Consider the following 72,089-nt stretch of genomic DNA (forward strand, 5'->3'; position numbering starts at 1 on the left):
ATGAAATCTCAGTTGGGTGACAAATATGAAGCCATAAAAGGGATAATAGATTATGAATTATAGTGAAAAAATGGTAAGTTCACTGAATTGGAGGTCTTAATGAGGTCAAATAATTTTGGAGTGGGATCACAAGAATAGGAAGAGATAATAAATTGCAAGGGTTGGGGTCAAGGTCATGGCAAGGTCTAGGGTGTGCACATTTGAGTACACAGCTGTGGTGGCTTTTCTTTTGTGGTGATAGAGAGCAAAGAAGGCAGGGAGCAGTGCTGTATCATCAGCACAGCAAGAGCATCAAAACCAGCCTTATTGCTTTCACTCTTTTCCTCCAACATTCAACCCTAATCCTCACATGAAGAATCAGTGTTGGGCAGGCAAACCAGAATATGCTCACACCCTCAGCTTAAAACTCTTCAATGTCTCTCATTGTTCTTGGATAAAGAGCACAGTTCTTAAAATGGCCTCTAACACCATGTATTGACAGGCCTTGGCTGAGCTATCTTGCCAGCCTCATCTAAACAAAGCGCCCCTTCCTGACTTTGCTCCAGGCCTTGGGGCCTTCTTTCTGTTTCTCGAATGTGTGCTGTGCTTTCTGCCTGTGCTCTAGTGTTCTCACTCCTCAGTGAATCAGCTCTCCTGACCCCTTCAGGTGTCAGCTTGGTCAGCAATTCCTTGGAAAAGCTTTTCCAGACCTTCCGAACTACCGCAAACCTGATCCTCATGCCTCCAGAGTTCAGAAATGCAAAATAAAAAATAAAGATCATGTCCTACACTTCACAAATGTAATATATCAAAAATATACCAGTTTAGTGAGGTTATGGGAAAATATGCCCTGTGTTCTTTCCATTTCTTCTTCCACAAAGGTCTTTCCATTTCCTCTTCATCATTATAGCTCTTATACATTGCTGATTAAAGCACATGTGAGCTATAATGTGGGTTTTATACACCATTAAATTTATAAAAAGGATAAAAAGCACATATACACTATGAAACAAATTTTGTAATAATACAATACTAATAAGAGCATAATTTTGGTATATATTGCTGGAAAGTGAATAAATATATACCTAAAAGAGGAAGAACCACTATTATAACTGTATGTTTCAGTCAGTGGCAATATAAAGTATACTCAGAAAATATGCCCTTTAAATACTATGCTATATTAAGGCAATACAATTCATTCTTAGAATAATTTCAAAATTCACCAAAATGCTTAAAGATCTCTATAGATTATGTTTGGATAGAGAAACTTCAAATTAGTTTCTGGAAAATGAATTTAATGCGTTGAGTAGAATTAGAGAACAGACTCTCACTAAAAGCCTAGACCTATTTTCTGGAAATTTCCGTTGACTGTAACTAATGCAGCCACTTACTCTAATGCTATGTTTAGTTGTACTCTGCCACCACTCAGTTGTTTCTATCTGGCGTATCATGTGTGCTTATCCTCTCAGAGGTGGGCTATTCCAGGAAATTGCCTGTCAGACATCTGAACATCTACTGTTCTGGGGGTAATCTGGCTTTTTCCTATATTATTAGGTGAATTAGACAAAGAGATTTGTGCCTTATGAAAAAAACTCAATCAGATTTAAAAATATATAAAACATTCTTATCTATAAAAACAGAATAGATGGATAGAATTAAACTCTAATTATAGACATTGTCATACAAAGAAACATGCAAAATTAGAAAACTAGAACAAATGAGCATTTTGTGTTTTAATTTTTACCTAGAAGAAGAATTGAAAAAGTATACTTATTTTTAAATGAGAAAAAAAAACACTAATAAAAGTCAGGAAAAGGAAAAAACAAACATACCTGACTTTTCTCATTGTGTTCTATTTTAGATCCTAAGCACAAGTTATTTACTTTTTTAGACTTGGGTGTGGAGATTAAAGAGAAGGGACCGTAATATATAAGAGACAGCTCTTGGGATTTATCATCAATCACCTTGGGGTCATATTCTGATCAATCATGTAATCTCAGATAAATTACGTCCCATGTCTAAATTTTTGTTTTCCATAAATATAAGATGGAGATAATGAACATTCTTGTCCTATGTGCTTCCTAGGGTTGAGTCTATGATAAAATGTGGTAATGTATGTAGCAATTCTTTATAAATTACTAGGCAAATAATAATTATATTATCATTGTGTTAATTCTGAGTTTGGAAGGGGATCCTCCAATTCTCTGCAAATACTGATGCCATAAAAATTTATGAAGATCATTAAGCCTTATTCACTGCTTTGTGGAAGAGGAAATTGAAAGAACACAGGACATACTATACTATTGGACGTTTCTTTAGAATTGTCCTTGATGGCAATTTGGATTCCAAGTGGCTACTTCACCACTGTGCTATGAATGCAAGAACTGAAGCCTGCACAATGAAGCCCGAGCTTTTGAGGTGAATCTTATCTTGTTAGGGTGAGGTGGACAAAGAATGATATTAAAAGTGTATTTCTAAAAGACAGGATATGCAAGACCTTTAATGTCAATCTCTTATGGGAAGTATCACATTTTTATTCTGTATAAAGAATTGTGTTTTCATTATATCTCTGCATGTTAAAATATAGAGAAATCTGGTCAACAAGTGTGGAAATTCAATGAATCTATTAGCCATCACCTTTAGCTGTGGACTTTGGCCATGTTTGGCTATTTGCCACATTCAGTTAAGGAATCTTACAGGGAATAGATTTAGTAGGACTGTGAGGAAAGACTTAGGAATAATTTAAGGAATAAAGCTCTTGGGTTGGTCAAGAAGGATCTAAACTTAAGGGTCTAGGATGCAGGTCTTTATTTACTACAGATAGAATAACGGAAAAGAATAAGCAAAATAAAAATGTTAAAAATAGTAGACAGAAGAAACAATGGGCACTGTATATCTGTCCCCTAAGAAAATGCCAAATTCAAATCATCCTCTGGAGTTAAGTTGCCCTTTTCTCCTATCCTGTCTCCCACGTGAATGAAATGGACACAGAGTTTCATTTTCAGTGGACGCGTACATTTGCAGTATCTCAATGGGTTATAAACAAGCTTCATATAAAGGTAGTAAAATGTATTATTAACCCCCAAAGATATAATTGCCTTGTACATAAGGCAGTGATGATAGCATAGAAATGAAAATATTCAAAAACTCTCATTTCAGGCTCAGGTGATGCAAGTAACCATGGTAACGTTTCCTGACAGCCTTAATTTAAATAGCAGATTCCAAAGAAAAAATTCCAAATGGACTCCAGAAAGGAAATGGATTATTCAAGGTCCACATAAATCTAATTTAAATAAGTGCTTTACACAAAAATGGAAAGTCTTTAAGTTATAATGTCTTTAGCTTTGTGTTCAACTTTGATAATGATTTCTTTTCTTTTGAATGTATTTATTCACAATGATTCTTAGGTAGCAATCAAAAGCTTTCTATTGCTTTCCTGGTCACTGCAATCTATGGAATGATGCTATGCCAATGTCACAGAGAACAATATATTAAAAATAGAAGCAGCATCCAAATTCACAAGAGTTTTGATATGAGAATTTTGAGCAAACCAAATAGCTAGTTAACACAGCCATTGCTTTTCAATTCCCTATGTCCACAAAGAGATACACTTTGGAGCTACACATTTACAAGAAGGACATTTCCATAAATACATACATATTACTTCTATGTAGAAGTTTGGCTCCAAATTCTTATAGGTTCTCTCACCCTATTGAGCTGGACTCATTCATCATGCATAAGCTCATTCTGACTTTTTAGAAACAGATTAGATTTGAGCCACACATAAACCTGTTCCTCCATGTTTTCTTACTTCTTTCTGTTTTTGTTCCTACTTGTCTTTCTAAGGCGGAGAGCACATTCTTAGCTGAATCTTATTATGGTTCCAAAATAGGAAAAGCACAATCGAAGAGGAGAGAGAATTTTCCCAAGCACATTTAATTTTAATCTTTTTTGTTTCAGACTTTCAACCACTACTGGTGACCACATCCTATCATTGATGAGTCTATGTCTATTACAACTTTGTATATTATATCAGTGTTCTCTTTTCTGGAAGAGAGAAGCGGCAAAAAGCATCCTTGGAATTCTCTTGACAGTGATGACACATTACTGAATATATGGATGATTGTACCTTGTGAACTAATATTTGCAATGAGGTTTTATTTTAATTCATTGTATAGATTAATAGCATCTTTCAGTCAGGGACTATGCATATTTTTTAAAAAATAAATATGAAAAATGTGACACTATATGTTTCTAAAGCATAACATGAGTATTTGTTTAAAAAAATGGGTGGGAAATAAACGTCAGGTTTGATGAAGTTCTTCAGAATCTCTCAGGCCTGTACTTGATGAATCAAGAGTGAAGAAAAAAGAAATTCTGAAATGTCTTCTTCCTTACCTCACACACATTGGCCAAAACTTCCCGATATCAATTCAAACAGCAAATCTGAGCAGGGGTGTCAATGACTCAACTACTTTCAGAACTTAATAGAAATGACCTTGCATAGGCAACTCGTCTAACTCTTTGAGGAAAACTGATCAATTTAAGTTCATTTCACTTAATTTCAATGGATATTTGGCATTCTCTTGCTTTAATCAATCCCATGATTCAAAAGAAGCTATCAAAACCACTGTGATTTGTTTTCAAATTTCTCAAAATTTGAAAGTCTGCATTCAAACCTTCACAGCAATGCTTTATAAATAAAACAACAAAAAATTTAAACATGAATATTTCACGCAACTGGGCCTATGTTATTATCACAGCACTATATTCAAATATTCAAAGCCCATTATGGAAATACATTATGAGCTTGTAGCATCATTTTTGTATTTTTTTCTATATGACTTATGTATTTTTTATAGTACAGTGATATCTAAGTGTATTATCATTCTCTAAAACTCTTTTACATGATTACACATTTTCAAGGTAACTCAAAAAAATTCCTAAAACACTGATTTGTCATGGAACCTCGTGGGTATTTTAACACCAGAGAAATATCATTCATTCTACTCTACAAAAGGTGTGGTCTCTAACCCATGTTTAACTTAGTTAAAAAAAATCTGACGTATGTATATTACATTTTCTTTTGTGTCAAATACAAATTCTTAGAACATGTTTTAGTTCACATCTATTATGTATGAAAGTGCAAGAAGTCCTGGAATTTTCTGAGAATAGGGCATCCAGAATTTGAGACATTTGCAAATTTGTACTGGAAGTATAATTACAAGCCTTCTATTTTTGTCAGTGTTTTGACATTTCTAGTGGTTATCTTGCTATGTGCCGCATGTGTAATAAAGGGTTTTTTTCGCCTTTTTTTTCAGTTAGGCTATCATAGCTAAAAAATTTAAATAAGAGTGTTAGTAGAGATTTTACTTAGATACCCAAGTTATTCCAAGAAATAGGCCACTTGATGATGATAGTCCAACTATTACTCAGATGATGTTAAAGGACTGCAACTTGAGTGTGTTATTGTGTAGATGAATAATGCTTGCCCAAGATTCAAACTGAACAGTAAGAAAAGACACAAGAAAAGGTTAAATTTCAGTTTAGGTGGTCATTTTTAATGCTGGTAACTATCACTCCATAATTTTTCCAAACTTTCATTATTTGCACCGAAATTACAAAGCTGTGATTGGTAAACACAGATTAGTTAGGAAAATATGTGTAATATTTGAGAATAAAATCCTTATACTGATGTAAACACCAAATCCTATAAACAGTAGGTCCTGTCACAGGTTTACTTCCCCCAAAAGAAATGGAGCTGGCTTAGCCTTCTTGGAGGCAATTTCCAAATTTCACCCAACACACTCTAATCCCTGTACCCTGACTGATTTTATAGGAATTCCGATGTTTAATTTTGTTTATTGGCTTATGTGGCCTACGTACAGTTATTTTAAAATGCAAAATGAAGGACATACTTTCTGAAAGAAAATAAAAATCAATGACTGCTTGAGGTTGGCCAGGCCCTACCATAGTCCAACTCATCCACATAGTGACTTTGGGAAAAAATAGAAAAAAAAAGTCCCTTAAGAGTAAAATGCAGGCCAGTAGGCCCAGAGGAGGGCTGGTGGGGGCAGGATTAGCTTTCTAGGGATGTTGCATGTTCTTTCTGTGGTACGTAGACCTTGCATAAACTCAGACTGTCTTTGTAGGCAATTTGGGGTTTGTAACAGCCATCTCCCAGACTAAGATCTCCCAGCTATGGGGGAAAAGGGGGACTTCTTTAATCTCCTCAGGGATTGTACTAGATGCTTAAGCTAGGAAAGGACAGAGTGCACGGATGTGTGAAAACAGACAGACCAGATTAGGGTATATAGGATGGAAATGGAAATAGTGTAGGCTACTGGAAAAAAAAAAAAAAAAAAAAAACAGAAGGTAAGTGGGTTTTCATTTTTGACCTCAACAAGGGACTCACTGGAGAAGAAATACGGAAAAGCATTCCCTGCCGAGAACAGAACTGATGGCAACAGCTGCACATGAAGGACCAGGTAGTCAAGTATGTAGATCTATAAGGAGAAACAAGAAGTGTGATCACTGCTCAACTTGGAACCCAGGAGGCCATATGGGATTACAGTGGAAAATGAGATGTACCAAAGGCCCCAGATTTTGAACTAAAGGGTTTGGCACAAGTTCCATTGATATAGCTGATGCAGAGGAATAGAAAACAATATATTTTTATTGTTTTATTATTTTTATAGTTCTATAATGTTAGGAAATGATAATCTAATAAATAACATTTACACTGTAATTCCTGCTACTATGGTGAGCATGATTGTATTGATTTGGAATCAGTTTATTCCTGATATATCGATTGAACAGTAAGAAAACACACAAGAAAAAGTTTAAATTTCAGTTTAAATGGTCATTTTTCATGCAATTATAGCAGCATAAAACACATCAATTATTTCCGATTGTCCATGACCACAGCTTATCTATGTATGTGTCTATACATCTAGAGACTAAGGGTATCATTCAACTCTGCTCAAGTTTGGGGGAATGGCTTTCATAGCTATGATAATTCCTTCATGTAATTTCCTTCATAAAGTAACTAAGTTTAAAATACATGCATACTTTTTTAAAAAGCACATAAACTTTCTCTCTTGTCCTTACTCATCACTTTAGTATTTTTATATATCCTCAAGTTAGTTAAATATGTCCAAGGCCTTTAATTGCCAGAAGAAATTGTGTTATTTGATATGCATTCTGTTGCAAATCCCTGAATAGACTCTATAATCTAAGTATGAATCGTAAGAGATAATGCTTCAGGCCTTGTATTTTTTCTTTTTTGGTATAGAAATTTTTTTACCTGAACATCCAGTCCTACTCATAACTTCAAATGACTTCTTTGAGACAGAATTTCTTTAAGGAAACTTTAGACATTTCCATTTTAATAGACAGATAAAGCTTGTAGCCTTCAATCTCTAAAGTCATCAGCTTGAATGAAAGTCATTCAATTATATCAACTTTTTGAGAGATTTTCAGCTGTGGAAAAATAGCTCTGCTTCTCTCAATAAACTGAAATTGCAGGAGCTAGTTATGCTTCAGGTAAATGTGACATCTTCCAAGGTATGCACAAGGTACACACCTGGCTTCATGCCTGTGGTGTGTGTGATTATATGGGTGAGTAGAAATAAAGCTATTAAAACATAGTTGAGTAAGCTATGTTTGCTTTAGTGAAAATATTTAATTTAATTTAAATTTTCTATTCATTCTTTAGCTCTCTAAACCTCCCTGGAATACTGTCACCACAGCATTTGCTGTCCCTCTGCCTGGAATTCCCTGTCCCAAATATACACCTGGATTACTGCCTCACTCACCTTAGACTTTGACACAAATAGTTACTCTCAATGAGGTTTTCATGAGTATTCTAATTAAAAGTAAATTTTATTTCTCAACTCTCATCTTTTTTTTTCCTGCTTTAATTTTCTATATGACAATTCTTACCATATAACACCCTATGTGTCCTATTTTTTATTAGTCTTTCATTTAAAGTGTAAGCCTCCTAAAGACATCCTATGGGATATAAAAACATAAATTATTGTACTTAACTGCAGAATATCACTGGATATATTATCATACCTCTCAGCAAAATAATCCATGATCTCCCAGCTAGCCTTGCTGATGGGAATGTGCATGGGATGTACTAGCCAAATGGAATTCTCAAATTCTCATGAAATCTCTTTAGAACAGGACAGGATCGACTTTGCCTTTCATTTTCGACAACATCTTGCTCAGAGTACTGATTCAAGACTGGAATTGGAACAACCAACATGTAGACATTAATGATAAGCATGAGATTCAAGCCACATGCTAAGAGTGAGCAGAAAGATAGAGTCTGAATTCCTCACTGATGGCACTGGCACCAGACTTCATACCTCTAGACTCCCTCGCTTTGTGAGAAAAACAGCCCCACAAGTGATGAAGCCACTATTATTTGGGTATTCTATCAGGTAGTCGAATACAAACCCCAGTGGATGTAAATCTAAAAAACTCACAAAGCTCTACCCTCTTCCTGAATTCCAGTGATCCTCCGCCTGAGAATTGTGCTCTAGAATTGTAAACTGTGCTACAAACATTTAAGCAAAGGGTTTCCATGTAAAATAGACTTCAGGATGGGTTTTATGTTCTGATCAATATTTTTAACTGTGGAGGTTGTAGGGATGTTGTATAACGTGGTGGGAAAAATAAGAGACATGTATTAGAATTCCAAAATTTTACACAAGATTTGCTATAGAGTAGCCCCAAACTACAAGGATCTCATTCAATTGCCCTGGGCCTCAGTTTCCTCATCTGTAAAAGATAGTATTGGACTTAAAGTTCTCTGAAGTCTTATTTATTTCTAATACTATATGATTATTTCTGTGTTGTTTAATACCTTGTACTGTAGATTATTATTATATATAAAAACATGATTATTATAAAAGATTATTCTTCATTACATGGAGGACTCATTACATGAAGGGACTCAGCTCAAATAAGGGAGAGCAGAGCTGAAGGGTATGAGGAAGAGCAAGACCTGACTCACCAGTGCCACGGACAGCAAGGGCAGCATTGCTGTAACCATGCTACAAGTTGCTTTAATTAATTAATCTGGATGAGAGAGGCATACCTGGTAGGAATCTATTACTGAGACACAAAATAGTCCAGCCACTTCTGAGGGCTGCCTGTAATCCCAGCACTTTTGGAGGCCGAGGCGGGTGGATCACCTAAGGTCAGGAGTTCGAGACTAGCTTGACCAATGTGAAACCCCGTCTCTACTAAAAATACAAAAATTAACTGGGCATGGTGGCCAGCGTCTGCAGTCCCAGCTACTCGGGAGGCTCAGGCAGGAGAATTGCATGAACCTGAAAGGTGGAGGTCTCAGTGAGTCAAGATCATGCCACTGCGCTCAAGCCTGGATAACAGAACGAGACTCACTCTCAAAAAAAAAAAAAAAAAAAAAGGCAGGGAAGTAAGAATACTGACTGGGAGTATTTCTTCTTTCAAATTAAGCCATTATTATAAAAAACATCTGGCAGTGAAATAATGCTGTGCTAAGTTGAAATTTAGCAAAATAAACATAAAAAGGAGCTATTATAGGCTGCATTTTCCCATTATTCCAGGGGACATTAACTAAGATTAAAACATGGTTTAATAGATTATTAATTATAGATGAGTTAAACTTAAATTACCTGCTCTGTAGTGGAAGTGGATTAAATTTGCCGACTATAAGTACTTAAAAATCTTCATACATAGATATTCTAGTAGGTGTTTTATGACAGTGTCCACAACCTTTTAAAACAATCTTATCTTTTACACTTAAAAAAAAATAGTACACACTGGCCAGGTGTGGTGGCTCACGCCTGTAATCCTAGCACTTTGGGAGGCCGAGGCGGGCAGATCACGAGGTCAGGAGATCGAGACCATCCTGGCTAACATGGTGAAACCCCATCTCTAGTAAACATACAAAAAATTAGCTGGGCATGGTGGCAGGTGCCTGTAGTCCCAGCTACTCCGGAGGCTGAGGGAGGAGAATGGCGTGAACCCTGGAGGCGGAGCTTGCAGTGAGCGAAGATGGTGCCACTGCACTCCAGCCTGGGCGACAGAGTGAGGCTCCGTCTCAGAAAAAAAAAAAAAAAAAAAAAGTACACAACTACACCTATATATGATACATATGACATAAATTTTAGACCTTAATGCTATTGGTTAGGACAAGGGGATGGACCACTGTCATTTTTTAGCAGAAATTTGAAAATAGGCAACAACAAAAATGTAGTTGTCTAAAATCTTTTACAGGAAATTTTCCCTTTATTAGCTTTATTATGTTGCCATGGCCAATACTCCCGTACTTAATCTGGTCCCCACTTAACCCTCTGCCTTTCTCTCTCATATCTCTACTCCTCCAATCACAGCACTGTCTTTCAGCTTTTGGACACACAATCACATTTGATGGTGTTTTTACTCTCCTTTCTCTGTTTGGACATCTGTCTTCATAGCTTACTTCTCCATGTAATGTTAGCCTATCTTCAAATATCACCGAATTCATGTGAAGCTTTCACCAACCATATCGTAAGCAGCATTATCTCTCACTTTTGATCTCTTGATATGGCTTTGTTATTTTTTCAATGCACTTATTAATACCTTATATTATGTATTAACCTGCTTCTGACTGTTTTTGCCCCTAGCATATAAGCTTCATGAGCATTACATTCTATTGTCTCCACTGCATATCCCCAACAGCTGCAATGGTGCATGGCATACGGTAGCTGTTCATGAAATGTTTCTTGGATAAATAAATCATTATGCACTTCAATGTCAGCTTACTCATATCATTTTATACTTCTGAGAGTAAATCCTTAATTCCCAGAGTGCTACCTGACTCTCCATGACTTTTCCAATTAAAATAATTCTGTTTTAGACAGTTCTCTCCCATTGCAATGTCTCCGTGCCAGTCATCCTCTCTCTCTGGAATTTTGGCATTCCAGTCCAGTGTCATGAAGAACTCGGGTTCAAAGGACAGTTCTATAAGATGTGTTGGAGGGTACATAAGTAAATGGAGACTTGAGGCTGAATACAAAGAGTATAACGTGATTAGGGTTCTGTTCTAAATTTATTTCAACTCTATTTTGGAAAGCATATCTCACTGCCAATCTCTGCTGCTGGGTAACTCCCCTGCCTGTAGACCCTAATTATCTATTGCAGGGTTTCTTCTCATATGATACATCTCCTGATCCCCATCTCTGTCCCCAGACACCTACGATTCTAGAGAATGGTCTTGTCAGATACTTGGATTAAGTATCTGACAATACCTCAATATGATACTTGGATTAAGTATCTGACAAGACCATTCTCTAGAATCATAGGTGTCTGGGGACAGAGAAGAAATAAGAAAGTTGTTAGGGCTCTGTTCCAAATAAATGTTTGCAATCTATCACACTCTCCCTAGCATTTTCTGATGATTTTTTTTTCTTGATAGCTAGGATAAGAGAATGATATTTGATGTTGACCTTAAAATGATTTAGGGATCTGTGTATGAAAAGATAAAAGATATTTTTGAATAATGCAATACATGTGTGATTTCTGATTCCTCTACTAGTTGAGAGTTTTTGAGAAAACCATTTAACTTCTTTGAAAGCTTTGTTTGTTTTGTTTTGTTTTTAAATCTGCTAAATTCTGGCCATAGTTTCACAGGAATATCATGACAATCATATGAAATGAACTATGTCAAGTGCCTAGATCATATTTGATGCCAGGTGAACCGGTGAACCATTACCTATTACTAACATGTTAGTTTAACTAGGAGGGTTATTAAGTGTGAAGAAAATGAGAAGAAAACAGAAGAGGTGGTACAAAAGATAGAATGACAGTAAACGAAAAAAAAAAAGGAGGATGAAAAAAATAAAAGAAGGAAGGCAAATTTACATACGTAGATTAAAGCCCTGGGCAAGACAATGGGCTGGGGAAGTCCGGGGTTATCTATACCCGCAATCGTGGCCACCACCTGGCCAGGAAACCCCTGTCTGGGGAATTGCTTCCCAAAGCCGATGCAAGAGGATGAGAGAGGGGAGCTGTGGATGATACCCTAATGGAAAGACTATGGGTGGGGCCTGATGGAGATGTTTCCAGAGAGGGCTGGCTCTATGGTCGCAGGCGCTTTTGAGATCTCCCTCTTTGTGGCTCAAAAAATGCACAGGTTTTCCAGGAAACCTTATGGATCGGGACCACTTTCTTTATGATGTGGTTCTTTCTGTTGTTTTTGAGACTGAGAAGTTGCAAATGGAGCAACCAGGACCGAAACGGCTGCCAGAAGGAATGCCAGGGGCTCACCCTTCACTTCCTGGAAAGATCCAGAAGATTACTGCTATCTTTGAGCTGTCTGTGGGTGACGTTTGAAATTCCATAGTGTTTGAATGGCTGATTATTTGGAGATTATATATATATATATATATATATATATATATATATATATATATTTATTTATTTATTTAACATTGGCACATTAATCTATTGAAACTTCTTGGGGAGAATTCGCTCCAAATGGTCTCATGGAGAGACTCTCAACTTGCAACTGGGCCCTCCATGCTATCCTGACTTACTTCTGTCTTTCACTCTGATACCAGAGTGTAGTCATTCCAGCTCTGGCCACCCCATTCCTTTCACCAAATTGCTCCTAACTGGAAGATCTTACTCTCCTGTTGTGGGGCAGGAACTGATGCCAGTAGAGAGGGATGTGTCCTGAACCATTAATGACTGCCTTTTTTTTTAAAAAAAAGAATGGAGCTGTCAGGAAGAGACATGCCCTCAATATGAAACAGACAACATGCATTACAACTGTAGTGGAAAGTGGCCACTGTGACTCTCTATGTAGGAGGAGGGCCAGCTACAGCTTCAGCCCCAGGATGGGGACTGTGGAGGACAAACCAGGAATTCATTTCCTCTGCATATTTCAGCTATTCGAACCTGTGTGCGTGTGTGTGTGTGTTTGTGTGTGTGTGTGTGTGTGTGTGTGTGTTTTAAGCCAATGCTCATGCTCTGTATTTAAATATTAAAAATGATTCCAACTGAAATGAAAAAACAAAGTATGTTACCATTCTTATATTCTCTGACTCAAAAATTCAAGCATTCTGCATGATAGTTGCCTTTTGTGGGAGATTAGAGTATAGCAGAACAGTGTTCTTAGACACGTAATTAAATTTACAAAGTCACTTGTGGGAATCATTAAGCAAATAAACATGACTCATCATTATTATGAATTATTATGATGAAATCATTGTGAATCAATCTATACTTATTAAATTAGAAATTGTACAAATAATTATTACATGGGGATAATTATTACTCCCTGATGTATCTGTAAAATTCTCAAAGGAGGAAAACATTATCCCCTCAAAGATGTAATAATACATTTATGAGATAAATTTTATCTAAGCAAATTTTTAAATAACACACTTAAAAAGATACTGTTTCTGTAAAAGAAAATAAAAATACACACTAATTTAGTAATCCTCTTGAACCACGCATTAATGTTTCTGAACCTGTTCATTGACCCTTGGTTACTTTTTCCACCTCATTTACCTCTATCACTTCTCATTACAAAACAGGTTCTATGTACACTGAACTTCTTTCTGTTTCTCTAATGGACCATTCACTCTTTCACCATTATACGGGAAAGTTCTTGGATTTTGTCCTAAACGCACATTCTTCAGGTTGTCTCCCTTGATATCTCTAGATTGGATTACATGCCTTCTCTAATTGCTTCAGAGCATCAACATTCAGGACTTCCTCGATCAAGTACTTACATCATAATTGCTTACTTAGTAGACTGTTTCTACCCAACAATACAACAAACTATATGAGGCAAAGGACCACAACTGTGTAGCTCACACTTAGCTGGCTCAATGAATATCAAAAAGATGAATTTGGAAAAGAAAAGGAATTATACTGATATGCTTATAAAATAAGAATTTCTAAGACACACATGCACTTGCCTACAAATTTATAAATGTGTTTTTGATAATGTGATAAAAATAAATTTGCCATCTAGGTTTGCCTCTTTTTTTTTTTTTTACTTTAAGTTTCGGGATACATGATATATGTATAGAACGTGCAGGTTTGTTACATAGGTAAACATGTGCCATGGTGGTTTGCTGCACCCATCAACCCCTCACTTAGGTATTAACTATTTGTGCCAATGCTCTTCCTCCCCTAGCCACCGCCAACAGGCCCCCAGTGTGTGTTGCTCCCCTCCCTGTGTCCATGTGTTCTCATTGTTCAGCTCCCACTTATGAGTGAGAGCCTGTGGTGTTTGTTTTTCTGTTCCTGTGTTAGTTTGCTGAGGATGATGGCTTCCAGCTTCATCCATGTCCCTTCAAAGGGCATGATGTCATTCCTTTTTATGGCTGCATAGTATTCCATGGTGTATATGTACCACATTTTCTTTATCCATTCTATCATTGATGGGCATTTGGGTTGGTTCCATGGCTTGCCTCTTGCTGAAGCTCAAGGAGCTTTCTCTCAGAAGGCTGTAGGGTAAGCAGTACCGTAATTGCCATTTCTATGACAATTATATTATCAGAAGAGAATACTATTTTATTTTAATTATGTATTGTCTTTCTACAAATACCGTCATGAATTGATAGGGGAAGGCATAGTCCTTGTTTATCTACAAAGGTGAAGTCACTTGAAATCAGTTATCAAGATAAATAGCAAGTGAACATACCAATAGAGTGCAGAATTGAATTCTTACATTTTAAAGAAATGTACTACATGATAGGGTATTCATCCAAGTGATGTGAGATTATGTAGCCTTATTTTGTTCAAAAGTATTAACTGAGCATATACTCTGTGCAAGGTAAGCTATTAGAGTTGTGCAGAGGAAGTTCCAAGCCTTTAATGAGAACACAGCTATATTTACACACATAAACAACACACACACACATACATACATATATTGCCAAGTAGAAGGAAATAAATTTCTTAAGTATTTTGAGTTCAGAGAATGGGATAATCGTTTTTTGCTGAAAAGATCAAAATAGACGCATCTTATGAAATGTGGCATTTAATCTCAGCCTTAATGGGAAAGAGTGATGATAGAACAAAATGAGTGTTGTATGAAATGTGCAATTAAAGTAGAGATTGTGGTGAGGGAAAAACAGGGAACATAGGAGATACATCTAAGAAATCTGAGTGGTATGTAGAGTGCATGCATAAATAAGAAAAATAAGCTATAAAGAACAGCTTGATCTGAAGCAGTGACGGTTTTGAATTACCAGGTAAGGATTTTGGATATTCTTCAGTATGCAGTGGGATAATTTGAACAAAGAAAAAATGTAAATGGAAATTTCCTAATTAGAGATTTTTTTAAAAAAATTGTTTTGAGGCAGAAAAAGAATTAGACTAATTAGAAGATGTTTAAACTAGTACTTCTAATAAATATCCGTGGCTTGCAGTGACATGCTCAATAAAGTTGTCAAAAACTAAAATCTTGTTAAAATGCAATTAAATGCCAACCATTTCAGATATATAACCATTTAATCAAGGCTAACAATAAAAGAAATTATATTTTGGTGAAAAACGGAAAATGAGCAAGAATGCTTATTATGTTAAAATCTCAAGGAGATCGATATCAGATTTAAAGACATCATCATTCCAGCCAGTAAGAAGTAAAGAAAATAAAAAGAACATACCATTCAATTTAGGAAAATTTCCATGATTTGCATATATAACTTTCATGTAAATTGCAATAGCCAAAACCTAGTCATGTGGACGCATTTAGCTTCATGAGATAGAATATTGAAACACTTCTTTATTCAAAATAGAATAAAGAAATATATTGAAATTGTTCAATATAGATATTTCAATATATTACTGAATAATTTCAATATATTATTGAATATAATCAATATATGTTGGATTATATATTCAATATATAATTGAAATATAATCAATTATATTTAAAATGTAATCTTTATCTTTGTTATCCATGTTCCTGGCTAAAACTTGAGGAATATAATACTACCGAAGGAGGAAACAATGGCTACTATGGAATATTTCTGATCTAGTTTTGTGCATATGACCAATGAAGTGCATAAAGAAGTAGTGTATAAAACTCCTGGGAAAATGTTATTTATTTATTTATTTTTACTGGTGGCCAGAATGTAAACAGAGTGACTGAAGCTGGTAAAAATAAATTTGTCTATAAGCGGAATTTAGGAGGAGTAGCTATTGTGATAACTTCTAAGAGATACTGGACAACATCATGAGTCACAAGGAGTCAGGCTGTGATTGTTTACCTTCAGACTTCCTCATGAGACAAATTAACTGCTGTCTTTTTTAATGCTACTATTACTTTATGTTTTCTGTCAAAGGCAAACCTGACCCTAAATAACACAGAAGAAAATCAGTTGTCTCTCTACAGATAACTCCATTTAAATTGCTACCACAATAAGATAAAATTGTTTTGAAAGTTTTCACGGATAAAATTAAGATTAACTGGTGAATTTACAGGTAAATAGGTATCATTTCATAGGTTGTTTATTGAATGCCTACTATGTATCAGACACTGTACTAGGTACCACAAATAAAGTGTGAGCTAAACCAAAAATGCCCCCATCTTTATGCAATTTTCTGTGTAAAGGATAAATATTTTAATAAGATAATTTCACCTCAAAAATATTAATCCATAATTTGAGAAAATTCTATGATGTAAAAGAAAAGAATGAACTTTCAGGCAGTTGGACATATCCTGTGTCTGTTACATATATGGAACAAGCTACTTTCATCATTTCTTGCTATTGATTTTCAGTCACAGACTGGATGACAGCTTGGGAATGTGGTAGAAAAAATTTCAGTGTGCAGAATGGACTCTTTGATATTGAAGGTCTTGCACACATCCTATGATCTCATAATCTTACAGAAATTATTCTATAAATCTTAAAATTGTTAAGGAGTAAATTCCAAATGATCTGTTTTAAATGTTCTCATATGTGTCTCATCATTTTTTTATATTTTAGTAGATAATAGATCTCATGCTATTAAAAGGAGTATATTAAATTCCAAATTTATACCTCTGCCCTCTTGGGAGTTAGGATGCCTTTTATATTCCTCCATGATATTGAATGCAGGTGTTGGATATATTAGCTGCTTAAGAAATACGTGTTGTTGAGTAACTTATCTTGTCTCAAGCTGATGCTCCATTAATTCTCTAGGAAGTCAGAAAATTCCAAAAAGGAATTTGCTCCAGGTTCATAGTGTAAATAATTCAAGGAACTCAAAGAAAGCAGCATAACCACTGATAATGTAATTGCCTTATTAATCCTGTAAGCCTTTTTATTCTATTGAAAATAGCAGTGTCTCACAAACAGCTATTGTTAATGGCTTTTTTAAAAGCCTTCCTTTGCAAGATTAAGATGAAGATATATACTGATATGTTCTCATTAATTCTGAAGGTGCTGTGTTTGCTTTCTTTAGACACTCTAATTACTCTACATTATAAAGCTATATGAAATTTAACTTAGCAAATTCAGAGCTGGCAATCAAATGTAGCTTAAAAGTGATCTCTTGTTTTACTTCTTAGAAGCAGTTTTCGTCTTGAAATGCCTTCCTGTAGCATTTTATATTATCCCCAAGTGGCATTAGAGTCATTTAACTAACAACTCAAAATAATGTAACAACATAACTTAATTAACTTAAAAAGGAATTGCTAATGATTAAAAAATGGCACAATTATATTAAGGCTTGAGGGTACCTAACAGCATAGATATTTCTGAAAGCAAACATGTAATCTACCCTTCCCAGCCTCTGGTAACCACCATTCCACTCTCCACCTCCATGAGATCCACTTTTTCAGCTCCCTTATATAAGTGAGAACATATGTAATATTTGTTTTTCTGTGCCTAGCTTATTCCATTCAACATAATAACCTGCAGTTCTTTCCACGTTACTGGAAATGACAGGATTTCATTTTTTAATGGCTATTTCAAAATAGCTAGAGGAGAGAAATTGTGTTAAGAATGTTCCTAACACAAAGAAAAGACAAATGTTTGAGGTAAGGGTTGTCTCAATTAAGCTGATTTGATCATTACACATTGTATTCATGTATCAAAAATCACATATACCTCAAAAATATATACAATTATTATATATCAATAAAAACATATAATCTAAAATTAAAATATAGTAAGTTTTTTAAGAGTCATTGAGGTATTATTTTTAACTACAGTTCCTAAAAGAGGAATGTGTTGGTGAACACTATAGAAGCCATATTAATAGACAGAAACTCAAGATGAGGGATTATTCAGTAGAAGGTATAGATGACTGATCTTTTGCAGTGTTTTCTAGGGAATTCTACCTACTTGGGGTACTGGTTTGAGAGACTCACACACACATAAATGTTTTGTGATTACATCACATTGTGAAGTGCTGGGTGATAAAAGTATAAAATATTTTTCTAATATAAACATTAGTTTTCTCTATTTGCTTTTGCAGAACATTTCATGTGACTAATTTTGAATGACTTAGAGAAAATGAAGCAAGTCTTACTTCATTTTAGCAATTTGGGGCCTGGATTTATGTGTTTGAGTAGCTTCATTGATTCCATTACACTGAGTATTATATGTACATCTAGCATGTTATCACAGAAAGATCCCTGTAATGAACTAGCCCTGAGGCCAAAACTTTTATCACTGTTTACTAGTTACATCATCTGGAGCTGTACACTTAAACTTTATGAATTTTAATTATATCACTGGCAAGAAAAACAAAGACAAAATAGTGATACTATTTACCTAATATAATTTATGTGCCTTTTAAATGCCATAGTTTTCATAAATTATAAAATAAATTATTATCATTGTAACTGTTATTTGATTTACATTTAAGTTTATAAATCTTTAGGTAAACATATATTTTAAAAATAATATGGACTTTTCTCTCTCGTATACTTTATCAAAAATTTAACTTTCAGAAGACAAAAAGAATCCCGTGATTGTTATGAAAACTGTCAGAAAGTATACGTACTGACATACATAAAAAATGCTTATGTAGTTTCAATGATTATGTATAAATCAGAGTGGAAACCTCCAGCTCTTGGCAGGATATACTATACCAACATTCTCAGTATTTCATGCCCAAGTTTGATGAGTAATATAAAAACTTTTACCAATATTTCTGGCTTCTGACTATATAAAAGAGTGTATATGGGCCGGGCGCAGTGGCTCACGCCTGTAATCCCAGAACTTTGGGAGGCCGAGGCGGGCGGATCACGAGGTCAGGAGATCGAGACCATCCTGGCTAACACGGTGAAACCCTTTCTCTACTAAAAATACAAAAACATTATCCGGGCACGGTGGCGGGCACCTGTAGTCCCAGCTACTCGGGAGGCTGAGGCAGGATAATGGCGTGAATCCGGGAGGCGGAGCTTGCAGTGAGCCGAGATCGAGCCACTGCACTCCAGCCTGGGCGACGGAGCGAGACTCCGTCTAAATAAAAAAAAAAAGAGTGTATATGTAAATCAATACGTAATACGGGTGTGGATTAGGAGTGAGATTAAGTAGTGATGATGTGAATATAGTTGAAAAGGACTTCATATTTGATTCTTAAAAAATATATTAAAAGATAATAGAATTGTAATGCCATAAGTTTATAAATCCATTCTAAATTAATTATCATAGGCTTTTCAATACTCAAAAGTTACGACTTGGCTCTGAGTAAAATAAACAATTAAATATATACTGAATCAGAAATTAACATGTTATAAGATAAAACATGTACTTAAGAAGCTTTTGAGTATTAAAAAAAAAGGTTGATATAGAGGTGATCTTGGCCAGAACATGATGCAACATATGAAAATATAAAGTGCACAACTTTTAAAATAGGCTTTATATTTTAGAGCAGTTTTAGGTTAATAGAGCAGAAGGAACAGAGACTTCCCACACACTCCCTTCCCCCAGCTATGAACACCTCACCCCCAAGAGTGGTTCATTTGTTACAAGTGATTATTCCACATTGACATGTCATTATAACCAGAGTCCCTAGTTTAGGGTTTCCTCTTGGTGTTGTATATTCTACGGGTTTGGACAAATGTATCCACCATTATACTATCATGCAGAATAGGTCCACTGCCCTAAAAATCCTAGGTTGAAGCACAAAATTTTAAAAATAATTTTTATGTTTAATTTAGAGAGAAAAAATGAGGAGGCACTGGCCAACAGAGAGTAAAGGCTGAAAGAAGAAGAGCAGCAATTTAGAGATATTATAAAGAAAAAATATAATGGCTTTGAGCCATTTTGGGGAAAAATGATCTTAGCCTTTAAAAACCAAAAGCAATTCTGAAAATTGAGAGGCTTAAAAGGAATATTTTATAAAACGACTGTAGCTGCTCATAGTGACATTATTCTGATAACGCAATCAACCGCAGATTCTCACAAATGACTCTTACCAAGAATGCATTTATAGCAAGAACATATTCATAGCTTTACTTAAAAAGCGTTGCTTTAAGACATTTATTTAACTTGCTTGGGCAGTAGTGAGTAGAGAAGATTCTTAGAAATAAAACATCTACTTCTGGAGAAAGATCATGATTATAACGAAATTTCACCCCTTGCCAAATGCCTATTGATTATTTCAAGATTTCAAGGTCCAGATCAAATGTTACTTTCTTGTTACATTTTCTTTTCAGGATAAAATTATTTATTCTTTTCTGATTTTTAATATAACTTTATCTATTAAATCATTTATCCAGTAGATATTTATCAACACACACATTTTGTTGTGATAGAGATGCAGAAAAAATTTTTAAATCTGCCTTTAAAAAAACAAATTCTAAGGGTGAAAAAATAGTATGGATAGAAAAAAAAATGTGAATAGAGGCCTAACTATAAAGTGTTCCTTTTAGGATGGTGTAATGAGGTCTGGAAGAAAGGGTTGCAAAGACATTTTCAGAGGAAAATTGGTTTCTGAAACAAGCCTTGAAGAAAGAGGAGTTAATTAGGCAAAGTAAAAAGAACCTGTGTGCATTTATCATATCACATGAAAAATATTTCTTTATGTATCTACCTCATATTTCCTCAATCTGAGAGCAAAGATAGGTATCACAATTTACTTCTTTGTTCTGCTAGCACTTAGAAAGAGTACTTGGGTTTTAGGTGTCACTCAACAAATTAATAATATATAATGTATAGACATGGAAAAGATAAAATAGTGACTCTGAGGTAAGTGCTGTTTTGTACTACGGGAACATCAAGAACAGAGATGGAGGACTTTAAAAAAAAACTTCTTGGAATTAGGATTTTGGTAAGAAAGCAATTGTGGCAGCACAGTTCTTGAAATTTTTTATATTTTTCCCATAAAATTAAACAGAACAGCTAAGAGAGAAAAAAAAAACAGGACAATGAAACTAAAAAGTCATGGAAAATGAATTTAATAGTTAGGAGGAAAATATTCTCATGTAACTCAATATCTGAGTGGGAAGGGATAAACTATCAACTACAAAACCTACATAGAATCAGTATTTGTACATGAGGAAGTAGGGGGAAGTAATGGAATATCAAACGGACCTAGAATCACCAGAATAACTATTAGCTATTCACTCGAAATCAGAAAGAGCTGGTTTGAGAACAGTGAGTACAAAGGTAAAGGGTTAACATACTCCAATGGGTAAGTGCAAAGAACTGGGATAAGGTTTAAAAGAGATAAAATATTAATAATTTGAGCTCATGAGCCCTCAAAACTAACTAGCTACATTACACTTTCAGGACAGCCCATTCTGAAAAAAACAAAAAACAAAAACATAAACAAACAAACAAAAAACGTTAAAAATAGACTCTGAGGGGAAAAGGACAGGGACAATGAAGATAAAGAGAAAAAGAAAGTCCAGATAAAATGTGGGAGGGAAGAGAGCCAAAGTCTGAAAAACCAAGCCATGTATATTTAACACTTTACAGATGAAAAACCTCTGGAGTTATAAAATTAGGAAACAATCTCATCATGTCTCCCATCTAAAAGTTCAGGAAAATGCTTTTGCATACAAATGAGAAACGGAAATAAATAAACCCAAATTTTATACAATGTTCATATATTTAAAAAGGACAGAAGTCTAAATCAGAGAGAACATAAGAACAAATACACATACAATTTATGCATGAAGAGAAGTTACAACAAGAAAGTTTTAATATGTAAAAAAATGACAAAAAAGAATTAGATAAAAATATAGAACAGAAGCAAAGTAGATGCAACTAACCCATAGTAGAAATATCTGAGCAAAAAAGAAATTGCAAGTAATCATAACTATAACTTTAGAAAGCATATTAAAACAACATTAAATAAAATTTGAAATTCTATGTTGAATGAAGAAATGCGCCACATTCCTGAAAAACTTCGATTCATTCTTGGAAAAACTTACCTATAATGCCTAACAAGAAACTGTTACAGGTAGTTAGACAGGCATGAGTGGGGGCAGGAGAGGGCTCTCCCTCATCCACTAGGAATGTCGGGCGATGGTTTGGCAATTATCAGATTTTCTCTCTACAAATGATAAACTGGCAGCCAGCGCCAGGGAGTGGCCATTTTTTGATGGTCCACACCTGTTGCACTAAAATATTAATTGACCACAGATGCCAGGGAGAAGCAACTTCCTGGACATGCACATTATCGCGCCATTGCACTCCAGCCTGGGTGACAGAGTAAGACTCCGTCTCACACACACACAAAAAGAGACAAAATGGTGAAGTACGACCTCCTGGGGGGCACATCATCGAGAAAGGGAAGAAACCCTCAGATAGGCATGGATACAAATTCCTGAACACACTGTGCATGCTCACTTCCCAAACATAAGGAAGGCACTCATGCACGCAGCTCACCCTAAGGAAAGAATCCTAGGAAAGACACAAGCCTCTAAAGTCCTAGGATCAAAGTTCAACACTGCACTTGTTCTTCAGGTTGCCCCCTTGGGTCTCTTCCAAGCATACTTTCCTTTCTTTCCTGTTGTAAACCCTTTTAAAATAAACTTCAACTTCTGCTCTGAAACTTGCCTCAGTCTCTTTTTCTGTCTTATGCCCCTCAGTCAAATTCTTTCTTCTGAGGCGGCAAGAACTGAGGTTGCTGCAGACCCATATGGACTCACTGCTGATAGCTCAGATACCTTCCACCAGTAACATATTTGGTGGCATGAGACTCAGATATTTGCCACCCCTAGCAAAACATCCTAATAAATTATGGATGTTACTGGAAAAGAAAACAACTGTCATGAAGACAGGTAAATGAAAGGGCTAGTAGAGATAAGAGAATCCAATTGTCATTAACTTTCAAAAGCTGAATAAGAATAACACTATGAACATTTTTATAATACAAAAGAACAATTGGTCAAAGATTTTTATTCCTCTTAACCTGCTTTTCAAGTATAAACACTACAGATACCCTATCATCAAAATGAAATTTTTCCAGGAATATATTCCCCAGAATTCTTCTAGAGAATGAGTATTTTAGAATTAAAATTATGGGGAAATATTGAGATATAGTAGTTATCTCTTAAATATATATTTAAATGTAGAGTAGAATAAATTAGGAACAAAAAGGAGAGTGGAAATTATATAATATCTATTATCTTCTCAAATGTTGATGCAGTTAAAAAAACAGAAAAAGTATATCCAAAATATTCTTTAAAATATTTTCTTAAATCAAATGGGTGAATGCTGTATTGACATTCTGAGAATGTTCTATGTGTAATGTAGAATAATGAGAAAAAAAGTCTTACTTTAACTTCATCTTCCCTTTTGTCCTTGAGAACCATGATTCTTTGTGGGGAAAAAAAGGAATAATAGATGTGAGCTGAAGAACTTTGTAAATACTAAGTAGACTAGAATTTAAACTGGGAGTATCAATTTAAGCTCAATGTATCAAATCTCAAAAAATAATTATTTCGTATTAAAGACAAAAAAGCTCTTCTAGCTCTGACAACATCAAAGGTCTAGAAACAATGACATATCCAGTATCAGTGATTGTCTGTAGCAGCCAGACTGAAATACCATTTGCTTCTAAAACAAAGCAAGCTTTCTTGGAGAAAATGCTGACTTCAAGTCTGGAACAAGAAAAAGGAACAGGATGAGCTCAGAAAATCTTGTTTTATAATGTATGGCTCTACGGATAATTTTTTTTTTTTTTTAATCACTAAGCAGTTGTTTTCTAAAGGTGTGTTATTTTTATTTTTAAATTATTATACATCAAAATGTTTTCCTTTGTCTTATTTTTTGCAGACAGTTCCAACAGTCCACAATTTTAGATTCATGTAACCACTTCCACAATCAGGATACAGTATGCATCCATAATTTCTTCCAAATTCCTCATGTTATTTCCCTATAATAACATCTATCCACCCATAATGTTGGCAACACTGACCTGCTCTCTGTCACAGCAGGTTTGTCTTTGAAGAATGTCATATACAGTTAATGGATTTATATAGTATATAACTCATTAAGACTGGCTTCTATCACCAAGTGTAACATCTTTGAAATTTCTCCAAGTTATTGCACTTATCCATAGTTTGTTCTTTTTTTATTGTTGAGTGTTATCACGTTGAATAGATGATTACGTATTGTTTATCCACTCGCTGAAGAACTTTAAGTCATTTTCAGTTTTGGTATATTAATGAGAAAGTTGCTATCAACAATCATAAACAGGTTTTTGTATGCAGATAAATCTTATTTCTCTAGAATAAATATCCAGGAGTGGAATTGTTGGTTTATAAATAAATTGGTAAATAGTTGCTCTTTATGGTGGGCAGAATTATAAGATGGTCTCAACATTTCAACCCACTTCTATACACATTCTCTATAATTCCTTCTCTTTAGGTATATACAGGGCTGGTGGATAGTATTTGATGTCACTTACATGATTATGTTATCTTACATGACAGAAGGAAACTTGCCTTTGTAATTAAAATGCCTAATAAGTTGATTTTGCGTTAAAAAATGGAGATTGTTTTGGGTGGACATGACAATCAGGTGAGATCTAATCTTGGTCAGAGAGTGTGTACGGAGAGACAGAAGTTCTTTTTTTGGGCTTGAAGAAGCAAACTGTCTTGTTCTGGCAGGGTTACACGTCGGGAAATGGCAGGTAGCCTTGAAGAGTTCAGGATCTCAGTTCTCTAACTATAGAACCTGCATCTGTCAATAATCAAAACCTAACATTATCAATCTAGAATTCTAGATCCAGGAAAAATATCTTTCAGAAATGAAAGCAAAACAGACAAGCCCAAATAAAGAAAAATTAAGAATTTTTAGTTGTCAGACCTGCTTAAAAAGAATTGCTAATAAAGAACCCTCAGAGAAAGGTAAATCATACCAGAAGACAATTTTAAAGGTCAGAAATTAATAAAGAGCAACAGAAATAACAATTATTTGGGTAAACATAATTGCCTATTTTATGCTTGGGTTCTTTAAAACATGATTGAGGGATGATGGCCAAAACATATAACCCTGTCAGATGGGGGTTTCAGTGTATGCACATTTGATAGATAAGGTAACTATAGCATAGAGGAGAAAGAGTAATGGGATCTTTATGGTAAGAAGTTTTTGTAATACAGCTGAAGACGTTAAGTGGTATTTGTAATACCTAAAACAACCACTAGAAATATATGTACATACAATGACATATAGTCAAAAATCACAGTAGATAAATTAAAATGGAATCCTAAAAATGTTCAAATAGCCCAAGGAATATATGGAATAGAAAGGGAGTGACAAAAAGGAGAGGGAAAAATAGAAAACAAATAATGGCCAAAGCTCAAATATATAAATAATAGCATTAAATGTAAATAACTAAATAAACAATAAGAGAGATGTTCATATGGGATTAATGTTATCTTAACTATGTTATTTCTACAAAATACAAATGGCCAGTGTCAGAAATTTAAAAAGGTATATATCACTATAGCCTTGATAGACATTTGAAGAATAATAAGAGGACACATATTTTAAAATCTTAGAAAATGGACTAACTACTATGAAAGGACAAGCTAAAAGAAAACCCACCTAAGGTGAAATAGCATGAGTACTTCCCTAATTATTAAATAAATTTAATTTGTAATACATTTTTTCATAAAAGAAATCTCCATGTTCAGAAGTTTTCATTGTCAACCTAGCAAACATTTAAAGAAATAACAAAAAAAAATATTTTCTGTAAAATGGAAGAGAAGTATGTTAGTTTTCCATTGCTCTGTGGGAATCATCAAAAAATTATTGGCTTAAAACAACAGCTGTTTATTGTCTTACAGTTTCTGTAGTTTAGAAGTCCGAGTACTGCTCAACCAAGTTCATTGCTCAGAGTCTCATAAGGCTGAAATCAAGGTGTCACCTGGGACTGCTATGTCATCTGAGGATCAGAGTTGTTTCCAAAAAGAGCTTCCGTTAATGAATCATGTGGGTGTTTCCCACAAACGGGCTTCCGAAATGTGTTGGAAGAGAAAGGAGAGGGAGTCTGAGAGGTCCAGGCAGGAGTGAGAGAGCTCAGAGTTGGAGGTGTTTATAGGGAGGAGGGTAGCTATGTTGGCCAGACTGATCTCAAACTCCTGACCTCAGGTGATCTACCTGCCTCAGCCTCCCAGAGTGCTAGGATAACAGACGTGAGCCACCATGCCAGGCCTTATTTCTCTATTTTTTAAAGACCTTAAAGGCCACTTTAATTAAGTTTCTTTGGGAGGTTTGAGGGCCATCTTCCAGTTTTTTAAGTTTCTTTTGATTGTCAGGGGCTGACTGGGAAATGAGGTGTAAATGGAAGTAGATTCTGCCCTTATTGGTATTAAAGCTTAAGGTGCTGTATTTTGTTATGGCCTCTGAAACGTGGGAGAGAAAAAGGCCAGGGGTGGCTTTATCCATGCCAGGTAGAAGGCATGCTATCATGTGGCCTTGTTTCTGTTTGTCTGCAGAAGTTGCCTGATAATCCCAATTGGGGTCAGTTTGGGTGACAACCAGGGTCTCTGTTGGGTTATGGGCAGCATCTTGTTGGTGGAGCGTGTCTGCATGGGCCTGGGCAGCTGTCCAGATGCGTTCCCTGTCCTCCAGGGTGAGTGTGGAGGAGAGGATGACATATATGTCGTGCCAGGTAAGGTTATAAGGTTGAGTGACACGGGCCAGGCTCATGCCTGTAATCCCAGCACTTTGGGAGGCTGAGGCGGGTGGATCATTTGAGGTCAGGAGTTCGAGACCAGCTTGACCTACATAGTGAAACCCTGTTTCTACTAAAATACAAAAATTTTCTGTGAGTGGTTGCGGGTGCCTGTGATCCCAGCTACTCAGGTGGCTGGAATCACTTGAACTCAGGAGGCAAAGGTTGCAGTGAGCCGAGATTGTGTCACTCCAGCCTGGATGACAGAGCAAGACTCCCTCTCAAAAAAAAAAAAAAAAAAAAAAAAAAAAAAAATTAAGGAAGGAGGTGGGATCCGTGGAAAAGGAGCCAGGAGAGGTCAGCTAGGGAGAAAGGAACATTAACTGGAATTATGCCTTTGGCCCCCTGTGACCTCTCACAGGGGAGGACTTTGGAGGGCCTTTGTGGGTATGCCTGGTTTTTGGTGGAAGAGGATGGGGCGTGAGACCTGGTATGCAGTGAAAAAGGAAGGAGGGCCAGAGTGCGACATTAAGTGGGTGATGGAGCCAGAGATGGAGTAGGAGGAGGGCATGGTGTTGGGAGGGGGACTGAGGAAGGGGTTTTGTTGGCTGTGATGAAATTAGTGGAGGAAGGCTTGTCCAGAGGAGGCATTTTTGTGAGTTTTACATTGAGGAGGAGGACTTGAAAAGGTAAACAGGACTGGCAGAGAGAGAGAGACAGAGAGCTGTGAATGGAGATAAGCAAGGCACCTCAGATCATTTACCATTGAGTTGAAGGAAGTTTTCTAGATTGCATTGAATTTGGAAGTTGAATGTTCTGTTTTTTGGCCATTGATTATTATTGGTCAGTTTACACTGGGCTAGGCCATATTACAGAGGAAAGTAAGGCATTCAGTTTAAATGGAGTCTGCCAAACCCTGGGCTTGGGGGTTTTGGTTGAGACATGTGAGAGTGATGTTTCCAGGAGGTTTTGAGGAGCCTTGCCCCATACTGGTGGCCAGGAGGGTGAAAAATATAGAGGAGGGGAGTGAGTACCCTGGAGGTGAGTGAGTACTCCAGAGGGGAGTGAGTACCCCGATTCCTGCCCAGAGGAGAGAGGAGGAGGAGAGCCAGGGTGTCCCCTCAGCTCTTCACTGTGCCCTGGAGGTTGGAGCGGCTGAAGTGGCGAGTGTGCTGAGGTCATCCCTTTAGAAGGCAGAACACGGTCACCTGGTGACCTTGGAGACCTCTCACACAGCTCCGGGATTTTCTGGTGAACCGGCAGAAATATCAGAGAAATCTGGAAAGGAGGAAAAGGGAGACTCACCTAGTAATTAGAGACCAGTGTTGGATGATATGTCCAGCAATGGGATTGATCCTTGCCAGAGCTGCCCAGAAAGGGGAAGGAAGGAAAAAGAGGATGGAGAGTTTGATCAGGATCTGGAGGTTAGCCCAGGGCCAGAGAAGAAGAGAGAATACGGGGTTCGGGGCTGGGAACAGAAAGTCCACTCAGGATCTGAAAGCAGTTCTGGGTCTAGTTTTTGCTGCTTGCTGCTTTCCAGGTTGCAAGAGAAGACTTGCCTGTTTAGAACCCAATCCCTGTCCTGGATTTCAGCACTAAAATGTTAGGTTTTGAAGGGAAAATGAGGGTTAAAGAAAAACACAGAGCGAGAGAGAGTGGTGTCTCTACAGCAAATGCAGGTATATTGCAAAAACATGCAGAGGTGGGGTACCAGCTTAATGCCAGAGCCCACCACCACTTACAGGCTGGGTTACTTACAGGTATGGGTGGGAGGGGTCTGAGCAGTATGGCTTGCTGCCTAGGAGGATATTTATAAGAAGTTCATATGATCAGGCAGTTTGGCCCTTTTTTCGGTGGGATGTGATAGGATGTTCCTTGGACCTTTGCCCAGCAGGATATCACAGGGATGTTCCTTCAGTTGGTCCTTTGCCTGGCAGGGTATGATAAGAAAGTCAGGTGGTTGGGCAGGATCTCACGGCCCAAACCCCCAGGGAATGTTTCACCTTGACCAAGGTCTGCAAAATGGTGGTGGGGAGAGCTTACAAAATGATGCAGTTTGGACTAACATATAGTAATTTTCTTACAACAACAAAAATGCTTTGCCACTTCTTCTAACCTTCATGGCCTCTGATGAGCAATCTGTACTGTACTCCTCTGAGAAGTCTTTTTTGTTGTTGTTTCTGGTTGCTGTGGAGATTTTTTTTCTTTAGTTCTGATCAATTTTAAGCAATGTGTCCAGTCATAGAATTCTTTGGATATATCCGTTTAAGATTTGCTCAGCCTTTTGAATTTGTTAGCTTATGTCTTTTGACAAACTTGGGAAGTTTTCAGTTATTATTCTTTTAAATATTTTTCTGTAAGTCATTGTGTGTGTCTGTTCTAAAATGCTCATTTGTTTTTTTCTTTATTTTATACTTTTTTCTGATACTTTGTTTTAATACTTGTTTCAAGAGTACTTTTTTTTTTTTTGAGACCGAGTCTCGCTCTGTTGCCCAGGCTGGAGTGCAGTGGTGCGATCTTGGCTCACTCAAGCACCACCTCCTGGGTTCATGCCATTCTCCTGCCTCAGCCTCCCAAGTAGCTGGGACTACAAACACCCGTCACCACGCCCAGCTAATTTCTTTTTTTTTATTTTTAGTAGAGACGGGGTTTCACCATGTTAGCCAGGATGGTCTCGATTTCCTGACCTCGTGATCCGCCCACCTTGGCCTCCCAACGTGCTGGGATTACAGGCATGAGCCACCATGCCTGGCCATTGCAAGAGTATTTTAAAACACTTTTATAATACCTACATTAAAGTCCTTGTCAGATGATTTCAACATCCATGTCATCTCATCTTTGGTGTCTTTTGATTTCATTTTTCCTCTTGGTTGAGACTTTCATGCTTATATGGATGTTGAGTAACTTTAGTTTGCTTTGGGAATTTTGATTATTGCATTTTTAGATTCTGAGTCCTATCTATATCCCAGGGAGAATGTTGATAGTTTTGTGTTAAGCATCTGTGGGCTATGGGTTCAATTTCAACTGCATGTTCAAAGACTTTGCAGTGCTATTTGGATTTGTGACATATTTGAGCACCCAATACAGCTCAGTCTGTGACCAGTCACAATTCTACCCATTAGTTCAATTTTTAAAGTCTTATGTAATTAGAATAAGTTCATGTGTGACAATTTAGTAGTGAGCCCCAGAGTTGAAAAACATTTTCTCACACTCCTTCTTCTCACTATGTCTCCAATACATTCCAATTCCATAGGTTCTGTATTAGTCCATTCTTGCATGGCTATAAAGAAATACTTGAGAATGGGTAATTTATAATGAAAGAGGTTTAATTGGCTAATGGTTCTGCAGGCTGTACAGGGAGCATGGCAGCATCTGCTTCTGGGGAAGCCTCAGGAAGCTTCCCATCATGGCAGAAGGCAAAAGAAGAGCAAGGCATCTTACATCACAGGAGCAGGAGAAAGAGAGAGAAAAGGGAGAGCTGTGCTACACACTTTTTTTTTTTTTTTTGAGATGGAGTCTCGCTCTGTTGCCCAGGCTGGAGTGCAGTAGCATGATCTCGGCTCATTGCAAGCTCCGCCACCCGGGTTCACGCCATTCTCCTGCCTCAGCTTCTAGAGTAGCTGGGACTACAGGTGCCTGCCACCATGCCCGGCTAATATTTTTGTATTTTTAGTAGAGACGGGGTTTCACCGTGTTAGCCAGGATGTTCTCGATCTCCTGACCTTGTAATCCGCCTGCCTCGGCCTCCCAAAGTGCTGGGATTACAGCATGAGCCACCACACCTGGCCTGTCCTACACAATTTTAAATAACCAGATCTCCTGAGAACTCACTAATTATCACAAGAACAGTACCAAGAGGGATGATGTTAAGCCATTCATGAGAAACTCTCTCCTGTGATCTAATCACCTCACACCAGGCCCCACTTCCATCACTGGAAATTTACAATTGAACATAAGATTTGGGTGAGGACTCAGATCCAAACCATAGCAAGTTCTTCTTTTTGATCCTCTAGGCAAACACTCCTAAAGAATAAAAAACAAAACAAAATAAACAAAGCAACAAGACAAAAGCCAACAACGATGAGTTTTGGCCCTACCTTTTTGGAGTCTCAGGAAGAGATAGGAATGCTCTCTACCTTCACAGTTATCACCACCACAGTTATCACCACCTATATTGCACCTAGAGCAATATAAAAAGGAAGATTAATTTTATATTGAAATTTAAGTAAAAGACAAGATGTTATACTAGAAAGCTTATAATACTGGAATTCACCATCCCTTAAGTTCAAATCATGGCTCTAGCCATTGAAAAGTGTATTACTTTGGTCTGGATACTTCATTCATCTAATCTTCAAGGATGTCATTTGCCGAGAAGTCAAAGTAATATATAAGAAGTAACCATAAAGCTTATACATTTGGATCCAAACAACCTGCAATTTCAAACAGTATATGGTGGTCATGCCAACCTATCTTTTCTCTAATAAGGTCATAATTTCATGTCCCAAATAGTTTGTAATCAATCACAAACAATTACATGAATTCAAACATTTCTCATATTTTTATGCAGGGCAGTGATTATGTAGTTACTTTACTGATTCTTGCTCTTGTGACACAGAGGGAAACATTGAAATGAAAGTCTTCCTGAATCACTAGTACTATTTTTTTAAGATAGAAATGATTAGATATAAAAACACTATCTAAACAAAAACATATTTGCTCTCATTGGGACAGGTTTCTTTTGTGTGTGTAAGTAGGTATAAAGTATGCTCACATGTAGAAGGAACATAAGACATTTAAAATAGTACAATTTTGCTATGATAATTGTGTATGAAGATGATGGATAGTGATAAAAAATAAAGATCACATTCACATTAAATAATTGCTATTATACAAATGTAAAATGACATGGGTTGGTCTATATAGCTCTTGATACTGATACAATTTATCTGTGGTTTTGTCATAAAGAGGACCATTCAAACAACAATATTTTTTCAATAATTATGACCACATGATGATATTATATTATCCTCAGACTCCTCCCATTCTCAATCTACTACTACCAAGTTCCTCTTCCTGATAGCAAAGTTCTATTTATTAAATGGTATTGCAAGCTGAGGATTTTCATTAACTCATTTCCTTTGATCCAGTGTTTCTGATTGCTCATTCTAGAAGTCAGATTTCCCTATAGATAAAAATACAACATAATATATAATTCCTCTGATCTTTGCTGTGACATTTAAGAGAAGAAAAAAATTCACAAATCCAATTATAAAATATATAATGTTAAAGAAAAATAAATTTAGAAACTAATTTGCATCATAAATATTAGATATATAATAAATATTTATTATTTAAATTACCATTTATGCCTTTATAATAACAAGAGTTAAGCAAATCTTATTTAATCTTATATTTTATTCATATTCAGAATTGGGTACACTTTTACTATGTAAGTAAAAAGTGACTCTTTTCATATTCATTTTCCAAGCAGTTCTTAGGAGTGCATTATTTATGAATATAGATGTTCATCTGCATTGCTCCTTTCTAAAAGGTTGTTATTGTGTCTAGATTAGACAATGTATTCAAAACTCAAAGTACAGTGTCTGGCACATCATAAGTCTCAGTACATCTTCCTTCAATTCTCTCCTGATCCTGATATACTAACAATCACATTATCAAAAGGTTCATTATCATTTTTAACATAATCTACTTATTGAAATAGAGCTGTTTCCATTCTTTCATTGTAATTAAAATACTTAATATAGCAGATAATTTACATTTTAATTTTTGCTTCCAGCACTAAAAGAGATTTACAGTCACTTATGAAAAAAAGCATAAAGCTTTTAGCGTTATCATTAGATTATGAGAAAGTATTTTAAAAACTTAAAATAATTACACAATTTTAATGTTTGAAATTAGAACCCATTAGTTTTTCTTTCACAGTTACCCTAAAAACACTCATACACATTTCCATGGCAATAGTACTGGAGCTTTTGTAAGAAAGCATAAATATTGCCCAAAAAAATTAGTGTTCACTAAGATTTCCCTTTTCTGTTCTGGATTCTTTATTCCCAATGATATAATTCTAAGAAATGGTTGTTATATACATATTAAGATATTTTGAAAAGAGAAGGAGAGTTTATGTGGTTTAAATATTATCATTAGTTAGCAAAGTATATTTATATATCTTCTACTTTACAGCTGTTAAAATAATAGTGATGATAGTGTTTAAAATACACACATTTGAAATTATAGGTATAATATGTGTATATATATAAAATGTGTGTGTTTGTGTGTGGAGATACATATATATGTATGTATGTGTGTGTATATATATGTGTGTGTATATATATGTGTAATATATAAGAAGTAACCATAAAGTTTATACATTTGGATCCAAACAACCTGCAATTTCAAACGGTATATGGTTGTCATGCCAACCTAACTTTTCTCTAATAAGGTCATAATTTCATGCCTCAAATAGTTTGTAATCAATCACAAACAATTACATGAATTCATATACATATATACCTCACATGCAAAGACAGAGAAAGAAAGAACATGATGACATATTGGTAATGCAATATTAAATGAATAAATAAGTTGTGGAGTAAATTTCCTATTAAAAAGCAATAAGTAAAACTTTATATGTAATACACACTTTTCAATATGTTTATTTAAACACAGAGATAATTGTTCAAAGTTGCACAACTACCTGATAAAGTTTGGTACTTTGGGGGAAAATAATATGGAGGAGAAGAATGGAGAGATAATTCAACTTTTCTACATACAATTTGTATTGTTTGAATAGTTAAATCCACAGTTTTCCATAGTGGTTGTACTAGTTTACTTTCCCACCAGCAGTGTAAAAGTTTTCCCTTTTCACTGTATCCATGCCAACATCTATTATTTTTTGACTTTTAAATTATGGCTATTCTTGCAGGAGTAAGGTGGTATTGCATTGTTGGTTTGATTTGCATTTCCCTGATAATTAGTGATATTCAGCATTTTTTCATATGTTCATTGGCCATTTTTATATCTTTTATGAGAATTGTCTGTTCATCTCCTTGGCCCACTTTTTGATGGGATTTTTTTTCCTGCTGATTTGTTTGACTTCCTTGTAGATTCTGGATATTAGTCCTTTATCGATTTGTAGATTGTGAAGATTTTCTCCCACTCTCTGGGTTGTCTGTTTACTCTGCTGATTATTTCTTTAGCTGTGCAGAAGTTTTTAAATTTAATTGTCATTTATTTATCTTTGTTTTTGTTGCCTTTGCTTTTGGGTTCTTGGTCATGAAGTCTTTGCCTAAGCCAATGTCTAGAAGGGTTTTTCTGACGTTATCTTCTAGAAATTTTATGATTTCAGGTCTTAGATTTAAGTCATTGATCCATTAAGTTGATTTTTGTGTAAAGTAAGAGATGAGGATCCAGTTTCATTCTTCTACATGTGGCTTAATTATCCCAGCACCATGTTTTGAACAGGTTGTCCTTTCCCCACTTTATGTTTTGTTTGCTTTGTCAAACATCAGTTGGCTGTAAGTATTTGGGTTTATTTCTGGGTTTTCTATTCAATTCCATTGGTCTATGTGCCTATTTTTATGCCAGTACCATGCTGTTTTGGTGACTATAGCCTTGTAGCACAGTTTGAAGTCAGTTAATATGATGCCTCCCAATTTATTCCTTTTGCTTAGACTTGCATTGGCATGTAAACTCTTTTTGGTTCCATATGAATTTTAGGATTGTTTTTTTCTAGTGCTGTGAAGAATGATGGTGGTATTTTGATGGGAACTGCATGGAATTTGTAGATTGCTTTTGGCAGTATGGTCATTTTCACAATATTGATTCTACCAATCCATGAGCATGGGAAGTGTTTCCATTTGTTTGTGTCATCTGTGATTTCTTCCAGTGGTGTTTTGTAGTTTTCCTTTTACTAAGTAGCTTTTTAATCTGCATCCTCCTCCCACTCTCCACCCTCAAGTAGGCCCTATTTTTTGTTGTTCCCTTCTTTGTGTCCATAGTACTCAATGTTTAGCTCCCATTTATAAATGAGAACATGTGGTATTTAGTTTTCTGTTCATGTGTTAGTTGACTTAGGATAATGGCCTCCAGCTCCAACCACATTGCTGCAATGGACAAGATTTCATTCTTTTCATAGCTGCATGGTATTCTATGGTGTATATGTACCATATTTTCTTTATCCAGTCTACTTTTGATAGGCATTTAAGTTGATTTCATGTCTATGCTATTATGAATAGTGCTGAAATAAACACACAGGTGCATGTGTCTTTATGGTGCAATGATTTATATTTCTTTGGATATATACCTAATAATGGGATTGCTGTGTCAAATGGTAATTCTCTTTTAAGTTTATTGAGAAATCACCAAACTGCTTTCCATAATGGCTGAACTAATTTACATTCCTAACAGCAGTGTTGAGCATTTTTTCATGTGCTTGTTGGAAGCATATACGTCTTCTTTTAAAAGGTATCTGCTCGTGTTCTTTGCCTACCTTTTTATAGGGTTGTTTTGTGCTTGTAAAGTTAAATTCCTTATAGACTCTAGATATTAGACCTCTGTTGGATCCATAGTTTGCAAAATGTTTTTCCCATTGTTTGTTTACTCTGTTGATTGTTTCTTTTGCTGTGAAGAAGTTCTTTTGTTTAATTAGATTCCATTTATCCACTTTTGTTTTTATTAGAATTGCTTTTGGTATCTTAATCATGAAATCATTATTGAAATTATGTCCAGAATGGAATTTCCTAGGTTATAATGCAGGATTTTTATAGTTTTAGGATTTGCATTTTCTCCGTCTTTAATACATCTCGAGTTGACTTTAGGGGTCCAGTTTCAATCTGCATATGGCAAACCAGTTATCCCAGCACCATTTTTGAATAGGGAGTCTTTTCCCCATTGCTTGTTTTTGTTGATTTTGTCAAAGATGAGATGGTTGTAGGTGTGTCCATTATTTCTGGGCTCTCTATTATGTTCCATTGGTCTATGTGTCTGTTTTTGCAGCAGTGCCATGCTGTTTTGGTTACTGTAGCCTTGTAGTATAGTTTGAAGTCAGGTTATGTAATGCCTCCAGCTTTGTTCTTATTGCTTAAGATTGCCTTGGCTATTCAGGCTTTTCTTTGGTTCCATGTGAATTTTAAAATAGCTTTTTTCTAATTCTATAAAGAATGTCATTAGTAGTTTGATAGGAACACTAAACCTATAAATTACTTTGGGAAATATGGCCATTTTAACTACATTGATTCTTTCTATCCATGAGCATGGAATGTTTTTCCATTTGTTTATGTCATGTGATTTATTAGAGCATTGTTTTGTAATTCTCATTGTAGAGATCTTTCACCTCCCTGGTTAGCTGTATGCCTAGTTATTTTATTCTTTTTACGACTGTTGTGAATGAGATTTTGTTCTTGGTTTGGCTCTCAGCTTGGATGTTGTTTGTGTCTAAGAATGATACTGACTTTTGTACACTGATTTTGTATCCTGAAACTTTGCTGAAGTTGTTTATCAGATCAAAGAGCTTTTGGGTCAAGACTATGGGTTTTCTAGGTATAGAACCATATTGTCTGCAAACAGGGATAGCTTGACTTTGTCTCTTCCTCTTTGATGTATTTTATTTCTTTTGCTTGCCTGGTTGCTCTGGCTAGCAATTCCAGTACTAGTTGAATAAGAGTGGTGAGAGAGGGCATCCTTGTCCTGGTTTTCAAGGGGAATGTTTCCCACTTTTGCCAATTCATTTTGATATTGACTATGGGTTTTTCATAGATGGCTCTTACTATTTTGAAGTTTGTTTCCTCAATGCCTAGTTTGTTGAGGGTTTTAAACATGAAGGTATGTCAAACTTTATTGAAAGCCTTTCTACATTTATTGAGATGGTCATGTGTTGTTTGTTTTTAGTTCTGTTTATGTGGTGAATCATATTTATTGATTTTCATATATTGAACCAACCTTGCATCTTAGGGATAAAGCCTACTTGATTGTAGTGGATTAGCTTTTTGATGTGCCATTGGATTTGACTTGCAAGTATTTTGTTAAGGATTTTTGCAACAATGTTTATCAAGGATATTGGCCTTAGTTTTCTTTTCTAGAGTTGTCTCTGCAAGGTTTTGGTATCAGGATTATGCTGGCCTCATGGAACAAGTTAAGGAAGAGTCCCTCCTCCTCAATTTTTTAAGAATAGTTTCAATAGGAATGGTACCAGATCTTCTTTATACACCTGGTAAAATTCAGCTATGAATCTGACTGATTCTGGGCTTTTTCTGGTTGGTAGGCTTTTAATCACAGATTCAATTTCAGAACTCATTATTGGTCTGTTCAGGAATTCAGTTTCTTCCTGGTTCAAACTTGAAAGGTTGTATGTTTCCAGAAATGTATCCATTTCTTCTAGGATTTCTAATGTGTGTACCTAGAAGTGTTTGTGGTAGTCTCTTAGAGGTTTTTGGATTTATGTTGGGTCAGGAGTAATGTCCCCTTTGTCATTTCTGATTGTGTTTATTTGGAGATCTAGATGCTTACCAGAATGTCAATTAAGCTACAAATGCTAAAAGCAATTGCCTCTATTTTTCTCTTTAAGAAAATGTTGATGTTTAAGACAACTGTGGTGAGGAAAATAAAAAATTTAGTATTATCAAGGGGCATTTTTTGTATTATATATTTAGATATTCTCTAAATATATTTATATATTCCTATCATATGGAAAAAGTTTTAAGCATATAAATTTCTTGCACTTTTTAATAAGTTCTACTTTTGGCTCTAAGTTTGGCAATATCTGGGAAATATTCATGCTTAAACTCAAATACAGATATAATTATTGAGTATGAAATAATTATATTTCTGATCTTATCCAGATTTATATGTATTTTTAAATGAACAGAAGAAATTATTTGTACCAATATATCAATGATGGTTATTTCTGGATGGTAGGATTTTTTCTTATTATTCTTAAGATTTTCTACATTTTCTAAAATGAAAACTTCTTTCTCTTTATTCAGTAACAACATTGCTATAAATTTTTAATTGTGGTGTTATTTAATACAGTTAATCTCGTTTTAGCTATCTAAATGTCATGATGTAAAAATAACAACTTTCAAAATATATTTTTGATAGAAACTTGAGCATTAACTAAATGCCTTCTTTTTTTTTTTTTTTTTTTTTTTTTTTTTTTTTTTGAGACGGAGTCTCGCTCTTTCACCCAGGCTGGAGTGCAGTGGTGCGATCTCGGCTCACTGCAAGTTCCGCCTCCCGGGTTCACACCATTCTCCTGCCTCGGCCTCCTGAGTAGCTGGGACCCCAGGCGCCTGCCACCACACCCAGCCAAGTAACTAAATGTCCATTTTATAAAGCTTATTTGAAAAAGGGAGTTAAGTTTTAAGATAGAAGCAGATAAATCTACTTAAGATAATGTCTTAAATATAAATAAAATAAACAAATCTATGGATATATTTATATATTACAGTATAAAATATATAAATCATTACATAATAATATATAATATATAGTAATAATATATATGTATTAATACTTAAACTTACTTATTCTGAAATTTTTTCACACTCTGTCCTTCACTTCTATGAAATATGCTTAAGAATTCTCACTTTGTGGTTATTACAGAGAAGATTCTGAAGAAATAAAATTATAGAACTTAAAATTAGATGTTAGGTTTTCTATTTGAAAACAAATATATTAATTAAATAGTTGTAAAATTAACCAAATAACAAACAAAAAATATCACAATATTTTGCAGTTGGATTTTGGCTTACAAGGTTGTGGTCAGTAACCTTTGGATGTTGGTAAAGAAATGGTAATAAGGTAAAAGAACTAAATATTTACAGTATATATTAATAAGAAACTGTTGAGTAAAAATGTGCAACTGAGAATAAATATTAAAGGTTTTAATTTTTCAGTTAAGGGTAAATACAAGAAGATGGAATAATAAATATCCAATGTTCAAAAAGAGTAAAGTTCAGAGATAGTTTTATAATTTGTCAATCACATCAGAATAAAATATACAGAAAGCTATATTTTATAGGGAATGTCACACCTTTTGGAAAACTTTGTAAGTTGGGGACAAATAAAATCTTTGATTCTAGAAGATTTGGGTTTCTGCTGTCTCTTCTCTCTCACTTGTCAGCTGGGTAACTTCAGTGGCAATAATAAAGAGAAAAGTTGCAAACATAGAGACCCACCAAAAAGGAGAAAGCAGCTCTTCTTCATACTCTATCTGAATCAGCATACTATTAACATATTTGATCTTTGCCTATATGATAAATTTTAAAACTAGCTTAGGGTTAACATTTTTATTTACATACATCTTTTAAAGACTGAGGTTAAGAATTTTTGCAAACATTTGAAATAATTATTATTTCCTTTTCTATAAGCTGCCTATTCTTGTGTTTTGCCCATTTTTACATCAGATTGTTTTTTAAATTGCAGGATACTGGCAAGTGCCTGGCCTTCCAGGGACTGAAGCTGCCTTATCTCACCTCAGCTGCCTTTCTGATCCAAGCTTGAAAAAACCCATCCCAAGACCTATGTTGGGCTGCTGTGGCTCTGTCTGTGAAATGGGCTGAAACTTCTGGCTGGCGTGGGACCAAGGCAGAGACAGAACCACGTGGTTCCACCCCAGTTCCATGGCATTGGCAGGGCCATGGAACTTGGATTAAAACTACTGAAGTGACACAAATAAAGACCCAAACTGAAGGATTGGTGAGGAATGCCCCCACCACCTCAAATGAGCAGACACTACCATCCACTTCAGTGGATTCATTTAAATTAATAACATATTATAACCCCCCTTCTCTCTTTTTCTCTCTCTTTCACTCTTTCTCTCTCTCTACATATGCGTATTCTCTCTCTCTCTCTCTCTCTCTCTCTCTATATATATATATATATATATACACACACACACAGGATATGGATATACATACACACATATATAGAGATAATATAATATGTATATACATATATATATATCTATATATATATATATAGAGAGAGAGAGAGAGAGAGAGAAAGAGAGAGAGAATGTAATATGTTCTTCCAGAAACTTGCCATTGCTCCATCAAGAGGTAGAGATATTTATTCTTCTCGTGAAACTGGTTGGGTCCTTATAACTGCTTCAATTAAACGTAACATGGCAGAAATAGTATGGCACAACTTACAAGACTAGGTTAAAAAGTACAATTTCTGCCAGGTTCTGTTTCTTGGAACGCTTACCATTGGAACCTAATTACCTGGTAGTAGGAAAATTCAGACTAATTGTAACACTACCTGTACTGTAGTTATTGGGAGAAGGCCAAGATAAGGTACCAGCCCCCTGGCTTTTCACTATCAGTTACCACTCCTGATAGTGAAAAGCCTTAGATAAGTTCAGCCCCCACGTGTAGAATCAACTTAAGCTTTTAATTTGTTAGTTGAGTCCCCAAGCATCATTGAATAGATGTGGGTGGCAAGCCACCCAGGTGCCGAGGCAAGAGACCGAGGGCACGAGCTGTTCCAGTATAATAAAATATATAAAATAAGAATAGTTACACTAGATATAGATCATACATATGATTATATATGAATATCATTAATCATTAGTTTGTAGCAATTACTCTTTATTTCAATATTATAATAATCCTCACTCTACAATCATAACCTAGGAACAACCAGGCCATACAGAGACAGGAGCTGAGGGGACATAGTGAGAAGTGACCAGAAGACAAGAGTGTGAGCCTTCTGTTATGCCTGGACAGGGCCACCAAAAGGCTCCTTGGTCTAGTGGTAACGCCAGCATCTGGGAAGACACCCGTTGCTAGGAGGACCATGGTCAAGCGGTAGAGTCAGCGTCAAGGAAAAACACCCGCTACTTAGCGGACTGGGAAAGGGAGTCTCCCTTTCCCCAGGGGAGTTTAGAGAAGACTCTACTCCTCCACCTCTTGTGGAGGGCCTGACATCAGTCAGGCCCGTCCGCAGTTATCCAGAGGCCTAACCGTCTCCCTGTGATGCTGTGCTTCACTGGTCATGCTCCTAGTCTGCCTTCATGTTCCATCCTGTACACCTGACTCTGCCTTTTAGATAGCAGTAGCAAATTAGTGAAAGTACTAAAAGTCTCTGATAAGCAGAAATAATGGCATAAGCTGTCTCTCTCTCTCTCTTCTCTCTCTCTGCCTCAGCTGCCAGGCAGGAGAGGGCCCCCTGTCCAGTGGACACGTGATCCACGTTACCTTACCTATCACTGGAGATGGCCCACACTCCTTACCCTGCCCCTTTGTCTTATATCCAATAAATATCAGCACAGCCCAGCATTCGGGGACACTACCGGTCTCTGTGTGGTAGTGGTCCCCCGGGACCCAGCTGTCTTTTCTTTCATCTCTTTGTCTTGCGTCTTTATTTCTACACTCACTCGTCTCTGCACACAGGGAGAAAACCCACCAACCCTGTGGGGCTGGACCCTACAAACAGATACAACCATTTCCCTTCTGTCACCTGAATTTTAGACTGCCCCATTATATTTGTGAACATACCAAATGTTTGTTTTGCACTGCTGAATTTTAGGGTAATTTTTGACATGACAATAAATAACTAGAATAGTAAGAATTGCCATAAGCAAATTAAATATATGGAATTAATTAATAGCAATAATATTGAGATGGAATATAATTGGCTCAATCATAAAGACAATTTTCTTAAGATGACCAATATATTACTACACAAAAATAATACAGCATAAGTAGATGAAATATACTTTGCTTATGGAATCATAGATAAAATAAACAATGTACAAGTTCACAATTTTGGTCTCTCATGAAGCTAAATGTTTCTTGAGAGTGGAGATCATGTCTAATTCAAATTTTGGCATAGGAGCTTAATGTGATTAATTAACAAATTAATGATTAAAACAAGTACTGATGGAAGGATGTAATAGCATTTTCTCTGTACTGATTGAAATTAGTATTGAACATTTATACTTCTAAAAGTCAGACAATAATTATAGAAATTACTAACTACTTCTACTCTCCAAACACATATACATAGAAACACTAGATTAATGAAATCTTAAAGACATCATGTAAGACATATACGTGTAGATTCATTCTAGTTCAAGATTTTAAAAATTAGTCTTCTCAATGAATGGCAGGACTAGAATATAGTAGTAGTATAAGTAATTACTAGTAGTAAGATTTTTAGTGTTAATTACACTACATTTTTTTTTACCATTTTTCAACCTATGAGAACTCCTGTTCTCCATAAATAGAATTCAAATAGGAAGGAAAATATCTGTGAGTTAGTTTTTTGACCAGTAATAATGTAGCAAAATCTGTCTACATTGTACTTGTTCCTCTGTAAAGACATGTTTCAAATTACCCACAATTTGAACAATTTGACACTACACACTACACATTTATATGGCATCTGAAAATATTGTTTGTGCCCAAATTGCTTGAAATAGTTAAATCAATCTCTTAAACTAAAAAAAAAAATTGTATATAAAACTATTGGTGTGATGCATCTGACATCTGGACCAATTGTCAGCTATAGATAATTAGGTCTCTTAATGGTTCCATGTATCTATTTTCAATCTAGATCAGACCTTGTAATTAAAACTTCTTTAAATAGGATACAGCTTTTTTAGATAATGCAAAATTCTGATTGAATTCAATAGAGGGATGCTATATCATACAACCTTTGTCTCTAGACAATCATTACATTTTTAAAGTTTTCATGCTTGACTGCCTAAAAGCAATGCAAAGTATTCCATGTAGACCTACTAGAGTAGCGGTTTTGTAAGACTTGAACACCGCTACTGAATCTATAGATATCTCTGGTATATAAAATTTCCTACTTAAAATGCAACTAAGCATAACCTAAATATTTAAGAGGTTCTTTATTAGATTGATGATAAAACTTACTGTGTTGATTATGGATAGAAAACAATAAACTTCTGTTGAAGTTTACATGTTGGGCCATTGGTAAAGTTTTTTCATGATATAAATAATTCCAGCCTCTCATCTATTTAATTCTCAGGCACATCATAAATGGCAGCATGTCATGGATCATCAGACTCATTCATGAATAGTTTAAAATCAGCATTTTGATTTTCAACTACATTCTACCAATGCAGTGTTTAGTCTTTTACATCACTTATTTCATTAAGAATTGCAAATAATTTGCACTCTCTACCAGGGAAATATATAATAGGAATATAGCCTCAGTATTCCTTTCCTCTTCTATTAGAAACATGATCCCAATATTTCCATTACCCCTTCCTCAATATACTCCTTGTTGAAGGGACAGTCAATTAAAGTATTTTTTAAATCCAAGAAAGTGGCAAGCTACTAATTCCAATGAGTCTCTCCTCTGGGATTTAAAATCTTGGACAGAGGGGCACAGAGAAAATTAAGAGTGCATTTGTTACTTGCTACTATGTACACCAGGTTTCAGAAAATAAAAATCAGCTTTCTGTTTTTATAAAAAGTATTTTTTTTTTTATGAGACGGAGTCTCGCTCTGTCGCCCAGGCTGGCATGCAGTGGCTCGATCTTGGCTCACTGCAAGCTCCGCCTCCCTGGGTTCATGCCATTCTCCTGTCTCAGCCTCCCGAGTAGCTGGGACTACAGGCGTCCGCCACCACGCCCGGCTAATTTCTGTATTTTTAGTAGAGACGGGGTTTCACCTTGTTAGCCAGGATGGTCTCAATCTCCAGACCTCATGACCTGCCTGCCTCAGCCTCCCAAAGTGCTGGGATTACAGGCGTGAGCCACCGTGCCCAGCCTCACAAAAAGTTTTAATGGAACATAGCCATGCTCACTTATTTACGCATTGTGTTTAGTGGGTTTCACGCTACAATAGCAGAAGTGCATAGTTGCAACAAAAATCAAATAGTCCACAAGCATAAAATATTTACTACTTGGCCCTATAATGAAAACGTTTGCTGCTTCCTGACCTACAACATCAGAGCTGCTATAATTTCTATTTTTATTTTCCTTTTTTTATTTTCGAGACGAAGTCTCCCTCTGTCACCCAGGCTGGTGTGCAGTGGCACAATCTTGGCTCACTGCAAGGTCCGCCTCCTGGGTTTACGCCACTCTCCTGCCTCAGCCTCCCGAGTAGCTGGGACTACAGGCGCCCACCACCACGCCCTGCTAATTTTTTGTATTTTTTTTAGTAGAGATGGAGTTTCACCGTGTTAGCCAGGATGGTCTCGATCTCCTGACCTCGTGATCCGCCCACCTTGGCCTCCCAAAGTGCTAGGATTACAGGTGTGAGCCACCATGCCCGGCCAATTTCTATTTTTCATGAGCCAATTTGTTCAGTTATTATTTGGGGTTTGTAAAATACATAGAATCCTATCAAAAGTTCATTTGTCCTCAATTTGATTAGAGTCAGTTTCTTCAGCTTGTATTCAAAGAGCATCAATTGATCTAAAAATTGGTTTCATTGGGGTGGAGGTGGAGGCAGCAACAGATCTCTGTATTTGAGTATTTGGAATTATTTACCCACACTAAAATGAGTAAACAAACAGAAGTGAGATTGTAGTTTAAAAATTGAGATGAGAAAATAGTAACTCCCCCGAATATGAATTATCAGAGCAGTTCGTGAACCTGTCAACTGTGGCCCCTGGATCCTTTGAATTAACTGATAATTCTAACTGCTACTGTGGAATAAGTTAAATATCACAAAGAATGCATACTCTATAAAGTGGAATGCTTACTTATGACAGCACTGTATTACCTAAAATTAAAAAAATGTTTTCTGAATTAGGATGAAGTTGTTTTCTCCTTTCTTTTTAGACAAAGTCTCACTCTGTCAACTAGGCTACAGTACAGTGGCACTATTTTGGCTTACCGTAACCTCTGCCTTCTGGGTTCAAGCTATTCTGCTGCCTCAGCCTCTTGAGTAACTGGGATTATAGGCATGCTCCACCACACCTAGGTAATTTTTGCATTTTTAGTAGAGATGGGGTTTCACTATGCTGAAACCTCGAGTGATTCACCTGCCGTGGCCTCCCAAAGCACTGGGATTACTGGTGTGAGCCACTACACTTGGCCTGTTTTCTCTTGCTTACAACCGAAGAAATATAACTGAGCCACCCTTAATTGGGACAGATTAATTTATGGTGCTTCATAGCCCAACGTCGATATGTTTTTCCCTGCATCAATGCCTCCAAATGACCATTGTTTGCTGCTAATATGTGAGGTAACAAATATATGGAGACACTCTCTGATATGGTTTGGCTGTGTCCCCACTCAAATCTCATCTTGAATTGTAGTTCCCATAATTCCCATGTGTCATGGGAAGGACTCGGTGGGAGGTAGTTGAATCATGGAGATGGGTCTTTCTCATGCTGTTCTCGTGATAGTGAATAAGTCAAGTCTGATGAGAAGTGATGGTTTTATAAAAAGGAGTTCCTCCACACAAGCTCTCCTGCCTGCTGCCACCTAAGACGTGACTTTGCTCCTCATTCGCTTTCTACCATGATTGTGAGGCCTCCTCAGACAGGTGGAACTGTAAGTCAATTAAACCTCTTTCACTTCTAAATTACCCAGTTTTGGGTAGGTCTTTATTAGCAGCATGGGAACAGACTAATACACTGTCCAGTTTGTTATATTAAAAGGTATCCATTTTACCCATAAAAAAACTATAGCAGCTGTAAGAACACTTCTCTAAATAATATAGATTAATAAATGTCATAGATAAGTCAAGTCACGAGACTTGACTTATTCACTATCACAAGAACAGCATAAGACCCACCTCCATGATTCAACTACCTCCCACCGGGCCCCTCCCATGACACATGGGAATTATGGGAACTACAATTCAAGATGAGATTTGAGTGGGGACACAGCCAAACCATATGTGACGTTATTAAGTACAGAGAGGCAGCCAAAGAATATGAGTCATTGCAGGTATCCATGTCAATAAAAACAATAACAATGATGCCTCATATCTATGTCAGAAAAAATATTAACATAATAGCTTATTTTCTGTTTCCACTACTATATTTATTTTCTTACTCCATCTCTAGAATTGTCCAAAGCATTGTTTCTTTCTTTTTTTTTTTTTTTGCTTTGGTAGCTTTTATGTTATGAAGCAAAAAGCAGCACTTGCTAAGTATGCAAGTGCTTTAGTTTGTTAGTGAATTTCTAGACTAAGTGAGAAGGACTTGTTAAATTATTGTAGCTGATAAAAAGATTGAGTTATGTGCTTAGAGTTTATGAGGCAAACAATAGCTATATCCAGTAGTAGTAAGATATATTAACAAAACAGGAAAGAGCAGAATTTTTGGAACAGGTTCAAAAGGAAAATGGGAATGTTTTAGAGTTGAGAGATGAAGAACACATTTTCTTTATTTTTTTTTGTTTTTTGTTTTTTGTTTTACAGAGTTTCACTCTTTGTTGCCCAGGCTGGAGTGCAGTGGCACGATCTCGGCTCACTGCAACCTCCACCTCCTGGGTTCAAGCAATTCTCCTGTCTCAGCCTCCCAAGTAGCTGGGATTACAGGCACCCGCCACCACACCCACCTAATTTTTGTGTTTTTAGTAGAGATGGGGTTTCACCATATTGGCCAGGCTGGTCTCAAACTCATGACTTCAGGTGATCTGCCAGCCTCGGCCTCCCAAAGTGCTGGGATTGCAGGCTTGAGCCACCACACCCAGCTGAAGGACACATTTTCATACATGCCCTAAATGAAGGATTGTTATAGGATGTGGCTTGAGCACCTTATAAGTAATGCTCTCATCTTGAATGTTTCAGGAAAAGAGCTCATTCTTGTGTCTGACATAAAAGTCAAGCAGCTCCCAGACTTTAAAGGATTATTTTGGTCTACAAAATGCACATGTCTATAGAATCTGATATAAATCAAATATGACAGAACCCTTTTTAAAATATGTTGTAATACGTCAAACACTTAAAGCCATTTTTTTTTAAAATGATGATGATGGTGCAAGAGTCATCAGTATTGATGAGACTGAATTATTTTACCAATATAGGATGACTGGGAATCAGAAACTTAGATTTGTTTTAAGAACTAAAGAAGTGTAAAATTCCTTGCACCCTGGTATAATCTGCAATATAACTGATATATAGGTCCTGTAATATATAATATTAAAACTGTTAAATTATTGTTTCTGTTTATAAGTGAAGAAAGTACAAGAGAATCATGTTCTCTGACTGGTATGATAGAGTAGATAGAAGGAATGAAGTTTCTTATTATATAGAATAGATGTAGCCTAATGACCATTTGAATACAAAATCAGAGGTAGCTATAGCATTTTATAATGCTTGGGTTTCTGGACATGGGTACTATTGTTCCTGGACCAAACTGAGGATCGGGCTGCTATTTCTCATGGCCCAATAACAAGATGCAGATGAACTGAGGAGAAAGAAAGCTTTTATTTCTGTAACCCGTTACAGGGAGAAGGTCTGGAAATTATCGCCAGACCAACTCAAAATTAGAAAGTGTTTCAGGGCTTATATACCTTCTAAGCTATATGTCTATGTGTAAGTGTGCATTCATCTAAAGACATAAGTGATTAACTTCTTTTAATCTATAACTAAGGTCAGAGTCCTGAAGACCTTTTTCTGGGGCCTCAGTAAGTTTACTTAATCTAAATGTGTCTAGGTGCTGGGGTGATTTCCTTTATCTTGTCTCCTGCTAAATCATGGGGGTTTGAGGAGTTCCTTCAGACCTCCAGTAAATTTGTTTGTGGAGGCCTGGAGCGTTTCTTCAGACTCCCAATAAACTTGTTTAATCCTAAATGGGTCCTGTTAAGAATTCCTTTGTTATTTTTGCCATGCTTTAAGGTCCAGGAAAGGCCTAGGCAAAACTCTTGATGGGCTTTTGTTACATTTCAGCCTTTGTATAAGGGCACTGGTTTTTTCTTTAGTTTTTAATATTTAACTTAACCACTCTGTCAGTACTGAAACAGTTGTAATGGAGGCCTGAGTTAGTGAAAACTGGCCTGCCACAATCGCCACTGTCAATTTGTGCATGATTCCTATCATACTTGTATGTTTATTTATCATGAGAATCATAGGGAGATGAGGCATCCTAACCTTTCTGGCTACTTCCTTCTGAGAGAGTGTCATTGTTATGGGGCAATGAACACAGCGCTGGAGTGAAAGAGGTCGATTTGTTCCTAGTAGCTCTCTCTGTTTCGGGGGCTTAGGGGCAGCACCTGCTGAAACATGTAGTCTTCAATTCACAGAGCTTTAAGAAAGTACAGCTCAGGTTTTAGTGACTCCCAGTTAGGAAATTGAGAGAAAAGGAAAAGAAAAAGAAAAAAATTGAAAACATTATTTTGGAGACTTGTAGCCACAAAAATTAGAATTTAATCCAAACTGTAGAAAATAATAAAAATTGCAAAACATTAGGCAAGACTAGAATTTAACAACAGGTGTACCACAGTTTTTGAAACATTATTTTTCTCTCTCCAGTTTCCCATTTTCATTAAAAGACAAATCATGGCAGGACTGGTTTGGTTTATTATACTTGGCCTAATTATTTGTATACAGTGCAGCAAGAATAATTATTTTTTAAATAGGTCTTTGAAATTGGCTTTGATGGAACTTTGTTCCATAGAAGGAATCTCAGATAAGACTTTTTAAAGCCCAGCCCAGCCATGGATTGTGCCATCAAATACCTAGGAGTTAGGTGAAACTTCTTTTCCTCTTCAGGTTCCAGGATAAACCTGGGGCTTCTGCACCTGTCAGAAAGTGACATTCTTTACTTACCACAGGTCAGAATCCCTGTACATGGACTGCATCCACAAAATGAGAAGCCAGTTTTTCCAAGGGCTTTCTTGGCTCCATAAGTCAAGTTTGATTCCTTAAAGGAGAGCACACCATTCCAGTCAAAGCCTTGGTAAAATAAGCAGTTTCTCCAATTGTGTTCAGTAACAAATGAAAACAGATTCTTATGGCACTTATGCAAATAAACGTTTTGCCATAAGTTAAGCATACCCACAAGTAGTTTCTAATTCTGGACAAATCAGGTAGAGAGAAACAAATATGCTCCAAATTTTGTCCATAGTTGTATACCAAATTGTTAAAAGCTGTTAATAGCTAAAAGGAAAAGTTTCCTTGACTCTGAAAAGCAAAACAAAGAATTAGCAGCCAAAATTAATTCAGTTTATGCATTTAATTCCTATCCTGCTTGACACTGATGAACATTTTAGCTCTTTAAGAATCTTGAACATTTTTTCTGTATTCCGATTTCACAATCTCCAAAGATATTAGGAACCTGCATTCCAGAGCACCTGTTAGAGCTTTATAGTTGATTATAAAACTACCTTCTAAAGAGGACCAAAACAAGACAGGAATTGTTTATTTATGGGTGACAAAAAGTTTTAGGGTAGCCATAGTTAAAGACACAATTGAAAAGGAAATCTGTTACCTCTGTGGCACACAATAATTTTAATATAAATTATTACTGATTATAATTATTACTGATAATGTACACTAAGTTATATCAAAATGATAGGAGTTTCACATGATTTGGAACACATACCAATGACATATTTATCTAAAGAAAGCCAAACACCATTTAATATTTGACAATGCTTCCTGTTTAATTTTTATACCAAATAAGCCAAATTTTACCTTTACATTAGGGTACTATTAATGTTAAACCCAATTCTTAATAAACTTTATAGACATATTTACCCAATTTTAATGTTTGACCATAAGGTAAGACTTTTATAGACCTTTTATAACCCTTAACAATTTTTGTTAAAGAGCAGATTAGTGCTCTAAGAGAAACCCATTGTGCTTTTAATGCTCAATTTACAGAAAAACTGGATGATACTCCTTCAACTTTAGCCAATATGTTTACACACAGAATTTCCTTTACTATTAACCTTCCACAGCTTGCGTAAACCTTTATTTCTATTTTATCCAACTTAAAACAATCCTTTAACCTTTTAATCTAGGTAAAAATCCATATTCACCTTCCTCCTTATAATCTTTTTAACCAAAGTATATTTTACTTTCCTTACGTACCTTGCATGTAAACTCTTTTTTCAATAGTCTTAAATACATGCTACACTGTTAACTCTTAGCAACCTTTACTTTTGGTGAAAACCTTGGTAAATTTGAGATTTTAATTATGTACTAGGCCTGGAGCCTAGGACCTAGACAGAAGTGCAGATAAGGTCTGACTTATTCCAGCATCTAACTCCATGTGTCCCAGGCCTTGCTCAGCTGAAAGCCGGCAAGTTGTACAGCTAAGAGTCATAGTGGCATTTTATAAAGCATTTAGGAGGCCTAATCAACTTTCAATTATACAACATTTCTTGCATAAATTTCCTTTCATAAATTCCTTCATGACTACACAGACAAGTTACAACATGCCTTGACTTTCTCACTTGTCCTAAACATCCCTCTTTTTAAACAGCCTGTTATTTTACTTAGGACAAGATTTTACCATGCAAGATCCTTTCTTATATAAAATCTTTTTTCTGTAATACCTTTTTGCATAGCTAGGGGCATAGCTAATTTCACATGTCCCCAGGCCTTACCTATAATTTAACACTCTAAAATAAATTGAACAATTTGTAAGTCAAAGATGTAGTTTATGACCTAAAGCATTTAGCAAACCTAATATTTGACCTGCATAATTTAGACCAAATGTTTACGTTTTTGAAGATTTTTATTTTACCAATAATCTTTAAGACTGTCTTTATTTTTATAACTTTCTTTATATCACTCTTTTTTCCTGGTTTCTTTTACCTTGTTTTATATATAACCTTTAAATAATCTTTGAATTAGACAAAAGTTAGTTCCCCTTTAAAAAGGACACAATATGTAGAAAGAATGTTTTCTTACAATATATTTTTATTGGGAAATAAATAATGAAATATCTGTTGTTTAATTTAACTTTAGATTCTAAATTATGGCAAGTTTGTTTATGAGTATTTATCCTATTACATTTATTTATTTATTTTAATCATTTAACTAGATTATTTATGAAAACTGAAATAGTCATCATTTAAAGTTTTGAAGCCACCAATGCAAAACTATAACTGAGACAGTGAAAATGATCTGACCTAACCTACTCCATTTTTGCTTTTAACCTCCACGCTATTGTTATTCATTAACTTAGTTTATAGTTTAGCTTTGAAACAAAGATGATAACAGTCCTTTCCCAGAAGAAACTTCCTTCATGTCTGTGGACTAGACTGCCTAAGGCCACATGATTAGAAGTTAGGATATTTTATATAATAATTCAAGATGAAGCTACCTTCATTAAAGCAATGTTAATGTTTTATTTATTAAAAATTACACAAGCAAAGATTATTCTGTTCGAGGCTGAGTTATAGTTTTGTAGCCTTTGTGCCAAATGTTGATACCTTATAGTATCTGGTAGAGATAAGTATGAAATTGCTTAATCAATAAATGCAAACTAAAAATGTATGCTGGCAAGCCTTAAGACATTTCTAATATTACTAATATTAACATTAGTTAATATTAGTTAATATTAGAAGAAATGTCTTCTAATATTACTTTACCAATAATTTTTAAAGCTAGCTTATTTATTAAAGATATTAAGTCACATAAATTTGAAAAAGCATTTGACTAGTCTTTCCTTTTTTCTGTTCAAGTATTTAAGCAATTTTATTCTTCTTTGAGCCAATTAATTAGAACTTTTTTATATTTTTCGGTAGTGAAACATGGTGTACACAAGACATAAATACATAGACATACTAGGCATGCCAATAGAAGTACATTTTATAGGTTCATAAGACCTCCTTTTCTTATTTTTTAACTGGATCTTTGAGCTCTGGGAAGAGCTCACACTGAATCCTGGGTTTTCAAAAAGGGGGAATTACTATGAGGCTAGACCATGTGTTGCTTTTATGGTGCACTTTAAAAAAAAATTTCCAAACAAAAACATTTCTAAGTGTCTAAATTACACCTTCCTTAAAAACCGCAGAGTAGCTTCTGTTGTAACAGCCATTATTGAAGAAAACGGAATGCAGTCAACTGAGAAGAAAAAACTTTTGCTTAAAATGACGAGGTGCTAGGAGAGAAATATACTAAAACAAAACCACGATGGCCTTTTAAACACAAACAAGCACACACACACGTATACGCATACATATTTTGGATGTTAGCTTATTAATTAAGCTGACTTTCGACCATTGAGCTTCTAAAAAATTCTTTCTCCTTCCCAGAGGTCTCTCTGCAGGAATGGACCCAATGCTTCCCATTTTCAAGTTTACATGGTATCCAAAGGAACAAGAGAGACACACAAACAAGTGGAGACAGATTTCAGACAAACACAAGGAGGAGCGCACTCAGGCAAACAGACTCAAAACGAACTCAAAACCTGATCTCAACCCAAATGTAAAGCGGGTGTATGAGCGAGCCCTGTTGCTTCCCTTGGCGGTACCGTATTGCGTCCTTGGTAGTGCCAGACAAATGGCTTAACAAACCCACATAGGAAAACAATAGGCTTCTGGCAAACGATCCAGTTAACTCACCCTTTGAGCGCATCCGCTCCCGATCTCCATTCTTCCCCAGCAGTGAAAGGGACATGCAGATTTGTCCAGGGAACAGCCCTCTGGAGGGTCCCGTGGGGAAACCTCACCTGGCAGCTGGGAGATCCTGCTGAAGACTGTCTCCTCACAGGCTGCCAGCGGCTGAAAACAGCACCATCCTTACCTCCTGGCTGGTGTACCAAACTTTGTTCCAGGACCAAGCGAAAGTCAGGCTGCTATTTCTCGCGGCCTAGTAACGAGATGCAGATGAACCGGGCAGAAAGAGAGTTTTTATTTCTGTCACCCGTTACAGGGAGAAGGTCTGGAAATTATCGCCAGACCAACTCAAAATTAGAAAGTGTTTCAGGGCTTATATACCTTCTAAGCTATATGTCTATGTGTAAGTGTGCATTCGTCTAAAGACACAAGTGAGTAACTTCTTTTAATCTATAACTAAGGTCGGAGTCCTGAAGACCTTCTTCTGGAGCCTCAGTAAGTTTACTTGATCTAAATGAGTCTAGGTGTTGCGGTGATTACCCTCATCTTGTCTCCTGCTACATCATGGGGGTTTGGGGAATTCCTTCAGACCTCCAATAAACTTGTTTGTGGAGGCCTGGAGAGTTTCTTCAGACTCCCAAGAAAACTTGTTTAATCCTAAAAGGATCCTGTTAAGAATTCCTTTGTTATTTTTGTCATGCTTTAAGGTCCAGGAAAGGCCTAAGCAAAACTCTTGATGGGCGTTTGTTACATTTCAGCCTTTGTATAAGGGCACTGGCTTTTTTTTAGTTTTTAATATTTAACTTAACCACTCTGTCAGTGCTGAAACAGTTGTGATGGAGGCCTGCGTTAGTGATACCTGGCCTGCCACACTGTTTTTCATAATAGGAAATGCAAAAAGAAAATACTAACAATAGAATAGGAATCCTGACTTCCAATTTAATCTATTCAAATTCAAATCACTTGAGTATCCATTGACAGATAGATGTAAGATATACAGTAGTATGGGTCTATTCAGGCAACAGAAACTCTATATTAATTTGAACAGAAGTGCTAAATAGAAAAAAAAGTTAAGCCATAATAGGAGAGTAACCACCAAGTTGTAAAAATAACTCTAAAGAGTACCATGGGTCTGAAGGATAACACCCAAGGAACCACAAACTTGGAAAGAGGGCCTGAGGCAGGGGAAAAGCCTCAATTGGAGAATATGTGATTGTAGTCCAATGGATAGGGGAGAGATTTGTTGGGTTATCCTGTTAGAGCTGGTCTGTATTCAATAGGCAATGAGAAATAATCCTCCAGGAATCAGGAACCTGTGGGCTGATATACAGGCACACAGATGGGCTTGGAGTGCTTCTGTAGGCAAGTGGCCTAGAGTCTGTGATATTTGCATTACTAGCCTCTCAGAAAGAGGGTCACCATATCCAAGCGAGAGCTACACTGTTATTGGTAGACTGTATGCTTTGGGAATGCAGCTGAGATAGAGCAAGTCCACAAGTCTTGCACACTCATTCCACTGACCAGCCACTCAACAGGAGACAGGAAGTGCAAAATTAGCACCCTGGAACCTGGAAGAGAAGCTCTCTTCTTGCAGTGTCTCTCTTGTGCACTCTACTGACAAAGCTTTAACATTTTGCTAATATTTAGTGAGAAAGGCTTAAAGGGTCCATTTTATGCCAGGTGCTGAAGGGCGAATTTGTAACACAGAAGCAATGAATCGAAAATGGGCAAAATATGAGAGGACATGAGCCAAGATTAAAGACATAGATTTGAGTGTTGTCAACTAAATAGTGATTCTCTTTAAGCATAGTGGCTGCAGATAAAGCCTATGAACAGTGTGTAGAGTAAGAAAAGTGGACTAATGTGTACAGACATTAACGTTTCATGGATGAGAAAAAGGAAAAGAACAAGTAAAGGATACTGCTCTGTGACAGGACTGTACATGCTCCTAAATGCTAAAGGAGCCAATAAACCAAAGATGGAGACAGACAAATCCAGGTTTGGTTTTTTTTGTATGAGATAATTTATTTCTGTCTGTAAATTCTGTGGTCTTGAGTGGCTGAAAGGCAGGTAGATCACTGCACCACAACCCCCAGACCCAGGGCTTCTACCTTGAGGAAAGGATACTTGCTCTAGACGGAACATGTGTGTAGCTACAGGCATCACAGCCTACAATTTCTGCAATAGCATTGAGGGTTGTTTTGGATGAAACTTAGAGTGACTAAGTGTTTCTACAGAAAGAGTAATACATGAAGTAGATGTTTTGGAGGCATTCCTGGACTTAGGGCTAGTCAGAAGTCACATGGAGGATTAGCATTTAAAATAAAGCCTCTCATGAGAACACATGGACACAGGGAGGGGAACATAACACATCTGGGCCTGTCAAGGGTGGTGGGCAAGGGAAGGGAGAGCATTAGGACAAATATCTAATGCATGGAGGGCTTAAAACCTAGATGACGGGCTGATGGGTGCAGCAAACCACCATGGCCTGTGTATAACTATGTAACAAACTTGCACGTCCTACACATGCAACCCAGAACTTAAAGTTGAAAGGAAGGAAGGGAAGGGAAGGGAAGGGAAGGGGAGGGGAGGGGTGGGGAGGGGAGGAGAGGGGAGGAAGAAGGAAGGGAAGGGAGAAGGAAGGAAGGAAGGAAGGAATGAAAGAAGAAAGGAAGGAAGGAAAAGAAACAAATAAAGCCACTCTTTTCCCTACGAATATTAAGAAGCCAGAGAAAAGTCAAAAAAAACCAACAGGGCAAAATGTTTCCACAATACCTTTCATGAGCTTTCTTTCTGTTTGCCTTTCTTTCCTGCCCCTCCCCTGACGTATACTATCTTCCCACATCGTAGCCATATTGGACTTCTCTCAGTTTTCAAATAAGCATTGATGTCTGTCTTTGGTATGTACATTTCTCTTTTTTTGTTCCATGAATTTTCTTCTTCACACCACACCACAGTTCACACTCTTTTCCACTGCTTGTCTGCTAACTTCTACTTGTATTTATTGTGTCAGTTTAAGTGTCATGAGACTTAGAGGAACTTCCATACCTCTACCTGGTCCTGGCTGTATGAGTTACTCTTGAAATGTGCTCCCACAGCCCCCATTGTTTTCTACATCATGAATGCATTGCTGTGTTTTGTATATGATTGTTAGACTGTCTTCCTAAACTGGATTCTCTGGGAGAGAGGGCTTATGTTCATAATACTTATGATTTTGCCCCTAGGAGAGTGAAACTTTGTGAAAACACAGGTAAATACATGTTGAATTAATAATAAATAAATCATAAATAAAATAATAAATAAAGGAGAACGGAGTTTCAAAAGTAGCCACTTTAGAAAGCTAAGGCCATGTACATTAAGATGGAAATTATTTTTGCTCATTGAATGTATATGTTAGGGGATAATTGATAAATTTGGCAATGTATTCTTCATTTCTTTACTTCATTTATAGGAAAACTCTTAAAAAGCATTATCTCTACAGACCGTATCATGCTAAATAATGCCCATTCCCCAAAATGTCCACATCCAAATCCTTGTAACATATGTACCTATTATCTTAAATGGCAAAAAGACTTAGAAGATGTGAAAAAGTTAAGACTCTTAGAGGCAGAGATTATCCTGGATTACTGGGTAGACCCAAACTAATCACAAGCATCCCTACAGATGTCAGACATTGCCTTTTGTCTGACTCCAATGTTTCCGTCTTGTATCCCTTAAGGATGTGACAAAAGAGGGAGTGAGAAAGAGAAACCAATTGAGGGAGAGAGAGAGAGATTAAAAATGTAGCCTGCTGGCTTTTAAGATGGAGGAATTCACAAGCCACGGACTGTCGGAGGAGTCTAGAAGCTGGAAAAGTCAAGGAAATGGATTCTCCCCTAGAATATCTAGACGGAATATAGCACTACTGAACCATTTTGGGACTTCTGATCTCATATAACTGTAAAAGAATACATTTGTGTCACTTTAGGCCAAATTAGCAAATTTGTGATAATTTGTTATAGCAGAAATGCACAACTAATACACAAAACTCTGTAATTCTCTACTCCTGATTTCTCTTAAAGTCATTGTGATCAAGCTTTTGCCTTAATGATTCTATCACAAATATTTTGTCAAAGACACCACTTACTTTTGCTTTGTTAAATCTAATGGTCATGTTAGTCCTTATTGTACTTTACCTATCAGTAGCAGAAACCATATTTAGTTACTATCATTACTAATGCAGAAATAGTAAAAGTGCTTCATTTAGAATCAAGAACAATATAAGAATTGTTTTAGTGAACATTGCACTAAAATTTTAAGTTGTCAGGATAGACTATTAAAATAATAGCAATAAATAAAATTTTGAATAAAAGACACAAATTTGTATCTACATGGAATACACACAATGATAGCCAAAAGACTATGAATAAATTTCTGGATGTAATTTTAATAAACAATATAAAATTTTACTTCTATATTGAAGAACAATCTGTTAGAAAATGTAATTAAAATAACAATTATGATACAACAGAAAGTACCTAGAAAAAAATCAAAATAAGATGTACATTTCATTTTATTAAAAAGTACAGCTATTTCTTATGGGACATTAACAAAGATATAAATAAATGTAAAGCTATGCTATGTTTATGAATTGAATAGAAAGATTCAATATTATACCAACAAGAAAAAAAGTTGGGTGAAATGCCATACCAGGTTACAGCACTTATTAGAGATGTTGGTCTATGTAGGAATAGGCAAAAGCAGTCAGCAGATAGAAAACTGGCATACGTACTCACACATACATTGAAACTTGATGTTTCAGAGGAGGCATCACAGATCAGTGGGAAACAGTTGGCTATGCAAAATATGACTGAACAAAAACAAATCTGAAAAACTGAACAATAAGTTTTTAATAATATATGTGATAAAACATTTAAGGCATGCAAGTGTGATGAAACATAAAATACAGGATCATGGGTACAAATGAGGTAGAAAAGAAGGCAGATTGATTTGAGAAGGGGCCCTATATAGACTTTCAAAAACATACCAGTGATCCATTGTCTTGAGCTAGGTGATGAGTAAGAACTGTTTGACAATGATTCTTTTAAGTGTGTGTGTGTGTATATGTATATATACACATATGTATATGTGTATATATACATATACACACAATTCCACCATCTTATCCCTCTGTCCACATTTTAAAAGGCTCTAACAACAAATTAGAAAGTATAACAGGCTCAACTATAAAGAAAACACACACCTGTCTATGTGTGCACACATATATCAAACAGAAGAAACAAAGAAACAATACAAGCAATACAATATAATACACACACATGTACACACATGCATGCACATATATAACTGTAGGCTATTTGGCTTTTAAATGTACAATGGTTTCCATGATAGTAACTACATAAAAATTAATAAAATTTGAAAGATACAACTAAATGAGAAGAAAGTGTTTTAGGTAATAAATTTAGAGACAAACATACGGTGGTAGCAATAATGACCTCACAGGAGTAAAGGACTAAATGAAGAATTTATTTATAGCAAGAAGGTGTATTTGAAATTTTTACATGCTGTACAGAAGTTTAATGAAGGAGAGTTTAAAAACAGAACAAAGTAGGTAAATTCAAGTTCCTTAAAGACGCAACAAGCATTGGTATACATAAATATAACTTCCAAATTCCCAAGGGAAAAGATTTTCATCTATCCTCATCGCTGTGAAACCCTAGTGCTTACAACAGTGCCTGGCATATATTAGGTACACAATTAATATTTGTGGAATCTACATTTAATAAATTAATAAAGAAAACAAACAACAACAAAAGAATACATAGTTTGGGGGTTGTGTTAGTGATTGGGCTACATTTTGAGGCTATGTATGTAATTGTGGACTTTTCTCTCTGTATTGTTTCTTCTGCTTGCTGTGTGTGTGCACACATGGATGTGTGTATTTTCTTTATATTTGAACCTGTTATACTCTCTAATTTGTTGTTAGAGCCTTTTTATTCTGGACACAGAGATAAGATGGTGGAGAATGGTATGTAGCAGAAGAGACAGAGAACTAAATACTAAGGAATTTGTTTTAGACTTAAAGAGATGAGTAAAAGCAATGTCAATGGTCCAATTTGTCTTATTCAAAATACGAGCAATGCAAATGACACAGTCCACTTCCAACCTAATTAGCTTCCTAATCATTACATTTATAGCAACCAACATCTAGTTCCATTAACAATTAAGACATTTTGTATCAATCATATAATTATCTAAGAAAGGCACACACAAGTAGGATATTTCTTTAATCAGGTGAAAGCATCCTGATTTCAAGCACTAAAACATTCTAAAATTACAACTTTTTACTTTATTCCCAGACTGAATAGGCTTAAGACTGAGAGGATGTTAATTCCAAATCCTTATTTCTGGTTGTTGTGTTTTTTTGTTTTCACAAGATGAAGTCCATCCTTAGATAGGACAATGATAATTTAGCAGGAAAAAAAGATTGAGTGTAAAAGAAAAATTATATAATTATTTCAGAAAAAAATATTCTCAAGTTAAAAATCAAAATTGATGGATTTCTTTTTTACATATAGGTCTTGCTATATTGTCCAGGCTAGAGTACAGTAGGTATTCACTGGGGCGATTGTAGCACACTGCAGTCTCACACTACAGTCTCAAGCTCAAGTGGTTCTCTGCCTCAGCTTCCTGTAGTTCCTGAGTAGCTGGAACTACAAGTGCATTCCACAGTACCCAGCTAAATAAATGAATATTTAAAAAATTATAGTATTGTAGGGGATCAGAGAATTAAGAAAAAAAATTATGTCAACTCCTTGATAGGTTAATTGGCTCCTTCTCTTCATAGAATGACATGTTCTTTTATAAATGAATAAGAAATCAAAGACTTCTGATATAGGGAAAGTGGTCATTATTATATGCCTCATAAAAGTTTGGGTTTTTTTAACTCAAATAATCAAGAATTGTGTTTAATTTGGTACTGGTGGTTAATTTTCTTGAACTGGTCGTGGTTACTAGATCTACTAGCTTGAATCTCTTATGTCCTACATTTGGTAACACTCAAAGGAGATATAAGGTAAAAACTCTTGCTTTGGACTAAACAAGAATAATCAAGATCATTAAGACAAATTTTCCTGCATAATTTGAAAACTGTGAGCTAACAGGATGCAAATATACGAAGAGATTTATGATAACAAATTGGCTTATGCAATTATGGAGGCTGACAAATCCCAAGATCAACATCAGCAAGTAGGTGAACCAAAAGAGCTGATAGTGTTGTTCCAGTCCAAAGACCAGCATGCTTGAGACCCAGGAAAAGTGAATGTTTCAGCTGGAGTCCAAAGGCAGGAAACAATGATGTCCCAGTTCAAAGGCAGGCAGCAGTAGGAATTTCCTAGTACTCTCAGGAGGGCCAGCTATTTTGTTCTACTGTGGCCTTCAGCTGATTGAATGAGGCCTAACTATCCACGTTAGGAAGGACACATCTCTTTTACCCAGACTATAGATTTAGACACATCCCAAAACAATCTCACAGAAACATGCAAAATAATATTTGGCCAAATATCTGGCACACTGCTGCCCAAAATAGTAGACACACAAAATTAACCGCCACAGCATGCTGAATAATTTACAGTTGGAAAAATGAATTATTTGACCAATAAATAACTTTAAATCTAATATTTTTTCTGCTTACTGGGGTATTTATAAATCCAAAATAATAAATAAAATGGGATAAGAACCTTTGCCAAGGATGAAAGCTTTAGCTTCAGGCCTTTGCAAATTTTTAATGAGTATAATCATGTCATTATTTAAATATAATTAGCGTATTTTAAACACAAATTACTTCTTAAATATAAGCAAGTGTTTCTACATTTCAAACTAAGGAAAGGAAAGCCAACAATACTATGAAATTTGCTAATCAAATTTACCCTGAAAATGTAACATATTTTAAAATGTATTACTGTTAGGATGAATTTCCTTTTATTTTTAAAAGGAAGAGATGAAGAGATTTTTCCCCTGAGACTGAAGAAAAAAAGCCAGATTAAAAAGGTTATTTGCAAGATATATTTTTCAACTTTATCATCTGTTTAGTATTTTGGCACATAAAAACCTTTTTTAATACAATTCTACTTTCTGGGAAATATTTAATTTTATTTAATTTTGATTACTATTACACATAGGAAAAAGAATATGACTGGATAATATTTTGAATGTATATATGTATGTGTGGGTGTGTATTCAGATGACAAAGAAGCTTCCTGTTACAAACTATAAAATATAATAAGGTTATTTTATTTTGTGATAAAGAGATAAGTTTTTATTCTTTATATAATGGCTTCTTTTGGTATTTTTTTCCAGTTTTAGTCATTCAAGTTTCATTAATCACGCTCTTTCTTTTTTCTTTCATTCTTTACATTTTATTTACATCTAATATGTAGAAAGATTGTGAATCATATGAGAAAATGATAAGCTATCTCTTCAAATTTATCATAGTACTTAGGTAGCATAAAGTCCTATTTAGGAGCATAGACTGTGAAATCATAATGTCTAGTTCAAGTTCAAGCTCCACATTTGCCATGTACTAGATGTGCAACCTTGGGCAAATTACTTAACCTCTCTGTGCTTCAGTTTTCTCATCTGTAAATAAAAATAAAAAGAATAACTCCTTCATAGTATTGAGATCAAGATTAAATGAATTAATAATAATATAGCACATGGTAAGTTTTATATACATGTTAAATACAAATATATAAAAAAGACTATGTGCTGACCTTTATACTGTAGCTTTTCAGTATTTATGTAGACTTTTATTTGATGTTTTTGTTGGGCTCTCAATGGATACTCAGAAATTTTTAAATTTGGAAATTTGAAAAGCTAATATTTATTTTTCTGTCAATAGAAACTTTTGACTTTACATTTACTTCTGAATTAACTGTAGTAAATTATGGAACCGATAATATTCCTCAAGCAAAACTTGTCTATGGTATCCTTTCAAAAATGGCACTATCATTATAAAAGAAAAAATGTTTTACCTAATGCAAATCCATTTAAAAATAATTTTCTGCTCAATAAAGATGTTTTTCCTGCAAAATTTTAATGCACATAATTTTGGCCAAAACAACAGTGGAAACTGATTACATGTCAGCTACATTAGACAGAGTGTCGGCTTTATAATTGCTATGCTGTATTGCAAATCCTGGAATAAGATTATGTGACAGCTGTTCCCTTGGTTTGTCCATAAAATTGAGATGTTTGTTTCATAAAGCAATCCCTGTGATCAAAGATTGGTTTTAATATGCAGCTAACAAAATTATTGAAATTAGTGAAATAGAAAATAATAATGATACAAAATAGTTAACGCTCATTGCTCTTCTTCCATCATTTTTATAGCTTTACTTGGTAATAACTATATTTGTAAAGAGTATATTTGTGCCTGTGCTTGTAGAAACAATCTTATATCATATTTATATGTAAAACATATAAGATACATATATTACATATATATATGATTATTCTGTGATGTAATAAAAAAAGCAGAGAGAAAGAGGCCGTAGGGAAAAGGACAATACATATCTATATGGATATTTTATCAGCCCTCTATGAGATTCAGAACGTATATTTCTCTGCAATGCAAAATTATACTGTATACATATTAGATCCACAAAGATACCATAAGTCTAGATATTTGATTTGAGTTATAACTATGTAAAGCAATATTCAATAGAATATTTTAAAGGAACTATTTGCCAGCACCCTTCCACATGCTGAAGTCCTCTCTATCTGTCAACATTCCTACCCTATCTTTTTTATATTTCAATGTATCATATTGTGTTATTTTAAGACTTTTATATAATTCAAACTTAAAAAAATTATCACTTGGCGAAGTACTTGTTTCTCTTACTAGATAAAGTGTTTTAAACGATGAGCTCATTTCTTTCCCAATCTTTGTATTTTCAGCACCTGACAGCTGTATATTATATAAGTTTTCAGATCAAGAGAGTAGTCCTGGCTAAAGATACTCTCATTGCCAGATAGAGAGTATTTAACAGGATAAGGTCGTCGAGGTAGGAAAAGATGAACCGGTAAAATGCATGCTAAACAGAAAATTAGACTAAGGGGAGTCTTCCTACGCTTATATAAAGAAAATTGTAGTACAGTGTTCTCAAAGCTAAGTGAAAGACTATGTTTTGAGAAAAGAGATATAAATGTTGCTGAGAAGTAAAATGAGATGAGGCCAGAAAACAGATTCTTGGATTTAGCAATGATCAAAAATTCAGTGACATTGATAACTGTAGGTTGGGTGAAATTGTGAGGGAAAAGCCTGTTGGAGTATGTTTAGGAGATAATGGAAGAGGAATAATTGGAGATAGTAAGTGTAGAGAGTTCTCCTTGGGCATTTTATTGCAAAGGGTAGTGAAGTAATGGGATGAGAGTGAAAGGAATGTCAGGTCAGAAGAGTTTTTTATTGCTTATGAGTGTTTTTCATATGGGAGAAACAGAGGCTACTTTTATCATACGTTGTGAATAATACAGTGCAGAAGGAAACATTGATGAAGTGGGAAAACGGGGTCAGGACTGAGGTTCACCATAGTATGACTCTCAGCATATAGGCAATGCACATATATTAAATCACAGACATCCTGGGCAGCTGTTTGCACTGTTTATCACTGAATCCCCATGCTCAAAGAGTAAAACCTCTTGTTTTGGTCATCGATTGTTTTGTGATTTGTGGGGTACACTGGAAAAGAAATATTGGAATCAATACTAGCAGATAGCCCATGATGTATGCAGCAGTGATCATGTTTTGACAACACATGAATGCCAATGGACCATCTGTCTTTGTCACTGAAAACACTGAGCTTAGCAGTATGCCTCCTGACCTTGTCTTGTATTGGAGGAAAAAAAAATGGCAAAATTCAAAAGTCCTCACATGATTTCCACTTAGTTTATGTAGAAAGATGTCTATGGTCTGGAAAAACGCTTTTCAATAATTTCCATCTTTTTGATTCAAACATTTAAAGGTACATCTATGGACCATCATAACTTTCATGGCATGAATTATAAATCCATCTCTTGCTATCTCTTAAAGAACGTGTATAGAATGCAAGTGCTTGAAAGTGACATTATTGGTAGTGTAGCCTTGAATTTATTCCACATGATAAACGTAACAAACCAATCAAACTTTATGTCACAGTGAATCAATGGTAAGTTGGGAAACTGCAAACAGTAGCCACTGTGCTAGAGTGAGTGCAATGAATATATTCTGAGAATTTTATGTGGCAAAATGGAACAGACTCAGAATTTGTAATGTGAAGATGTTTTGACAATATTTTCATATTTTGGAATGTTATAAATCTAAAGTAACATACAGTTTTTGAAATTAAACTGTTTTGATTGGCAGTTGTAGTTACATTTTGTTATTAATGTGCTCAGAACATTAAAAATGACATGATGTTTCTCTGTAAATATCTCAAAATTAACTTATAATGTTTTCTCTTGTTTGAGAGATTGTAGTCTTGCATTGTTATAATACACAAACATTCTAAAGAGATTTATGTAAGTGGAAATTTAGATAAAATATTAACAATCAATTTATTATTTGTCTATCATAAGCTAAATTTTTATGGCAAAGTTTGACAGAAATATAGAAAAAATAACTACATTAAGTCACAGTTATTTAGATAAAATAGAAATAATTATTCTGAAGGAAAATTTCAGGAGTTAAAAATAACTAAGAGAAGAACTCTATTGTTTTTCAATAACCTAACTCTACAACAGCAACCAAAGGTTGGTCTGAAAATTCTGCCTCTGAAAATTTGACAAAGATAAAAAGCAGAGGAAACCTGCTTAAGATGATGTGTTCCCAATCATCACCTCTGTCTCTGCTCCAAACACAAAAGGTTTTAAAAAAGAAAGTTAAAAAAAGTATTTATTCTGAAAGAAAAAGAAAAAAAAAACACCATAAATAACAATCCCTAGGGGCTATAGGTAATATAAATCACCGTGTATGATATATTAGGTTTTTTCAGAGAAACGGATCAACCTATTTGTTCTATATATACATACACAGAGAGAGAGATTTATTTGAAGAAATTGGCTCATGCTATTGTGGAGGCTGACAAGTCTGAAATCGGCAGAGAAGGTCTGCTGGCTGGATACCCAAGGAAGAGTGAATGTTGCAGTCTTCATTCTGAAGGCAGTCTAGAGATGGCTTAGAATTTCTTCTTCTCCTTGGGACCTGTCTTTTTTCTAATGCCTTTAACTGATGAAATAAGGCATACCTGCTTTATGGAGGATTATCTGGTTTACTCAAGGTCTACTGATTTCAGCATTAATCATATCTAAAAAATATCTTCATAGCAACATTTAGACTGGTGTTTTATCAAAGAACTGGATACTATAGCCCAGCCAAGTTGACACACAAAACACACTATAACACATAGAAAGTCATTGACATATAAAATTCGCTATTACACAAGGAAAAGCTGATAGAGTTTATAGGCTACAGTTTGGGCTATGCCTTTATAACAAAATCTATAATATTCCCCATGTCACCAAAGATAGGATCCCATACATTGAAAAATATTATTTCTGGCCTCAGAAGTCTGGAGAAATAGGTGAAGGTGAAAAAAAAAAAACTCTAGAGTTAAGAAATATGATCTAACTGGCAAAAAAGTAGAAAAATACCCATTTAAGATTAGTCTATAAAATACAATCCCAAATATATGTTGAAATGTGACAGTAAGACAGCCAGCCTACAAATACAAATTTTGAGATGAATTAAATTTGTATAAAACCCCCCAAAAACGGCATTCAAAAACCTATATGACGAATATATTTTTATCCTCAAAGAAATAAGGGAATAATACTATCAATAAGAAAACAAGTAATTACTGGGGTGGGGTGTGACCTGGTTCAAGTAAAATAAGCAAGGAGCCATAAAAAGTGATAGATTAAAAATACTGTAAATACAGTAATAAAAACAGCATGGTATTGGCAAAAGAATAGACACATAGATCAATGGAACAGAATAAAGGACCCAGAAATAGATCCACTCAAGTATAGTTAGGTGATCTTTGCCAAAGACACAAATGAAATACAATGAAGAAAATAATCTTTTCAACAAATGCTGCTGGAGCAACTGTACATTTACTTACAAATTTTAAAAAATGAAGCTAGACACAGACCCTTCACAAAAATTAACTCAAAATTGATCTTAGACCTAAGCATAAAATTCATAACTATAAAACTCCTAGAAGATAACACAGGAGAAAATCTAGATGACTTTGGGTTTTATAACTTTCTAGATAGGACACCAAAGGCATGATCCATGAAAGAAATAATTGATAAGCTGAACTTCATTAAAATTAAAAAGTTTTGTTCTGCCAAAGACACAAACCACATATTGCAAGAAACTATGTGCAAAAGACATATCTGATAAAAAACTGTTATCCAAAATATACAAAGAATTCTCAGAGCTCAACAATAATAAAAGAAACAATCCAATTAAATAAATGGGCAAAAATAGCTGACAGACCCCTCAACAAGTAAGATATACAGATGGAAAATAAGCACATGAAAGATGTTCAACATCATATTTCATTAGGGAATTGAAAATGACAACAACAAGATACCACTGCTTACCTATTCGAATGGCCCAAATCTCAAACACTCATAGCACTGAAGGCTGGCAACAGCAACTCTCTTTCATTCCTGATGGGAATAAAAAATGGTGCTGCCACTTTGGAAGACAGTTTGGTAGTTTCTTACGAAACTAAACATATTCTTACCATACAGTCCATCAATCACATTCCTTAGTATTTACCCAAGTGAGTTGAAAACTTATATTCATGCAAAAACTTTTATATAGATGTTTATAGCAATTTTAATCATAATTGCCATATCATGGAAGCAACCAAATTGTCCTCCAGCGGGTGAATTGATAAATACCTTGGTATATCCAGACAATGCAATATTATTGGGCACTAAAAGGAATGAGCTTTCAATCCATGAAAAAAAAAAGAGCAATCTTAAAGGCATATCACTAAGTAAAAGAATCCAATTTGAAAAGGCTACATACTGTACAATTAAACTCTCTGACATTCTGAAAAAAGTAAAATTATGGAGACAGAAATATTGTGGTTAGAAGGGAGAGAGGTGTGAGTAGATGGAGCACAGAGAAATTTTAGGGCAGTGCGCTATTCTGTGTGATACTACAATGGTGAATATGTCATTATAAACTTGTCAAAACCTGTATCATGTACAACACCAAAAGTCAAACTTAATGTAAACTATGGACTTTGTGTGATGATGTGGTACTGTAGATTCATGGATAGTAACAAATGGACCACAAAAAATGTTGATAGTGGTAGAGGCTATACATGTGTGGGAACAGGGGGATATATAGGGATTCTCTGTACTTTCCTCTCAATTTTGCCTTGAACCTAAAACTGAACCAAAAAATAAAATATTTTTAAAATGTTGGAAATAAAAATAAGTCATTGAAATAAACGCATCACATAATAGTTAAATATTCATTGGTAAAGGCAGAATTAATAATGGAAAAAGATTAATGAGAGGATGTTACACAAGACAAAACTCCGATATAAATTTTGGAAATGTTAAAACAAACAAACAAACAAATGCTCTCAAGAGTCCTAGAAACTAGATCAGATGGCTTATCAGATGGAATTCCAAAGAAGAAAAATACTGGAGTTGAAATACTATTCAATGAGTTAAGTCTTGATAGTTTATCAGAATCAGAAATATAGACAGCTAAGACTACATGGACTGCACTCTGAATCCCAAACAATCAAATTGAATTCACAAACAAATTGTTGTAAAAACACACAAATCAAAGATGATGGGGGCAGGGAGAGGAACCAATAAAGGACCAAAGAAAAAACAAGAGAATAGCATGATTAACATTATATTATCAATAAGCACCATACTGCTGCATGAAGTAACACTCATTTTCACTGCAGTATAATATTACACTGAGGCATTCTTTTACATTCCATCAACAAGAATATTTGCACACATTGTCAATTTATTTTAATCAAGGAGCAGTAGAACCATTTCCAGTTTTTTCTTACTGCAAGTATGCTATTGTAAATTTTCACATCCTTCTATCTCCTGATACTCATGTGGAAGTATTTTTCTTGGGTATTAAGGCAAGGCATAGATTGCTACAGCATACGGGATAAGGATAAACTTTACAAGAAAATGATAAATTGTTTTTCATAGGGCTTATACATTCCTAGAATACAGCGGTATACTCCTGGAGTAAAGTATTACACTCCTGTCTACATTATGAGCACGTTGTCATTCATATTTACTCCAAAATCTTTCCTGCATACTTTCTCACCTAAAAGGCACCAAACAGAATTCCTACAAGTAAGTGAATTTTATCCTATTTTCAAGATAAAATGATAATTATCCAATAAAAGCCATATAGTAGTAAGTGAGAAAAAAGAGACCCAACTTGGATTATTCAAGTAACTGTCAAAGTAAACAGGAACAATCAATTAGAAAACTACATACTGATATGGCTTCTGAAAATTAATGAAACAATACTGAAATAACCATAGTCCTGATCCAAAAGTGTGTTGAAAAGAAATTGATGGAACTTATGAAACAGTTTATATACAAGGACGTTTCCCTTTAGAAATATTTATAAATATAGCTAACTCAATTATCAAATAAAAGACTAAGCAAACAAAAGAAAATGCATGGTAATTTAAATATAAGAAAAAATCATCCAGCAAACTTTAATATTCCTTCTTAATTAAAAATGTATTATAAAATCAATATTAAAGAGATAGAACATCAATAACCAATTTATTGTGCTCCTATATTTCAGGAATAACCACTAATATGTGTGATATATAAAAGTAATAACCTTCACAGTTGACCAAAAATTAGATGTCTAGGAATAAATCGTATAAAGATTTACAAAAAAGTTGATGGAGTTTATAAAATATCATTCATGTACATAACATTATCAGCTCAGAACCAAAATTTACAATTCCCAAGCTACCCCTTGACTTCATTTATTTCTTTATATTCTGAATGTAATTTTTAAATAAATCCAGTATGAATTATTTTTCCAACAAGTAAAGCAAGCCATCACGTGCTGGGTATTCAAGCTCTCAGTGACTGAGGTATCAGTACCAGTTGTCTGTCTATTAAAACATTTTAGTATCTTTTCCCTAACATTATAAATTTTAGCTCCAAAAAGATAGATTTGTGCTTGTAAAAATTATAAATGTATTGCTGAGAGAGGGATCTTGGCAATTCCCTTAAATTATAGAAATGATATTACTGGTATTCTCACATTATAAAGAATAGTTTTTATCCCATTCCTTGAATCAGAAAGTTGTATCAATGCCTTTTCTCTCAAATGTCAGCAATTTTCTGCAAAGTTATTGGAAAGTGAGATTATAATCTATGGTGACTTTGGAGATCATTTAGTATGTCTCCTTTGTTTTATAAATTAGGAAACCAAATTGTTAGTGGATTTCCCAAAATCTCTAAACCTTGGTATGACAGGAACTAGCAGTAGGATTGCTATTTCAAAGCACCATACATTTTATTTATTTTCTAACACACCCTTATGGAGGATTTATTTTGTGCCAGGCCCTTCCCTCTATGGTTTCCTGATGATAACTTATATAAGCCTGGCGCCATTTTTAATATACCATAGTACTAAATATCTTTTCAATAAAAATTCTGAAGTACCTATCTGATATGGTTTGGCTCTGTGTCCCCATCCAAATCTCATCTCAGATTGGAATCCCACATGTTGAGGGAGGGACTTCTAATCCCCATATATGGAGGGAGGGAGGTGATTGAATCATGGGGCTGGTTTCCCCCATGCTGTTCTCATGATGGTGAGTGAGTTCTCACGGGACCTGATGGTTTTATAAGCATTTAACATTTCCCCTGCTCACACTTCTCTCTCCTGCCACCAAGTGAAAAGGTCTTTGCTTCCCCCTTTGCCTTCTGCCATGACTGTAAGTTCCCTGAGGCCTCCCCAGCTGTGTAGAACTGTGAGTCAGTTAAACCTCTTTCCTTTATAAATTACACAGTCTCAAGTATTGCTTTATGACAGTGTGAAAACAGACTAATACACTATCAATATTAGTTTTGTCAATTAATATTCTAAGGTAAAATACATTGTGTGAATTATGCTATCATTTCCCTGAAATTAATTTAGCCAGTAATTATGATGGTAAGACTCAATATTTTATTATCCCTCCTCAAATTATGATTCAATGGTGTCATTCTAAAATGCATACTCAGATTTTTACTTCTGTGATGATTTAAACCATTGATATGATGACTTAGAAATTGCCTTTAGAAGAACAGGAATGACACAAGAGCAGGTGTGAGCATTCAAGGAAGCTTCCAGTACTTGTTTTGATGAAGCAGATGAGGGTGTTATTCATTAACCTGTTGTAAGCCCAACTTTACTGGGAAGAAAGAGAACAGATTAGGCAAGGACCAACTCTCAGTCATGAATCAAAGTCTATGATTTCATGACCAAGCCTCCATATCCTTAGGGCTTTCCAACAATTATGCCAGTGCATCAAATGGAAAAAGAAAAAAAAAAAGTGTGTGAGTGTGTATATACATAATATTTGAAAACAACTATATTTTTGAAAATATTTACTAATAATTTTTAAAATGCTAGAAAATCAAAGCATCTACAGAAAAAATACTGTATTAAACTTAGTTTGAATAATCACAATAAACAAACAGGCTGCCCTTTAACAGAGAAAAATCAGAACAAATTAGTTTTATGCCTATTCTATGATTTTTCCCCTAAACTAAGACATTGTATTGAATCAGTTGGGCAATTCAGTCTCAGTAGAATTTGAAACAGAAAATTTGAATGTTTTTGAGTTTTCATCTTCTATTAATAGCTAATGCAGTTACCAAAATGTTGCTTTTCGATGAAAGAAAAGATAGGATTGTGATTGCAACCACAGACGTTGACGTCAGACCACCTGGGTTTGAATTCCAATTTTGTAATTTATACACTGCATAAGTTGAGAGAAATTACCTAACCTTTCTGTTCCTAGTTTTTTAAAAAATAATGTTAATAGTACCCACCTCAGGACTAAGAATTGGTATGAAAGGAGTTCACATATGCAAAGTGCTCAGAACAGTGGCAGCCACATAGTGAGCTTTTTGCATTTGCTGTTATTAGTTGTCATCAAGTTACATTCTTAAAAGGAACTATTACATCTTTTCCAACTTAATCTGTCATTAGCTAAACAGGAACGTGTGTGTGCCAATAACATTCGTCTTTTTTCCACATATATTATCATGTTAAAAAGATAAGTCAAAACATTGAGATAGAAATTAAGTTTTGAGGCCGGGCGCGGTGGCTCACGCCTGTAATCCCAGCACTTTGGGAGGCTGAGGCGGGTGGATCATGAGGTCAGGAGATCCAGACCATCCTGGCTAACAAGGTGAAACCCCGTCTCTACTAAAAATACAAAAAATTAGCCGGGCGCGGTGGCGGGCGCCTGTAGTCCCAGCTACTCGGGAGGCTGAGGCAGGAGAATGGCGTGAACCCGGGAAGCGGAGCTTGCAGTGAGCCGAGATTGCGCCACTGCAGTCCGCAGTCCGGCCTGGGCGACAGAGCGAGACTCCGTCTCAAAAAAAAAAAAAAAAAAAAAAAAGAAATTAAGTTTTGAAAAAAGCTGCTATTTTTTCCTATATGACACAAATGTAAACACTCAGGTAAAAAGAACACCCACTCAGCATAATCGCTGTAAGAGTAAACCCTTATCATTCATCCACATTTTCTTTTCATTCACCCACATTTTCTTTTCTTTTTTTTTTTTGATGGAGTCTCGATCTGTCGCCCAGGCTGGAATGCAGTGGCACAATCTCCGCTCACTGCAAGCTCCACATCTCGGGTTCACACCATTGTCCTACCTCAGCCTCCCGAGTAGCTGGGACTACAGGTGCCCGCCACCACACCCGGCTAATTTTTTTGTATTTTTAGTACAGACGGGGTTTCACTGTGTTAGCCAGGATGGTCTCGATTTCCTGACCTCGTGATCCGCCCACCTCAGCCTCCCAAAGTGCTGGGATTACAGGCGTGAACCACCACGCCTGGCCTTTCTTTTCTTTTTGATAGATAAATGAGCACCACATGTTCTCACTCATAGGTGGGAATTGAACTATGAGAACACTTGGACACAGGAAGGGGAACATCACACACCGGAACCTGTCGTGGGGTGGGGGGAGGTGGGAGGGATAGCATTAGGAGACATACCTAATGTAAATGACGAGTTAATGGGTGCAGCACACCAACATGTCACATGTATACATACGTAACAAACCTGCACGTTGTGCACATGTACCCTAGAACTTAAAGTATAATTTAAAAAAAAGAAAAATGAGTAGAGCTAGAAGACACCATGATATTTAAGTATACTATTCTTAAAATTGTTTTTTTAGTGCAGGACATTTGTTGTCAGAAAAGGCATCTTGTCCCAGGCCCCAAGAGGAGGTTCTTGGATCTCTTTGGGAAAAATATTTAGGGCGA

General features: G+C 35.5%; 1 pseudogene; it reads left to right on the forward strand.

Annotated features, from left to right (window-relative positions):
• Positions 11,967-12,306, forward strand: TOMM22P4 (TOMM22 pseudogene 4; annotated as a pseudogene).

The sequence above is a fragment of the Homo sapiens genome, chromosome 4, assembly GCF_000001405.40.
Source record: "Homo sapiens chromosome 4, GRCh38.p14 Primary Assembly".
Classification (NCBI taxonomy): Eukaryota; Metazoa; Chordata; class Mammalia; order Primates; family Hominidae; genus Homo; species Homo sapiens.